Source organism: Taudactylus pleione, unplaced genomic scaffold (genome assembly GCF_031769625.1).
Source record: "Taudactylus pleione unplaced genomic scaffold, aTauple2 ptg000913l, whole genome shotgun sequence".
Classification (NCBI taxonomy): Eukaryota; Metazoa; Chordata; class Amphibia; order Anura; family Myobatrachidae; genus Taudactylus; species Taudactylus pleione.
Genome location: NW_028285314.1, coordinates 1,533,012 through 1,603,838, shown reverse-complemented (window position 1 = coordinate 1,603,838; position 70,827 = coordinate 1,533,012). Strand labels below are relative to the sequence as shown.

At 47.6% G+C, this 70,827-nt stretch overlaps 4 protein-coding genes and 1 pseudogene across 5 annotated transcripts in view; 1 reads left to right on the top strand and 4 right to left on the bottom strand.

Moving 5' to 3' along the window:
- Window positions 1-3,620, top strand: part of LOC148473767 (zona pellucida sperm-binding protein 3-like) — a 5,763-nt gene extending 2,143 nt beyond the window's left edge. Inside the window, exons 3-8 of the mRNA XM_088459540.1 lie at window positions 1,009-1,112; window positions 1,181-1,358; window positions 1,433-1,553; window positions 2,226-2,317; window positions 2,394-2,527; window positions 3,366-3,620. Of these exons, the coding sequence (XP_088315666.1) occupies window positions 1,009-1,112; window positions 1,181-1,358; window positions 1,433-1,553; window positions 2,226-2,317; window positions 2,394-2,527; window positions 3,366-3,598 (862 nt within the window). The 3' untranslated portion in view covers window positions 3,599-3,620. The remainder of the gene's footprint in view (window positions 1-1,008; window positions 1,113-1,180; window positions 1,359-1,432; window positions 1,554-2,225; window positions 2,318-2,393; window positions 2,528-3,365) is intronic.
- Window positions 3,621-17,979: 14,359 nt separating this feature from the next.
- Window positions 17,980-23,651, bottom strand: LOC148473766 (zona pellucida sperm-binding protein 3-like). The gene is made up of 8 exons (XM_088459532.1): window positions 23,153-23,651; window positions 21,453-21,571; window positions 20,485-20,588; window positions 20,239-20,416; window positions 20,044-20,164; window positions 18,881-18,972; window positions 18,677-18,804; window positions 17,980-18,244 (listed from the first exon to the last, which is right to left on the bottom strand). The coding sequence occupies exons 1-8, from the start codon at window positions 23,621-23,623 to the stop codon at window positions 18,003-18,005; spliced, it is 1,455 nt and encodes a 484-aa protein (XP_088315658.1). The 5' UTR covers window positions 23,624-23,651; the 3' UTR covers window positions 17,980-18,002.
- A 7,594-nt stretch (window positions 23,652-31,245) lies between these two features.
- On the bottom strand, window positions 31,246-37,114 carry LOC148473765 (zona pellucida sperm-binding protein 3-like). Its single transcript, XM_088459534.1, has 8 exons — window positions 36,615-37,114; window positions 35,252-35,370; window positions 33,385-33,488; window positions 33,141-33,318; window positions 32,946-33,066; window positions 32,132-32,223; window positions 31,924-32,057; window positions 31,246-31,499 (listed from the first exon to the last, which is right to left on the bottom strand). The coding sequence occupies exons 1-8, from the start codon at window positions 37,086-37,088 to the stop codon at window positions 31,270-31,272; spliced, it is 1,452 nt and encodes a 483-aa protein (XP_088315660.1). The 5' UTR covers window positions 37,089-37,114; the 3' UTR covers window positions 31,246-31,269.
- An 8,324-nt stretch (window positions 37,115-45,438) lies between these two features.
- LOC148473764 (zona pellucida sperm-binding protein 3-like) lies at window positions 45,439-54,584 on the bottom strand (annotated as a pseudogene). Its single transcript, XR_015872954.1, has 8 exons — window positions 54,068-54,584; window positions 49,655-49,755; window positions 48,698-48,801; window positions 48,453-48,629; window positions 48,257-48,378; window positions 46,261-46,351; window positions 46,053-46,186; window positions 45,439-45,665 (listed from the first exon to the last, which is right to left on the bottom strand). The product of XR_015872954.1 is annotated as a zona pellucida sperm-binding protein 3-like (transcript).
- A 5,131-nt stretch (window positions 54,585-59,715) lies between these two features.
- LOC148473763 (zona pellucida sperm-binding protein 3-like) lies at window positions 59,716-70,302 on the bottom strand. The gene is made up of 8 exons (XM_088459528.1): window positions 69,811-70,302; window positions 66,960-67,078; window positions 63,886-63,989; window positions 63,640-63,817; window positions 63,445-63,565; window positions 61,589-61,680; window positions 61,379-61,512; window positions 59,716-59,979 (listed from the first exon to the last, which is right to left on the bottom strand). The coding sequence occupies exons 1-8, from the start codon at window positions 70,267-70,269 to the stop codon at window positions 59,738-59,740; spliced, it is 1,449 nt and encodes a 482-aa protein (XP_088315654.1). The 5' UTR covers window positions 70,270-70,302; the 3' UTR covers window positions 59,716-59,737.
- Window positions 70,303-70,827: the final 525 nt, after the last annotated feature.

The window sequence follows — 70,827 nt, the reverse complement described above, 5'->3', positions numbered from 1 at the left end:
TGGTGATACTGTACGCCAGACCAACCTTTGGTTCTCCAGCTGTTGTGAAACTACAAGTCCCGGCACACCCTCCCACCAATTAGCTGGCAAAGCATGCTGGAACTTGTTCTCCAGCTGTGTGAAACTACAAGTTCCAGCATGCTTTGCCAGCTAATTGGTGGGAGAGTGTGCCGGAACTTGTAGTTTCACAACAGCTGGAGAGCCAAAGGTTGGCCAGGAGTGCTGTATGTCATCCTAAAATGACATACAGCCCCTTATAATCTTCCTAGCCTGAACAGATTCCTCTGCTGCAGAGGCTGGCAGATACCTCCAGCTGTCTCTTCTTACCTCCTGTGGCTCTGGGCTCCTCCAAGTCCTGCAGGGGTGCTGGGAAACTTGTGGGGAAAGGTGGCTGGGACAAGGGGATGGTTACATACACTGGTGGGGAAAACACTGACACTGGCGGCCGAGGGTGTTGCACAGTGGTGAGGGGATGGATCTGGCTGGCTCAGACATGGGGATGTGCTACAACTCTGAGTGAGGGGGGGTGTATCTCTGGTTAGACAGCGGCTAGGTTGGCGAGGAGGGGTAGGAGACAGAAGCAGTGTGCGGAAATTCTTATGGATACCTCGGCTGTAGGTGGGGATTGGAGTCAATTCTGAAAGCTGACTTTGAAAAGCTGCTTTTTTTTGCACTGTTGCTACTTTTAATGAGGCATGATAAATGCCTCATGTGTTAACTTGCTGCAAGTTTAGCACCTAATTTTCACTAGTGCTGACTATGTAATGTATAGGCTTCCCACTAGGTATATGGAGCAAATATCTGTTACTTAGATTTCACAGAAATGGATCAAAGAATGTTGCTCAAAACCTTAGTCTTTTAAGACCTGAAGTATATGCTGCTGTACCTAGTCCATAAGCTCCTGCCCTGTTGTGGCCACTAAAATTCTTGATGAGACATAAATGTAACACCATATGACCTGTTTGATATAGATATGATTTCCCCCCCCCCCACCCTTATCTTGTGTAGACATGGCAATGTGAGCAGTGAGGCCGTCAAGCCAACATGGGTTCCGTTTCATTCCACTGCATCCTCAGAAGAGAGGCTGTCCTTCTCCTTGCAGCTGATGATGGGTAAGTGAGGTGTTGGCTATGATGGTGCTGGGTCTGGTTTGGTCTCTAACCCTCTGATTACCTTACAGATGACTGGAGTGCCCCCAGACCTTCCTCTGTCTTCCAGCTGGGGGACATGTTCTACATAGAGGCCTCTGTGGACACTCAGAACCACGTCCCTATGATGCTGTTTGTGGATAGATGTGTGGCCACGCTGTCTCCTGATGTCCAGTCTGACCCTCACTATGACATCATTGCCTACAATGGGTATGTTATACCAGTGACTGTCCAACTGCTGTGGTCATGGCTCCACTTTCTACTAAACCTGTCCTGTTGTGCAGGTGCCTGGTGGATGGTAAGCAAGAAGATTCCTCTTCCGCCTTCACATCCCCAAGGACCCGGCTAAGCCAACTTCGGTTCATGGTTGATGCTTTCCGGTTCACTGGGACAGATGTCTCTCTGGTGAGGATGGTTATGTTCTCCTGGTTACACCTTCTAGTGTGGGGGCATGATGCCAATTCTGAGGCAACTAAGGGTGTACAGAGTATAAACATCTAGGGGCATATTCATCACATACCACATTTTTACAATTTTAAGCAATATCAAAACTAAGTGATTCTCTCTTGCATCTATCAATCTTCATGCATTGGGACTGCGCTTCAGAGAAAGCCCTGTCCTGGTGAAGAGCTAAAAGAAATAATGGTAACTACTGCTATGACTGCTTCTGGGTATGGACCCAGTGTAATGCACAGCCATTGGGCTACTCATGCACCAGAATGGGGGTCACAATGGTTCTTTTTTTTTTTTAATGGAAGGAACTTTAAGTGCTGCAGTAGTCTATAAGCTACTGTGGCCAAGCTGCAATGCATCCCTAGCAGAAGCCCCACACTCCCCCCCCCCCCCCCCCCCCCCCCCCCCCTCAAAAAAAAAACACTAAATGTTGTCTTGTCCTACAGTAGATCTAGATCACTTGTTACCTAAGAGCCTGGCACAAAGTGGTAGCTACTGCTAACACTCTGCTTCAGTGTATGGACCCAGCCAGTGAAATACGTGGCCATTGGTCTGTGCATGCACCTGTATGAGCTGGTGAGGAGGGTGGCCAAGGATCACTTTATAAATTATGTCTTCTCCTAGATCTATATCACCTGTTACCTGAGAGCTGCTGCAGCCTCTCAGACCCCGGATCCATTGAACAAAGCCTGTTCCTACAGCAAAGCCTCTAGAAGGTGAGACACTGTGTAGACCCCTGAGTTACGTTACTGGTGTAATGGGTAAGCTGGCTGACTTCTCCATTTCTCTTAGCTGGGCTGCTGTGGAGGGTGCCAATAACATCTGCCAATGCTGTGACACTGGGAACTGTGCTGCTACCACTGGTCAGAGCAGGAGATGGGAAGCTGTGCATGGGAGACCAAGAGGAATGGGGAAGAGAGAAGTTGGTGAGTTCCTCAGATGTTACCAGGCACTGCACTGCCATCTTACAACTTACTTTCCATTTAGGGCACATGGATGCCTGGCAATGTAAGGTCTAGGCTTGGTAAGTGCCCCTCTTATAATGCAGACACTGGTGTCATTAAGGACCCTTTATTTGACTCCATGCACCTACCTTGTTCCTTTTTTAAATAGTCTTTATTGCAGATAATCATAGGCTTCCCCTCATTGCACCTAATTAAGGTTTTTTACAAGTCTGTTTGAGCTGTAATTAAAAGGTGGTGGTTTAACTAATATTTGGCACCTGCTGCCTTGGGTATTTAGTTCTTTATCTGACCGTCCCCAATATGGTTATGGCTTTCAGTAACAGACGGTGTAATGGTTAGCGTTACTGCCTCACAGCACTGAGGTCATGGGTTTGATTCACACTACAGCCCTAACTGTGTGGAGATTGTATGTTCTCCCTGTGCTTGCGTGGGTTTCCTCCCACACTCCAAAAATATACTGGTAGGTTTAATTGGCTCCCCACAAAATTGACCATAGTGTGTATGTTTGAGCATGTGGTTGAGAATATAGATTGTAAGCTCCACTGGGGCAGGGACAGATATGAATGGTAAAGCACTGTGGAATGTGTGCGCTCTATAAATAACTGGTAAATAAATGAATGTCTTATGGTGACCTTTTACACTTACCATCCATTCATTGTTACTAACCCCTTGTAAGTTGACCCAGACAAGTAGAACTGTTACCAGTGCCTTATACTTCACATTAACACAAGCTAAATGTTGCACTCCTACTGGAAGTTATGATTGGATTGAATTGATAGTCTAACCTCTTCTCCTCCAGGTTCTCATCCAGAGGAACATGGACTGGCCACACTTGGGCCTCTTCTGGTGATTGGAGCCGAGTCTAACCCAGCCCCTGGTACAGCCCTTAGCCAGGCTTCCAGAATGACAGCAGGATCCAGCCCTCTAGAACTGTGGGTGTTGGTGGCCATTATCTCAATCAGTCTGGCTGTTGGTCTTGTGGTGATTGGAAAATGTGTCATAAGGAGATTCTCTCACCAAGAAGCTGTGTAGAAATAAAATCTTCATGGAACCATTTCTGCATCCTAGTCATTTACAGTATCCTCTAAACTTGGTATAACATGTAATAAGGCTTTGTAAGGGTCTTACAGTGGATCTCAATCTGTGAATAGCTCTCCTTTGTCAGATACATAATGTATTCTGAGCACAATGGCTTCTGCTGTCCCAGATCTAGGTCACAATGACATGTGGGGTCCCTGCTTCAGGTCTAGCACCACAGGCTGAAGGGGTTAAACCAATGCATAATGGTCCATCAGACATCTGCAATGTCTCCACAGTGGATGCTCTGGGACTAACTGTTGCCTCAGCAGGTGTTTGCCTCAGACAAATGTGCACCCTGGGTGTATGTTCTCTCTGGTAGCCTGAGTGTCTGTCATGAACCACCATAAACTTTAACTTAAAATCCGGTTTGATCACTAAAACTAAAAAAAAAATGCTAGTCCACAAATTGGGTTAATCAAAATCATGGTCCTTTTAAATAATTGTACCCAATGGCAGCCGTATTAATGGTAACACCAATTCTGCTACACAGGGTTATGCTTTTGATTATTATGGTGTAACACCCCAAACATAATATTGGGAGGCAGGAAGTGGCTGTTTTCAGTATTAAGCACAATCACTTGAACCTGCTCCCAGGAGAGGTTTCATTTGGTATTTTTCCATAGGTGGGTTCACGGTTTGTCTTCTCTGTAGTTATGCTGAAACAAGGAGGCATCCAGCTTTGATAGTGGTAATAAGGGGTGGGTGACAAGCTCTTGTGTAGCATCCTGCTCCTCATACAGGAGGAAATGGTTGGAATATGCCAAAGATGCAGTAGCCATGTTTTACGTCATTGGTGGACAAACTGTCCTCAAGGAGCCTTATGGCTATCTTTTCTGTGTTCTAGCTGGTGCACATGTGTTCAGTGCACAGTTGGTATAGAATATGTAACTTTTCTAAAGGACTTCAGCCCAGATTGACTAAAGTGTGATATTCTTACCACTTGTTACTATTCTTAAATGGTGCTCCAACCAATCGGCTTTTAACTGTGGTATCTGAAAAAAGTTATGGGCTGCTTGGTTGGAGCATCCCCCACCCCCAAACATGGCCCATAATGACAAATTGTGGCAGCAAGAGGATTACGAATGCCCCCATTTCTTATAGCCGAAGTTGTCATGGGTGCTGGGACGCTGTCTTGATGGCTGGTTCGGACATGCGGACAGGTCAGTGTGGATTTGCCTGTGTGACGCAGGAAAGCTGTCAGCATGATCCAGCAGATATCAAAGTTGACATCTAACCATTAGAGGACACCCATATGTATTGCCTAAGAATGAAGTGATACACAAAATTGCAGACTACAAGAATTTACTAGAAACTCAAATGGGTTAGAAGACTCGAAGATCAGACAATGGAGGAAAGTACCAAAAAATAAAAAAAAAAAATTTTTGGACATCATGAGAAAATATAGAAAGGAGAATCAACTACATTGTATACACTAGAACAAAATGGTGTAAGTGAGCGTGCAAATTGCACTATAGTGGAACAGCCTGTATAATACTGAACTGATGTTGGCCTGAGGAAGTTCAAACAGTTTTTTTAAGAACCATGCACTCACCATTGCAGTGAAAGGGAAAACTCCAATTGAAGCGTGGACCAGTAAGAATCCGGACATCTCTCACGTAAGAGTATTTGGCTGCATTTCTAAAAGAAAAAACAAAAACAAAAAACCAAGTTGGACTACAAATCACAAGACTGTATTTTTCTTTGGATATTCCCTTTAGAGCAAAAGATTATAAACTTTGGGATATCCCAAACAAAAAAGTTGTTAAATATTTGAGTTAAACTGTGAAGTGCCTGAGATGTGTAATGCTTGAACTACCTGTGAATACAAATTCTTCTAACTGAGGGACCTATTCATCATGACTTAAAATTCAATGGAGGTAATTGGGTTTAGAGCTCGCATGGAGTTCTACCTAATTATCAGAGGAATTCATCATTCCGCCTCTCCATAACTGTCTATTCCGAAAAGCTGCCATTTTTGCGATGACAGTTTTCCCTATTTCCCAAAAAGCTATCTACTCTACCTTACCGCAGCTGGAATCTGTAAAACCAGCGCATGCGCAGCACTGCCTACAGCTGCGGTAAATTGTGTGGCCTTCCCCCTGCCCCGCACTTACCTGGCCACTGCAGTGCCTCTGGTGGCTGTTCTGACACGTGTTCTCCCAGCAGTCCACAGTACAGTTCAGGAAAAAATAAATAAAAAACATTTCTAAACTTTTTTTGTGTTCTGCTGGAAGAACACAGTGTCCGAGCAGCCACCGGAGCCAGAGGAGGGACCAGAGTGCTGGAGGAAGACACCGGGGGGCCTGCACATGCTGACACAGGCAGGGCTGCCATCAGAAATCGTGGGGCCCGGTACTGACAAAATAGGCAGGGCCCCCCTGGGGATGGCACAGAGGTGGGTGGAGCTTTGTATAATGTGGGTGGAGTTACACTTGGGGGTGGGACGTCAATTGGTGATTAAACCAGTTTAAACATTCTCAAAGTTTGGGTTCGGGAAGAAAGGATGGACATGGGGACATACAAGTGGGAAGCCTGGACTGGGAGGGCACAGAGAAGGCTGGACTGGGGGTGCACAGGGCAGGGAAGGCTGGATCTTAATTGGGGGGCACAGGGCAGGGATAGCTGACTGGACTAGAGGGGGGCAGGGCAGGGAAGGCTAGGTGTACTAGGGGGGAGGCACAGGGCAGGGAAGGCTGGACTGGAAAGGGGGGACAAGGCAGAAAAGACTGGCTGGATTAGAGGGCACAGGGCAGGGAATGATAGCTGGTTTAGGGTGAGCACAGAGGAAGGAAAGGCTGGCTGGACTGGGGGGGCACAGGGAAGAGAAGGCTGTCTAGACAAGGGGAGCACAGGGCAGGCGAAGGCTGGCTGGAGTAGGGGGTTAGGGTAGGGAAGGCCAGCTGCACTAGGTGGAGGGGCATACGGCAGGGACTCCGGGTCCTACTTTGTTTCTCAGTGTCAGCGGGCCCGGCCCCGGGAGTCAGCGGCGCAGACACACAACGGCAGCCTGGGAGAAACAGCGCAGCGCTGCCGGGAGCACTTCAAATATGGCGTTGGCCGCGAGCCAATCACAGCTCGCGTACCAGCAGCCAATCAGGAGCGGCCATAGTGGCCACTCCTGATTGGCCGCCGGTCCGCGAGCTGTAGTGCCATGCATCAAATACTGGCGGCGGCGCTGCGCCGTTTCTCCCAGGCTGCCGAAGCCCGATTTCATTACCCTCTTGTCACCGGACCCCCGCTCTCTCCGGGCCCGGGACTCCAGGCCCGGCAGACCCCCCTGATGGCGGCCCTGGACACAGGTAAGGTCTCACCTGCTATTCGCCACCTCACAGTGGCGGATAGTAACTCCATCAAATTCGGAAAAAACATAATTTTCGTAGTTTGATAAATAGCATAATATGAGGTGTGTGGAAATGAATGCAGGGGGACTTAACCAGGAGATATCAGTGATATCTCCTGTATTAAGTCTCTTCATGAATACTAACATAACGGTAATTAAGGAAAATGTCCTTTTAAAAATGTTATTTTAGTGTTGATGAATAGGCCCCTTAGAGGCTTCTAACCTTGAAAGCTAACAGCAGTTGGGGAGGGGGAGGGGGGGGGGGGGGGTATGGATTCTGACCACTGGCATCCGGTACCCAGCCCTCTTTAGATAAGGGAAAGTGTAGGTGCGCTATACAATATGAATCTTGTTTAGAGCCTTGGGTATAAATCTGAAGGGGTCAAATGGGTAGTTCTTCTAGAAAAGGGAGTTAATTAACCTTCTGAGCATTAGGGAATTAATATTGGGTTACATCTATTACTAATGTTCACACCTGGTGACTAGATTTGATATCCTACAATAGGTGAAGTAAAATAAATTAGTATATGTAAATATGATCTACTTATGCTAGTGCATTCCTGCCTCTGAACTGCTGCGCTATTTCTTTCAGCTGTTAATAGAATTTTTCTGTGACGCAGTGTTACTAGTGCACCTCAATTTGGTGACGTTATAAAGGGCCCATCCCTGGCAAGGTTGAATCTGTTCTTTGAGCCCGTTTCAGACCCGGTCGCTAGATGCTTTCGCACGCAGCAGTCAGCTGCCAAAGTATGCAAAGCCTGCGATCGCACGGCAAGACATTAGCACACCCACTATGTCTTGCCGTGCGATCGCGGTATGTTTTTAGACGCCCTGTGAGTTCCTGTTTAAATCTCTCTACGGTTGTTGGTTCCACGTGGAAGCACCTTGCATATGGCGATACGCAAATGTGGATGCACAGTGTATGCAACATGTGATGCATATGCAATGCCTTCCCTTATTGTAACACCACCAGTATGCTTAATAGTTGCTATCTTCGTATCAAAATACAATGTGAGTTACAGTGCAATATATATTCACAGTATAATAATCTTATGTGAAAACAAGTGAACACACACACACACCAGTTTCTGTGGTCCAATGCACAAAGGTAAATATTATATTAAAAGGATATAACATTATTATCACAAGTTATACAGTGGTACAAAGCAATTCAGGAAAAAGGTCAGTTACAAACCAGTATACATACATTAGCATACGCTCCCTGGATCCAGAGTGCAGTCATCACCAGATGACTGTAGAATACAGCTACTACTCTCTGGACCAGGGGAGCCTAATTTATACAGTTACATTTTATGGGTGTGTATAATAGCAGGCTGTGTCTTCTTCCATTGGTCCAGGGGCGGAATGTTTCCAGTTCACTGGGGGTCATTGGTTGGTTCAAACAGTGGGTGATGCCTAGGCTCAGGATGCTATTGCAGATGTTCACCTCTGGGTTCCCGCCAAAAAGCTAGTTCAAATCAACCATTGTTATATGCTATTATTAAACATAAATCCGACATTGCTAATATCTACTTGGTTGTATGTGTGACTACTATGTGTAAATTATTGATTAGGAGGCAGGTTTGTATTGTGTGAGCCGAAAAAGCCAGGATATATATAATACATTGGACATGTCACTATTAATTCTGATATCTGATCTGTGCTATATATACATATAGAATACAACTTATAGAAAAATGCACAGATAATGGCATGCACAGGGTGTGTTAAACAAAATGCAGTCAGGAGCTACAATTAAAGATCTGCATATACTTAGCATTTTGTATGTTATCTGACCTTCTTGTTGGTTTTCTGCAGACCAGAGACAATTACCGTACAGGGTCTATTTGATCACCTACAAATTCCAATTGTCCAAGCTAACAATTGAAGCAAACATACGGTATTTACACTCCCAATCAATCCAAGGTCTATTTTAAAAGTTTTGGACAGAACAATCTGATATTGTGTTTTAGGCCTATTTGAAATGTAAACTGGGATTTTGTTAAAGTCTGGGATGTTAGGCATATTTTGTAGTGTATTTAATATTTTTGACTTCGACAGCCCACTTTCCCCTAGTAACACACGTCATCTCCAGGAAGTGTATGCAACAATCGGTAACATGGAGTAACATAGGACCCATACGCAGCACTTGTGGTTGACCATTCCCTGCCACAAGCACTGTGAGTGCTGCAGTGTGTAATACAGCCATATGACGTGTACTATGATGCTGCGTCTTAACTATGCACGCCCTTGAAACTGTGTTTTGATGCTCAGGCATGCCTGCGTTGGCACCTCCACCCCCCCCCCCCATTTCCATCGACCTCCTCCTGTCACCACCCACAAATGGCACATTCTGTCACTCAAATTTGTGGGGCGTCTGTGTTCTCATTGCAATTAATCCCAATCGCGACTGGTTCGCGCACACGCGTGGCGTCTTTTATGCATGCGCAGATTGCGAAAATCGACCAGCATCGTGCGAACACAGCTTAGTGACAGTGTATGAATCAGGCCCTCGATTCCCTTCTCTCTCCTATGGGAAGGAGTCCTTGGTAGTGAAGAGGGATAGATTCGTGGGCACAGGGCGGCTTCCGCTGGGACCTGCACCTAACTTGCTGCAATGAGGTTTTATTAAACTATTCTAGCTTCTACCAGCAGGTCCTTCAATAGCAAAGTGAAGGATCATCTGTTGAAGCAGGCTCACATTGCTCCTTCTAGATGGGGGATGTGAGCCACAAGAACTGATGGGGAGTTGGAGGCGGGTGTTGACATTTGGGGACAAATGGTAATAGAACAAGACTGGGTCAATATTGTCAGACAAGTTGGTAAGTTGGTAGTGGATGTGAGCAAGGAGGTTAGGCCACATGTTTATTCCAAACCAGAGCACGTTTTATTGAAGATACAGGCGATACAGAATAGACAGTAGTCAATACGATGAGGTAATCATTTCTCTTGGGCACACAAGCCGTACAGCACTGTGATGCTCCAATAACACATTAACAGGTTTGGGCACATGCAGACCCTGCTATAGAACCAAGTACACAAGTCTTGCACCTGCAGTCTAGACCACTGAACCTTTAAGTCTGGTGACTCAGACGTGATGTTTTTGAGGCTGATGAGTCATGCACACACAGCTAAGAGACAGCTTATAGTATTTAAACATTTAACTACATGTCCGCCTCACCTAAAAGTGTCTCTTGTTACTAGTTCTAAATATCTCAAACTTTCTCAAGACTTCCTACAACAAAACATTATAAAAGCATCAAGGAATAATAACAAACCTCATTAATACCATTTGTTAATTTTTGATATGTTATTTCTGGGCTGGGGATGGGGGAGATGGCGAGGCACCTACTTTTTGCTGTTTTTACAATTTCATTGTATCATTTAACCTTTTCTTGTAATGAATCTCTGTGTGATGGAACCTATTGGTTACTTATTCCATTGTCCTGATGATGCTATATATTTCATTGCACTATTATTTGTAACAATTTGAGCCCTTGATATAGTACATCCCAGCCATAGAGTATTAATGTAAAAGGTGAATGGGGTGCACATAAATTAGTCCTGTAAAATGCTTATATTGCTGCAGCGAGTACTGTTTGTTGCCTTTACTCTAACTTGTAGATTAGCTGTAGACTCTGCAGAGATATATACATATATTTGTAGTATAATCAGGGGTGCCAGGAGAGGGGGGGGTAGGTATTAATTATCAGGGCCTGCTGGAGGGGCCCGGGCCTGGCACTGCCCCCCTCCTCTTACATCACAGCAGCCCAGTAAATTCTGATCACGGCCGCCTGGGGTGTTAGGGATCACACCCCCACTGGCTGTGCGCTGGGCTGAGGAGCTCACAGCACCCCTCTTTGCAGCGCTGCAAAAGTCTCCCACCCTAAGGGGGTGTGTCTCCACCTACTATGATAAGGCCACACCCCTTTCACCTAGGCCCAGCTGTCAGCGTGCCAGAGTATAATTAGTTTGCTTCAGGCCTCCGGGTAGATAACAATTTCCTGACGTACTTTCAGGGACAAATAAGTGCCTCAGCTATATCTGCTATATATTTATATGGTTATTATCTTCAGTCTCCACCGATTAGTAAGCAGATGGTGAATCTATGGAAAGTTCAGCTGGCAGGGTGAGGAATGTAGGCAGGGGTCGCTCTTCCAGAGAGAGCATGTGAGCTGGCAGGGTGAGGAATGTAGGCAGGGGTCGCTCTTCCAGAGAGAGCATGTGAGCTGGCAGGGTGATGAATGTAGGCAGGGGTCTCTCTTGCAGAGAGAGCGCGTGAGCTGGCAGAGTGATGAATGTAGGCAGGGGTCTCTCTTGCAGAGAGAGCGCGTGAGCTGGCAGGGTGATGAATGTAGGCAGGGGTCTCTCTTGCAGAGAGAGCGCGTGAGCTGGCAGGTTGATGAATGTAGGCAGGGGTCTTTCTTCCAGAGAGAGCGCGTGAGCTGGCAGGGTGATGAATGTAGGCAGGGGTCTCTCTTGCAGAGAGAGCGCGTGAGCTGGCAGGGTGATGAATGTAGGCAGGGGTCTCTTGCAGAGAGAGCGCGTGAGCTGGCAGGGTGATGAATGTAGGCAGGGGTCTCTCCTGCAGAGAGCGTGTGAGCTGGCAGGGTGAGGAATGTAGGCAGGGGTCTCTCTTGCAGAGAGAGCGTGTGAGCTGGCAGGGTGAGGAATGTAGGCAGGGGTCTCTCTTGCAGAGAGAGCGCCTGAGCTGGCAGGGTGATGAATGTAGGCAGGGGTCGCTCTTGCAGAGAGCGTGTGAGCTGGCAGGGTGAGGAATGTAGGCAGGGGTCACTCTTGCAGAGAGAGCGCGTGAGCTGGCAGGTTGATGAATGTAGGCAGGGGTCTTTCTTCCAGAGAGAGCGCGTGAGCTGGCAGGGTGATGAATGTAGGCAGGGGTCTCTCTTGCAGAGAGAGCGCGTGAGCTGGCAGGGTGATGAATGTAGGCAGGGGTCTCTTGCAGAGAGAGCGCGTGAGCTGGCAGGGTGATGAATGTAGGCAGGGGTCTCTCCTGCAGAGAGCGTGTGAGCTGGCAGGGTGAGGAATGTAGGCAGGGGTCTCTCTTGCAGAGAGAGCGTGTGAGCTGGCAGGGTGAGGAATGTAGGCAGGGGTCTCTCTTGCAGAGAGAGCGCGTGAGCTGGCAGGGTGATGAATGTAGGCAGGGGTCTCTCCTGCAGAGAGCGTGTGAGCTGGCAGGGTGATGAATGTAGGCAGGGGTCTCTCTTGCAGAGAGAGCGTGTGAGCTGGCAGGGTGAGGAATGTAGGCAGGGGTCTCTCTTGCAGAGAGAGCGCGTGAGCTGGCAGGGTGATGAATGTAGGCAGGGGTCTCTCCTGCAGAGAGCGTGTGAGCTGGCAGGGTGAGGAATGTAGGCAGGGGTCTCTCTTGCAGAGAGAGCGTGTGAGCTGGCAGGGTGAGGAATGTAGGCAGGGGTCTCTCTTGCAGAGAGAGCGCGTGAGCTGGCAGGGTGATGAATGTAGGCAGGGGTCTCTCCTGCAGAGAGCGTGTGAGCTGGCAGGGTGATGAATGTAGGCAGGGGTCTCTCTTGCAGAGAGCGTGTGAGCTGGCAGGGTGATGAATGCAGGCAGGGGTCGCTCTTGCAGAGAGAGCGTGTGAGCTGGCAGGGTGATGAATGTAGGCAGGGGTCTGTCTTGTAGAGAGCGCGTGTGAGCTGGCAGGGTGATGAATGTAGGCAGGGGTCGCTCTTGCAGAGAGAGCGTGTGAGCTGGCAGGGTGATGAATGTAGGCAGGGGTCTGTCTTGTAGAGAGCGCGTGTGAGCTGGCAGGGTGATGAATGTAGGCAGGGGTCGCTCTTGCAGAGAGAGCGCGTGAGCTGGCAGGTTGAGGAATGTAGGCAGGGGTCGCTCTTGCAGAGAGAGCGCGTGAGCTGGCAGGGTGATGAATGTAGGCAGGGGTCTTTCTTCCAGAGAGAGCATGTGAGCTGGCAGGGTGATGAATGTAGGCAGGGGTCTCTCTTGCAGAGAGAGCGCGTGAGCTGGCAGGGTGAAGAATGTAGGCAGGGTCGCTCTTGCAAAGAGTGTGTGAGCTGGCAGGGTGATGAATGTAGGCAGGGGTCTTTCTTCTAGAGAGAGCGTGTGAGCTGGCAGGGTGATGAATGTAGGCAGGGGTCCCTCTTGCAGAGAGAGCACGTGAGCTGGCAGGGTGATGAATGTAGGCAGGGGTCTTTCTTCCAGAGAGAGCGTGTGAGCTGGCAGGGTGATGAATGTAGGCAGGGGTCTCTCTTGCAGAGAGTGTGTGAGCTGGCAGGGTGATGAATGTAGGCAGGGGTCTCTTGCAGAGAGAGCGTGTGAGCTGGCAGACTGCAGTCTAAAAGTCCATATCCTGGGGTAGGCTATACAATAATTGGCAGACCTCTTCCTCCAATCACAGAGAGGAGTATTCAGTTATATTCACACTGAGCTGTCATCTCATTCAGAAACTAAATTTGAATTCGGTGTCTCCTGTGAACATTTTGGATGCGTCTTAATTACAAGATCTACTGTGAGGCGATAGCGGACTATAGACAGACAGTAGAAAGAGACACCAGATATTAGACAGTCAAAAGGGTGACATGTAAGAAGGTCAGAGACAAAAGGTCAACACTTAAGCTGCATACACACACGATTTTTTTAATGATTATCGTTAAACGATATCATTTAACGATAATTGATGGCAAAAATCGTTCACTTTCTGAGTCAAACGATGAACGATTATTGTTCATGCGCGTTTGTCGTTTGTAGTTTGTCGTTCAGTCAGACTTGTCAACTCAACGATTTTCATTAAGGGAATATGCAAAAATCGTTTGTAGTTCATAAAAATCGTTCATGACATTTAGTAAATGAACAACTTTAGTAAACGATTTTAGTACATTTTTTCAAGGGAAAAAATAGTTTACTCAAATCGTTCATTAAAAAAATCGTTGTGTGTGTATGCAGCTCTACTCTTTTTTTTTTGTTTTTTTTACGGTTAGGCACCTACCATGACAGTTAGGGGGGGGAAAAAAAAATAAATATCGACCTTAGTGTCCACCTTTTGGCCCTGTTGACCTATTAACTGTCTAACATCTGGTGTCTAGCTAGACCCCAGTCAACTTTTTTACAGTCTCTTCTACCACACCCACTGTGAGGAGTTCTTTATATGGAGTCTTATTCCTCTGTATGCATTGCAGCAGGGTATATATTTTGCTCCTTGCAGTGCAATTTCGGACCTGGGGTATGTGGTAATTTACAGACCTTTCCAGCACCAGCTGCTCCCCCTACCCCTCCCTCCAATCACAACTGGTCTTCAGTCAGGCCCTGCTCCCCCTACCACTCACTCCAATCACAGCTGGTCTTTAGTCAGGCCCCTACCCCTCCCTCCAATCACAACTGATCTTCAGTCAGGCCCCGCTCCCCCAGCAGTTCTTCTCCTCATGCAGCCTCTGCCACACAATGCAGCTCTAGACCTCCACTCTCTTATGTAAAGCTCACACTGCTAGATCCCAGGGTAGATCATGTCTCTCTCGTCTATGTAATAAGCCTTGTAGAGAGATAACAGGAGCTGATTGGCTGGTACTTTATTTTTTTCAAACAGCCTGTAAGTGATAGGAGCTGATTGGTTGGTACTTTAAGTCCCTACAGTAGGTACCTCACTGCTCTCATGCAGTCTCTCTGCTCAGACCCCAGGGCCACCTCACTCCTGATACACCACTCCCTTCAGTCCCTCACCACTGCCAAATGCCAATTCCTGCCTGGTCTCTTATAGGGGGAGCATGGGGGGGGTCTATACACCAAGCCTTGGAAGGAGATAAGGTGAACAGAGATAAAGTACCAGCCAACTAGCTCCTAACTAATTTTTTAGAACCTGTGACATGGCAGTAAGTACAAGCTCCTATCTCCATCCAAGTCTTAGTCAATTATCATCACCTACTTAGATAATAGGCCGTCGTGACTTTAGCCAAACCCTAAAGAAACGAGAGCCCACAAATTGCGTTAAGAACAAGACCTCAGGTTTTCAAGTTTAAGGTGGTTCAAGACAAACATCTGGGCTGACACAGGGAGAACATACACCCAGGGCGCACCATTTGTCTGACACCAACACCTACTGAGCCAACAGTTACTCCCAGAACATACACTGGAGTAACTTCAGATGTCTAATGGACCATTATGTGTTTAGAACCTGCAGCCTGACAGTCACCCTCTGGCACCAAACCCTTTTCAGCTGGGACCCCACATGTCATTGTCACCTAGATCTGGGAAGCACATGCCAATTGTGCTGAGATGGCATTTGTGATTTCCCACCAAAACACTGTTTAAGCCTATAGTGGGCATCACTAATGTATTGAAAACCCCTCTAAAAATATATGTACTGGTGCAGGTGGTGTGTGGTGAGACAGCAGGTGGTCACATGATGCAGAATCTACTGGAAGCAGCTGCAGGTGGTTGAGGGGGCACATGAGGGACAGTGGCAATTTGTGGACAAAGCCACTGCGGTCAGCTGCTGGCACCAGAGACATCCACCTAGTACTTGTGACAACCTGCAGCCAAGGGGTGAAAAGCGAAGGTAATCCCATCGTTAGAGGCCGGATTGGAGGTGGACCAATATAAACTTTAAGCAGAGAATAGCCTGTATCCCATGGAAGAGGCCACCTGGTAGTGCCAGATCTCCCTGAAGCAGCTGAACCAACATCAGGAGAGGCCGGTAACAATCCCCAGCTAAATCCTGCATTAAAGCCACAGCTCTGAGGCAATAGACATTACAGAGTAATGTGAGGAGTGCAGGGGTCAGTTATAGTGGGCAGCACAGATGGTGTAATGGTTAGTGTTACTGCCTCACAGAAATGAGGTTGTGGGTTCGATTCCCACTGTGGCCCCAACTGTGTGGATATTATCAGGCTGCCGGCGGCAATGGAGGGATCGCAGCAGGTATCGGAGATACCTGCTGCGGTCCCTCCTTCATACATTCGGGGGACACTTAGTATTTGAGGTAAACCTTCAGGGAATTTACCTCAAATGCACTTTGATAAATGGGCCCTCAAGGCTGTAAAAGTTACATTATATGCTGCAAAACATAGTTAACCCAGGCAACGTACTACAGTAGAGCTCTCCAGCAGCAAGTAATAACTTTAGCAAAAAAGGAACATACCAAAATCTAATACCCCTTTTCCACCAAAATTCCAGGTCTGACCTGGAGTTGGAACAGAGTTCCTATCTGGATCAGACCCGGAATTTGGCCGGCACCGACTCGGGATATTCCCACGGCGGCACTGCTCACACCGCAGTCGGGTCTGCATAGACAGCTTTTCCAGCGTGAAAGTGGACACTTAAAGATATCTCCAAGTGCCACTGAAGCCGGACCAATCGGCCAGCTTGCGGCACACTGCAGGTCATCAAGACCCGGAGTGCGATGTTCTCACAGGTTACTCCAGTGTTAAACCCTGCTAGTTACCTGGGTTGGATTGCCGGGTCACTCGACCCAGTGATCCAACCCTCTCCCCTTTTATACCAGGGAGCTGCCCAGGTTAACCCTGCAATAACCTGGGTTTTAGCGCTGGTGTTAAAGGGGTATAATATGTGCACCACCTAGAAGACAACGTATTGTTGGTATTAGGCTGCATGCAATTACAAAAGTGAAGAAAAAGGACTTTAAAATAAAGTGTATTATTTAGAACATCTTTTATGGTTGTTGATATACAGTAAGTGACTGTACCAAGTTTAGTGTGAAACAATGTAACTGTAGTTCACTAGAACCACTTAGTTATTCAGAAATTGTGCTATAATTTGTCCAAGAAAGTGTTTTAAGAAGAAATCCATATTGGTAGGGAATATTCATCTTTTTACAGGCGTTTGACGTGGAAGGGATAAACAGTCTCCCACCAATTTCCAGTGTAATTGGAAAATACATTTTAGATTAAGGGCTGTATTCAATTAGAAGCAAAAGGTCAGTTTTGGCAATACTTCGCCAATTACTTCATTTATCCCCATATTCAATTAGCCCGACTTTGCCGAGTGTAAAATCAATGCATCCGACTTGGCAAAAAAAAAAAAAAAAAGTATAGCCTATGAATAGTTGGCAAGAAAGTGCACAATTGGGGTTTTGGGGGTGCAGACTTTCAAACCATCCTGCAGGCCTTGGGTAGGTCCCTAAAAAAGGTAATCGAAGGTACTAAAAAAAAAACAAAAAAAAACACCTTATGGACACCCCAAAAAAGTACTTTCATTTTGGGGGCAAAAAACCCCCCTAAAGTTGGGGTTTAAAGTTAAAAAACTAGCGAGATGGACTCCAGTGGGGTCCCCAACTATGCCCCTGGTGTATGATCGCGGGTGGATTTTATTTATAAAAAGTCACATTAACAACTAAAAGTTAAAAAAAAAAAAACAAACTCAAAACAGCACCTATTGAGACCACTTAAAGTGGCCAAATACCTTCAGCAGGGCTATTTGGGGAGTATCCAGAGGGATTCCCCATGTCAGAGCATCTCCAGGGAGGGGGAAGCTTATTTCACCAAAACTGACAGAACTTAACCTATTTAGGATTCGCCGGGTCCCCTTTTGCCGATTTGGAATCGAATATGGGGATAAGCAGGGACGAGATACACTTGTCGCACCCAAAACACGTGATGACAGCAAAAAGTCTGGAAACGGACTTTTCGCTGCTATTTGAATTCAGGCCTTAGTGTTATTTTCTAGTAGATGTAAAGAAAGGATATTATTAAACTTGTCATATGCTGATTGTTACCCATTGTGAGATATCAGTTTGTAACTCTTCCACAAAACCAATTTATTAAAGTAGTGACAATTTGAGCCTGTAATCCCTCCATACCTCTGCAGCCAGTAAAAACTCATTCAAATCTGGTCAGATTAGGTGACACCATAAACCTGAACAGTTGGGGTGTCACATTACATATCCAACAAACAGGGGAGTCCCAGGCAGATTGAGAACCACCTTGTCAATAACTATCAAAGCTCTATTACATGTTATACCAGGTTTAGATGATACATGACAAGGATGCAGAAATGGTTTCCTGAATATTTTTATTTCTATACTGCTTCTTGGCGAGAGATTCTCCTCATGACACATTTTCCAACCACCACAAGACCAACAGCTACAACAGCCAGACTGACGGAGACAATGGCCACCAACACCCACAGTTCTAGAGGCCTGGATCCTGCTGTCCTTCTGGAAGCCTGGCTATGGGCTGCACCAGGGGCTGGGTTAGACTCTGCTCCGATCACCAGAAGAGGCCCAAGTGTGGCCAGTCCATGTTCCTCTGGATGAGAACCTGCAGGGGGAGAGGTTAGGCTTTAATACAAGCTGCCAGAACTTCTGGTAGAAGTGTGACATTTAGCCAGTGTTATACGAGGTGTATAGCACTGGTAAAGAGGTTACACTTTCCATCTACTCAAATGGTACTAACAATCCATTACTGTGAGCCATGGCAACATTAGGAAATATGTAATGGCACGGACTTGTCTAAAACTCAGTTCCCAAGTCAACAGGTTCCAACGGCTATTACAGGTAGTGAGATTGTACTTTAATGGTCAGCTCAGACTTGTGCATGGAGTCAAACCACATGTTTTAGTGACAGTGCCTGTATTATAGAAAGTGCCTTTGCCAAGCCTAGCTCTGACATTACTTTCATTTAGGGCACATGGAAGCCTGGCAGTGTGTAAGTGACTTGGCAGTCCAGTGACTGGTAACATGAAGAACTCACCGACATCTCTCTTCCCCATTCCTATTGGTCTTCTTGGCATAAAGCCCCAACTGCTCTGACCAGCATTCTCACAGTTCCCAGTGTCACAGCATTGGCAGATGTTATTGGCGCCCTCCACAGCAGCCCAGCTAAGAGAAATGGAGAAGTCAGCCAGCTTACCCATTACACCAGTAACGTAACTCAGGGGTCTACACAGTGTCTCACCTTCTAGAGGCTTTGCTGTAGGAACAGGCTTTGTTCAATGGATCCGGGGCCTGAGAGGCTGCAGCAGCTCTCAGGTAACAGGTGATATAGATCTAGGATAAGACAGGTACAGGTTAGGGATAAGCTAAGGAAGTGCAGGGCTTCTGCTAGGGATGCACCCAGTCACCAGGTTCTTCTCTTGCACTCGTCTCAGCCATTGGTTACATTAATCAAACTGTTGACAGCTCATTATTTAATCAGGGGCATATTTATCAAAGTAATTGTGCAAGATATTACAAGACATTCTTGTGATGCTTGGCTGTAGGAACAGGCTTTGTTCAATGGATCCTCAGTCTGAGAGGCTGCAGCAGCTCTCAGGTAACAGGTGATATAGATCTAGGACAAAATTGGTGACACATTCTGTTGATGCCCAATATTTGCCATTATCCCATGAAGCTACATTGTTGGTTCCCTCCATTTTAGAGGAAGAAAAGCAGCTCCCATAGGCATCTAATTTGTGAAGTTTACCAAGCTCTGCGTCATCTTTCTGCAGCTTGACCCCAGTAGTATGTGGGCTACTGCTGCCCTCCTTGCAGAGGTGTATTGAGTGGGCCCCCCATGTTAATTCCTTATCCAGGGCCCCCTCTTCTCTCCCTGGCTGAGGTCAGCAAACTGACAGCAGAAGTAGGCTCTGGGCACTAGAGTCTATTGTGCATGCACAGTTCATTGGTGATTTCATACTGTGCATGCACAAAAAGCAGGGAAAATGGCTGTGGCACCCATTTTCCAGGGGTTTTCAGCAGCCCTACACTGTGGAACATGAGGTAAGTATAGAAACAAAAAAAAAAAAATTAATATTAATGTGCCCCTGTCTCCTTGCTAGTACTGGTGCATGCACATTACACTGGCTGGGTACATAGACAGAAGCAGTGAGAGAAGTAGTTACCACTTTGCTTTTAACTCTTTATGCATTGAAACTAAGCTTCAGCAAAAGCTCAGTTCATTGAAGACCAACAGCAAGAGTTTTTGCAATTTTAGGCAATACTATAACAACTTCATTAGAAATGCTGCAAGTAATGAATATTCCCCTAGATGTTTACACTCTGTGCACCCTTATCTGACTCTCAAAATTGGTATCATGCCCCCACACTAAGGTGTAACCAAGAGAACGGACCAGTCCTCACCAGAGAGACATCTGTCCCAGTGAACCGGAAAGCGTCGATCATAAACCAGAGCCGGTTTAGCTGGGTCCTTGGGGATGTGAAGGCGGAAGAGGAATCTTCTTGCTTACCGTCCACCAGGCACCTGCACAACAGGACAGGTTTAGCAGAAAGTGGAGCCATGACCACAGCAGCTGGACAGTCACTGGTATAACATACCCATTGTAGGCAATGATGTCATAGTGAGGGTCAGACTGGACATCAGGAGACAGCGTGGCCACACATCTATCCACAAACAGCATCATAGGGACGTGGTTCTGAGTGTCCACTGATGCCTCTATGTAGAACATGTCCCCCAGCTGGAATACAGAGGAAGGTCTGGGGGCACTCCAGTCATCTAGAAGGTAATCAGAGAGTTAGATACCAAACCAGACCCAGCACCATCATAGCCACCATCTCACTTACCAGTCATCAGCTGCAAGGAGAAGGACAGCCTCTCTTCTGAGGATGCGGTGGAATGGAACGGAACCCATGTTGGCTTGATGGCCTCACTGCTCACATTACCATGTCTGTACAAAACCAGGGTGGGGAGGGAGGGAGAATCAGATTTAGCCATGTTAAAAACACATTGGTGAGAAATTAATCTAGTTAAGAATGACAATGGGACAGTAGACCAAGTACGGCAGCTCATGCATGTCTCTTAAGTGAAGTTTAATAGGGGTAAGGCAGATCTAGCCTAGAACGGAGGAGGTCTATTGTTTGAGTAGTTTATTGAGTAGCTTTAGTAGATGGTCACAATACAGCCAGTGGGAAATGTGAAGGGCATATTTAATATGGGGCATATTTAATGCAGATAGGAAATATTCTTCACCCAAATTCAAAGTGAACATCCTGGGGAAGAGCTGTAAGCAGTGTGATAAGCAATGCCACGCACTTCTTCCTAGTCCCTGGCACATGTGCCACCACTGTATTAGTCACCAGGGGAAGACTGGGAGCTCATGGCTCCCTTACTGAGAAGTGTGGCTCATTAGTGGCCCATAGACTATAATAGAGTGCGGACATCAGGAGATGCCATTATCCTTTAGAGCAGGGGTCTTCAAACTTGGCCCTCCAGATGCTGTGGAACTACACATCCCAGCATGCACTGCACATAGTTTTAGCATGCTGTTATATCAAAAAGGTGGCAGTGCATGCTGGGATGTGTAGTTCCACAGCAGCTGGAGGGCCAAAAATGGGCATATTCAGTGAATATCCCACAAAGATTTGTACTTTTGTCAGAAACCTACATGTGAGGCTGACAGTAGCACAGAAGCCAGAACCTGTAATGTTACACAGGAGCACCGTTTCTCCAGCACAGACCAAGGCTGACAGTCACTAGTGTGGCAGCTCCCATTCATTAATAAGCTATAACCCTCCCTCTGACCCACACTCACCGGGGGTAGAAGCACTGGATGGGGACCACGGCAGAGTTGGTCCTGGTAATGGGGACACTGCTGGAGGGCTTTGGGTTGTAGGACAGACTGGTTATGTAGATCAGAGAGTCTGCAGTCATCTGAGGACATGAAGAGTAATATTATCCATTTACTACACAGACACCAAGTACTACATACGGATCAGTTATCCTCCCTGACTGACACTACATAAGGTATATTTACTAAAGTGAGAGTTTAGAAATGGAGATGTTGCCAATAGCGACCAGATTCTATCTTGTATTTTCTAGAAAGTGCTAGTTAAAATTTTAACTAGAATCCAATTGGTTGTCAAGGGCAACATCTCCACTTCTAGAGTCTCACTTTAGTAAATATCCCCCTAGTGGTGACTAGTGTATATAGAGGACCCTACATTAGGTTACAGGTCATACCTGTCTGGTAAACAATTGGGGCCCAGCTCAGATGCAGGTCTCAGTGTTTATTTGATATAAGACATTAGTTCTAACCGCCAGTCCTTATGTACCACCATATCATTTTTTTTTTTACAATACACAGGTGAGCTAATCAATTTTGCCAGGGTCAGCAATTATCCCACCTTCCACAGACATGAATGCTGAAAACATGACCTGTTAAGAATACTTAAGACTGGAATGCAGTACCATTGGATAACATTACCAATCTGCACCAGGAAATGTCACTAGTAGCATTGATGGGAACCAGTATTGTGAGGGTTTGAGAGTCTGGATTAACACCAAGGTCAGGGTTACCCAGCACACAGAAACTGCTATGGATTGCTGGGACTTGTGGCTCTGTAGATATTTTAGCGTTATGGCCTCCCAATGCATCCACAGAGCATGCAACGGTGTATTGTAGCATGTTCTCAGGGGGTATAGAATTAGAAAGCAACATGTTAGGAATCCAGACCACATACACATTACATGAGATCTTTACATGCTGGGATAACATGCAATTCTGCAAAGACCATGTTTCACAGCGGAATTAGTATGTTATACTGCCAGATGAAATACAGATGCCAGAAGATCGGTACGCCTGGCGCCGGGATTTCGGCATGGGGATAATGATAGGCATTGGTATTTAGATGCCTATTAGTCCCATGCCGGGATTCTACTGTCGGGAAGCCAGTAAATGGCACTTTGACCCCGGCTTCCTGCCTACATACCTTCACAGCAGTTTATTAATACTTTATACAGATTACACTGACCATGGCTCTAGTTGCTGGCTATTAGCTTACTCATGGAATTATCCATCAAGTAGTGAAAAACTTAGAGAAGGGGACCAGTGGAGAAAATGCCCATAGCAACCAATCAGCTTTGAAGTAACATTCATCAAGTACAGTCTATAAAACCAAAGGTAGGAGCTGATTTGATGCTATGGGCAACTTCTCCACTGGTCCCCTTCTCCAAGTTTTTCATTGCTTGATAAATAAACCCCTCAACTGTAGCTATTAATCATTCAGAATGTGGGATAATCCCCATGTCTGGAAGTGCAGTATATAGAGCAAAAAGGTTAAATACAAGCACCCCTACTTCTATGCATTATACACAGCTGCTCATTCTGTGTGAGGTAGAACCATTACAGTAGGACATAATACAGAAGCTGCAGCTTAGGAGACACTACAGCCCTACAATAGACACAAGGCATAATATTAGTCTACAGCTAGGATCCCCCCATCCCCCACTTACCTGTACTGTGTTCCCACACTCCTGGAGCCCAATCTCAAAGACCACACTGGTATCGGTGCTCCGGGAACCAGGTTTACAGGACTGGGGTCCTAGGCTCAGATCTGAGGCCTTCACCAGCTTCCCCTTCCCATACAGGTCTCTCATCACAGTCACCACCATTGTGTCCTCACCACACTGCACACTGATAGGAGAGCTCTTGGGTAGTGCCAGCTGTCTAGCCTGAGCAGCCCCCCCATCATACCTAACAGGGGACCCCCATGCTGACACAGGCTGAGCACCCCATCTGGTAGACCCCAGGCCAGACACAGGCTGAGCAACCCCTACATGAGACCCCCTCACAGCAGGCTGGTAATGCCTCCACCAACTGTCTGACTGGCGCCTAACCAAGACATGCTCCCCAGCACTGGCAAATCCTGAGCCGCAAACCAGCGCAGCCACCAGCAGCCAACTCCACCTCACCCACATCCCCATTCTGCTTGCAGGACACACAGCACAAGGACAGGAGTGCAGGGATCAGCCCTTTATACCCCTCCCATCAGCTGCTAATACCCCCACCTGGGGCAGATAATGATCACTCTCACCTGAGCATGTGTGTGTGTATTATCCATACAAGGAGGAGCTTCCCAATGAGGATTGTATTTTATCCGTAAAATTGCTATAAAATTATATCATGTCGGCTCTTCACAGAGTATGGGGCCTATTCATCAACACTAAAATAACGGTTATAAAGGACATTTTCCTTAATTCTAATTTTTTTTAATAATCATGAACACACTTAACACAGGAGATATCACTGATATCTCCTGGGTAAGTCCGCCTGCGTTAATTTCCACACTCCCCATACATTAGTACATAGGTTCTCAAATTCGGGATACACTTACCTGCTGTCAGAGTGAGCAGATCCTCCTCCGGCTCGCTCCATCAATTCCTGGTCCCGCCTCCGGCTGCTGCTCTGACACTGCTCTCCCGCAGGGGTATTTCTAGAGAGGAGGGGGCCCGTGTGCAGTCTCCGACATGGGCCCCCTCCTCTCCGCCTGGCGGCCGGCAGCGCACTGAGCTGTGCACGGCCAGCGCCGGAGTTATAGACTCTGGGCACTAGAGTGTGCCAAGAGTCTACAGTGTATGCACAGGTCACCGGGAAAATGGCTGCAGCAGCCATTTCCCCTGTACTGCGCATGCGCAAACGATGGGAAAATGGCGGCCGCGACCATTTTCCAGTCGTTTTACAGCGCCGGACCCCCGCGCCGAAGTAAGTAATATTATGAGTGCAGGGTGTGCGCTACGGGGCCCCACTGGACCCAGGGGCCCGTGTTCCCCGCACACCCTGCAACCATTATAGATACGCCCCTGCTCTCCCGGCAGAACACAGTAAAGTTTAAAAAACAAAACAAAAAAAAGAGGCGTCTGCAGACAGAGAGGTGAGTGGAGGGGAGTACACACAGAATTACCGCAGCTGTAATCAGTGCTGCGTATGCGCCGCTTTTGTGAATGTAACACATACTTGCCTACCCTTCCGATTTGGCCGGGAGCCTCCCGAAAATCGGGTGCCACTCCCGGCCGCCCGGGTTAGGCAGGCAAGCCTCCCGGTCCTCGGCAATCCATCTGCCCCCCCCCCCCCGCGAATACAGTATAATCCCCAGCAGCTGTATAATCGCGTCATTGTGGCCCCGCCCCCTGCTTCACAATGCCATTCATCTCAGCATTGTGAAGAGGGGGCGGGGCCACGATGACGCAATCGAGCTGTCACACCCATGCCCCGCCCCCCGTTGACGCATCATGTTCTGGGCCACGCGATCTTTTGATGTGACACGCCCCCTGCTGAGTTCGCCCGACAGCTCCCTCCCGGAAGGAGGGAGCTAGAAGTCGGCAACTCTGATGTAACAACGCATGCGCAGCACGGATTCCAGCTGCGGTAAGTTAGTGTAGTGAGGGAAAACTATCTATTTCCCGGAAAGCTATCAACGCAAAAATTACAGCTTTTCAGAACAGATAGTTATGGGGAGGAGGAATGATGAATTCCCCCAGTAATTAGGTAGCACTCCATGCCATTCTACACCTAATCACCTCCAAAGAGTTTTTAGTAATGATGAATAGGCCCCTGTATATGAAATATCCCACCCAAAGTTCCTCCCTGTTTACGTAAAACAGATTTTAATATTACATTTACAATTCATGAATTAGTAGTGAAATGTAATGCAGTGCTTCTCATATGCAGCCCTTAACACCCACTAACAGGCCAGGTGTTAAGGAAATCCACACCAGGGGTGTTTTTAAGAGAGGAGGAGGCCCATGTGCAGTCTCAGTGCAGGCAAGTTCAACCTCCTCTCTCTAGAGGTGCAGTGTAGTAGATTCTGGCTTAGTGGCAGGATCTACTGCGCGTATCTCCGGGAAAATGGCGCCTGCACTGTTTTTCCCGGGGACAGCAGCACTGCGCATGCACGAGGCCGCCGCCATTTCCCCAGTGATTTATGCTGCTCAGCACAGGCAAGTTCCTCTCTCTGGCGGTGGCGGGGCAGGTGGTGCAGTACAGTAGATTCTGGCTTAGTGCACATGTGCGGATCAATGGCTGCCGCCATTTTCCCAGTGATTTTTGCTGCTCAGCAGCAGAGCAGAACTCTGTAGACAACGGGCAGGTAAGTATAAAGATTATTTAGGTGCAGGCTGTGTGGTGTGGGCCCCCCTGGACCCAGGAGCCCGTGTGCACCGCACACCCTGCCCCCATTATAGAAACACCGCAGGTGATTTATTTAGCACCTGATTTAACCATCTGTGCTCAAGCGTGGATATCCTGAAAACCTGGATTGTTAGTGTGTCTTGAGGCCCTAGGGTTGCCAGATCATCCCTATAATAAGGGACAGGTATGAATTACACATTTTCTGTGGCTGCTTAAAACCAGGTGAAATGGAGACTTGAAATCAGCCAGGTACAGAAATCTGTGTAATTTATATGTGTCCCATATTAAAGGGCTGAGGTGACCCTACGCTGATGGGTGAGTGTGAGAAGCACTGATATATATGTACAGGTATGTGAGCCACCCCTTACTCCTGGCAGCCCCCTCATCACTGCTCCTCACAGTGACTGCAGGAAGAAACATGTCACTGTCCCCTGGGTTTTCCACCGCTCTGTATAAGTGACCCAGTACCTGTATCGCTGGCACCACCTGTAACTAATGTGCTGTGAAACTGCGCTACGTCCATCCCTTATACCCGCACCATAGTATGAGTACGGTTACCCCGTCGCCATGTCAATCTGGTCCCCGCAGCCTAAACGTTTCTCTCATGTAGAGATTTGCCTCTATTTCCCCTCACATTGTATTTCTGTCCCCGGCACATGCACACAGTGGGTAGGGGCGGGCAGGTAAGCGCAGCAGAAGTGCAGTCAGGACATGTTCAAAATGCGTCCAATGGCGACTACCAGAAAGACACATATGCGCTTGATTGGTGCTGCATCACCTGTGGGTGCTCAACCTCTGCTGCAAAATATAACCTGATGACAATCAGCGGCGGCTTCCGATTGGCTGAGCACATCTAAATCCACTTATGCTAATACAATAACAATGTGACCAGGGCAGTAGGGGGCGATATTCCGCCCTGTGCCGGCACCGCCATCCGGACATGTGAGATCAGCAGGAGGCTCCGGGCAGCTATCTAGGCCGCACGTTCCAGGCACCCTGTAAGACAAAGGCTGGTGCCGCGGGGAAGCAGCGGTGCTGATCCCTAGACCCTGCGCCCTGGGTGGCAGCACCGCTCTCCCACCATTCGTTAAGGTGCGGAATGTGGCTGCTGTGATCTATACTCAGTATTACAGTGATCAGGGGCGTAACTAGGTATTTTAAAGCCCCATAGCAAAAGTTTGTAAGGGCCCTTATGTACCACACAATGGTGATAAATGTATATAACTCTTTAACATGGATGATGGACCCCACTTTCTGCTTTGTGCCCCATAGCAGCTGCACCCCTTGTACCTTTGGTATTAATGCCTATGACAATATTATGCATTAGTCAGCAGCAATCATCCATTTCATTTGGTGTATAGAGGACAGGTGTCATGTGACCGTATTTCATCCTTTCATCTTGTTTTCGTCTTACTCTAATTTCCGTTTACTGTACAAGGAAAATGTAACGTTATTAATATTAATCAGCCTTGTACTGTGCAGCCAAATTATGAACTGCTTTGGGCCGATGGTTGATTACACATGTGGAGAAAACCCCATTAGGCAATAGACCACACATGCCAAGAAAGGACAGTCCAGGACGGCAGTGGCACTGTGGCATAGTGTATGGTGGTATCAGCTGGTGCACATTAGTACCCAGATACATCTGCAGACATCACTGACCAGTGGACAATACAGATCAGTTGCACATTTTCATCTCATGCATTCATCGGGAAAGGGATCCTTCATCGCAGCAATGCGCCACGGCCCAGGTCCCTAGCCACCAGATTACGGCTGGGGGAGCACTCCTATCAGTTTGGCCCCCTAGTTCCCCCGGACTTAAGCCCAATAGAACACATGTGGGGTGCAGAACAACATACCATCCATATGTTCAGGGTTCCACCAGGGGTGAATATTAAGGTATTGTGGATCATTAATCAGGAGGCATGGTGCACACCATCTACACAGTACTTGTGGAGTCCATGGCCCATCGTGCTGCTGTTATTGGAGGAAAGGAGCATTATTAGGCTGGTGTCTCAGTTTTTCTGGCAAAATGAGTAACTTTCTCTTCCCTGCACATTTTAAATGTCTCCACCTGTAGTGCAACATGATTTTGGTGCAAAGTTACCTTTCATTGCAAAGTCTAGTGAGTAGGAAAGGGGAATTAATGACGGGGAAGGAGGAATTGGAGGCTGGAGAAAGAGGAATTAGAATAATGAGGAGGGAAATGGTGAAGGTAACTGTGTGGGTGCATGGAGGGTTGAGGTCAAAGATGTGGATGAATGTGGGTTAGCTGAGGCAGGTATTGAGAGAACAGGGAGTACCAACTGATGCAATGTGGTGCAGGGCAATGGAGGAGTTATAGGAAGATGGAGTGGGTAGGAAGTGTGCAATTTAGTGGAAGCCAGGTAAGGCATTGATTACGAACAGTACTAATAACTAACTATAAAGAAAAAATTGTTAGAATAAAACTAAAAATCTCATTGCGATTTTGGAAGCTTGTTTTTTTTAATAAAGTGTTAAATTAATCCAAACAGCAGATCGCTGGCCTCAAGAAAATAGAGTAACAACCTAGTGGAAGTCAATTTTTAACTATAGGATTATGATTTGATACTACTCTGTGGAGAAACTGAAGGAAATAGGGCCTAGAGTAGAATCTGGTGATGGATGGCCTTGCAAGATACAAAAGAACATTAATGTCAAAAGTACAGTACGATACACTGTCACTCACAATCTTGGCAAAACCCATAATGAAAAGTGTGCACGGTGGAATAGTCCTTGAGCCCTTCTACCCCACCCTTACAGATGTAGCCACACTCATCCAGCCTGTGATGTGCATGCAACATGGCATGATGGCGTGACTAGTGTATATGTATCTGATGCGCTCAAGCATATGCGCGCCATAGACTTCTATGGAGAACTGTGCTGTGCGTGCCCATGTGTACGCAGCAACGATCTGTATATGTTAAATATTAACAAGGACATCCAGTTTAACAAACCATGCACTTCAGCAACAGGGACTGCCACTTTTATGACTGAAGTGCTTGGTTTGTTTGGGCCCCCACAAACCAAGCTATTAATGGGTTTAAGGCAGCTAACTGTTAAACTTAACCAAAGAAGGAATATGTCATTAGCCTCATAACTGTTATTATCACAAGATATAAGCTCATCCCAATTGGAATCCAGTTGCAGAAGTCTCCATACTTTGTTTTAATTGGCAGCAAAGGTCTTCCTCATAGAATTTTCAGTTCACCATTATAAAAACCATCAGTTTTTTCAAATTAGCTTCCTATGCCAAACACTCACAAGATTCCTGGCTGTGCTAAACACTCCCAAGGACACACTGGAGGGTAAGCAGCTTAAGTAAAGCTCACATAGTTGGCACAAGGGGATCCAAATTCCCTTTTTTCCCTCCAAGTATTGAAAGGCCTGCTAATGTGTACATTGATAATCATTAAAATTGTCTGCCATTCTATTGATATCAGATTGAAACAGGGTAGACATGTACATTTTGGTGAATTTTTAAGCCTGACCAGATTTCATAATGGTGTTTCATGCTGGTGTGCCAAGTTGACTCACCGCCACCAGTGGGACTCTAGGAAAGTAGTTTATTTTTCTTGGCAGCAGCATTTTCAGGAAAAACAAAGCAGGAAACTCATGCGCTACCTAAGCCAACAGCTTGCATGCAGCTCTTTGCCTCTTAAGATTTGAGAAAGTTGGAAATAAAGACTCTGTAAACCTAGGATCAAGCATGGTTGGCAATTTGTGGTGGTGCAATTGCTAAATTTTGCAAACCCTTTGGTTCTGGCAAAACAAATAAGCCACTTGATCTACAAGTCCAAATATTACTTAGCAGAATCGCTTTGTTTCAACTTCTACAGTTTCTCTAGCTGCTTTTTCAGTAGTTTGATTAAGGGTATATCCTCACTCAGGCTGGCAGACATTTACAGAAGACTTTCAAAAATTTGTTTTGGGTACAGCTGGGGATACCAATACAGAAGCTGCTACTAGGAGAGGGGACATGGAGAGACAGGGGTCCTGAGGGGGAAAACATGGAGACATACACTGGTAACAGGGTAAAATACAGTGGGGGCCTGTAAGGAGACAAATGAGTCACAGGAGGAGAACAGGGAAGTGACAAACTAGTAACTGGTGGTGAACAGAGACAAAGTGAACTAGGAATGGTGACTGGCAGATCTAAAGGGTGAAGAAAAATGTATCAGGTTAGGAACCAAGTACAGGTGGAATCTGTGTCATCTAACTATTTAGAGTGCTGTCCTGGGATTAAGAGGTGATTGGGACAATACATCACTGTGCAAACACCCACTTCCCCTCAGTGCTTGAGGTTCCTCAATCCACTTCCATCTGGAAGCAGCAACATCGGACTGCTTCTACAGATACCACTCCCACTGGCAGAAGCCATTAATTACCCCTTTGTATGCAGCATGGTGCAGAATTCAGCAGCCACTACACCCACTATGGGATGCCACCCTTGTGCTGCTGCTCTGCACTTCAAGTCTGCCCCTTACTCCAATGGCTGGGTGCCCCCTTGTCTTATCTGTAGCCATGATAATCAGTGAATCATACAGCCCACCAAGGACCTCTAAAATATGGCTGGACTGACCTGAAGCATTTATCCTTGCGTATCAATGTCTATTTACCTATACAGAGTGTAAACCGGACCATCTTACCCCTGTCTTATTACCCAGTCTTGTTTTACCACCCTTTTCTGAATTGTAAGATGCAACAGAATATGCTGCTATATATGTAACAATTAATACATGAACCCTCATTTAGAAAAATGACAAATTAAACCCATTGTGAAGCAGGGTAGTGCGATTAAATTTACTACTGAAACCAACTGCCACTTCCCATCTCCCAGTATGATGTTTGAAGCATTGCACAGGATTCGTCTTTTGATGGGTATGGTACAGCAGAATTGGTGTCAGCATTAACATGCCTGCCACTGGGGAGAACTTTAAGGACCACAACTTTGTAAACCCTGAAGAAATGCAAGTCAGTGTTATTTGGTCAAACACAGGAGGTCTCAAGTTCATGGTGGTTAAGGACAGTGTCCAGGCTGACATGGAGAGAACATATCCAGGAAGCACCATGTGCAACTCAAACACCTGCTGAGCCAACAGACCCAGAACATATACTGGAGTCATTTCAGATGTCTTCTGATCCAACCACTGCATCCTGACAGTTTCTCAGCTTGTGGTGCTCGGCCTTTTATTAGCTGGAACCTACTTTCATTGTGACCTATATCTGGGAGAGCAAAAAGCCATGTTTCTCAGAGTGCATTAAGTATCTATCAGGCAGAGGAGCTATAGACAGATTCTGAGATACACTGTTAGACTATTGTCAATTATAGAAGTTACATAGCCCTATTACACCAGGAGTATAGGACACATGAGGATTGAGGACAGGGAAGCAGAAATGGTTTCCTAAAGATTTTTTATTCCTATACAGCTTCTTGGTGAGAGAATCTCCTGATGACATATTTGCCAACACACACAAGACCAACAGCTACAACAGCCAGACTAATGGAGACAATGGCCACCAACACCCACAGTTCTAGAGGCCTGGATCCTGCTGTCATTCTGGAAGCCTGGCTAAGCGCTGCGTTAGATTCTGCTCCAATCACCAGAAGAGGCCCAAGTGTGGCTAGTCCATGTTCCTCAGGATGAGCACCTGCAAGGGAAAAAGGATAGGCTATAATACTAGAAACCAGCAAAACTGCATTAGAATTGAGACATTACCAAGAGCCATGGCCATGCTGACGACCTTGTAAGGTCAGGGACTTTACTAGAACTCAATTCCCAAGGCAGCAGGTGCCAACTGCTATTACAGGTAGTGAGGTTATGGGCCTTACCAGGTCACAGCTCAAACAGGCCTGGAAGAATCCCATAACCATGTGCAATGAGGGGAAGCCTCCTACAATTACCTGCAATAAATGTTTTTGAGGAACTAGGTGCATAGAGTTAAAATCACAAGTCCTTTGTAATGCAGACACTGGTATTGACAGGACATTTACCTTCCATTTAGGGCATATGGAAGCCTGGCAGTGTGTAAGTGACTTGGCAGTCCAGTGCCTGGTAACATCTAAAAAACTCACCAACATCTCTCTTCACCAGTCCTCTTGGTCTCCCTTGAACAATGCCCCATCTCCTGCTCTGACCAGCAGGGGCTGCACAGTTCCCAGTGTCACAGCATTGGCAGATGTTATTGGCACCCTCCACAGCAGCCCAGCTAAAAGAAATGGAGAAGTCAGCCAGCTTACCCATTACACCAGTAACGTAACTCAGTGGTCTACACAGTCTCACCTTCTAGAGGCTTTGCTGTAGGAACAGGCTTTGTTCAATGGATTCAGGGTCTGAGAGGCTGCAGCAGCTCTCAGGTAACAGGTGATATAGATCTAGGACAAGACAGTTACAGTTTAAGAGATAGGCTAAGAGAATGGAGTGCGAGGCATCTGCTAGGGATGCACCCACTCCCCAGGTTCTTCTCCTGCACTAGTCTTACCAAATTGATTAATGTAACCAATAGCAGACAACTCATGTTTTAATCAGGGACATTTATCACAGTAATTGTGCAAGAAATCACAAGACATTCCGGTGATGCTCAATTTCTGCCATCCCATGAAGCTACATAGGGGGCGGGGGTTACTGCATATTAAATCACGAGACACCCCATAGGTTTCTAAATTGAGAGACTTACCGAACTCTGGAACACACTGGAAGCTTTCTGCAGGTTGACCCAAGTAGCCTATGGGCTACTGCAGCACAGTTTTGTTTTTCTTAATGGAGAGGGATCCTTGGCCCCCCTCCTCGCCAGCCCATACTGGTGCATACACACCATCAACCAACTGCCACGCATTATGCTGGCTGGGTCCATACCCAGAATCAGTGATAGCAGTAGTTACTACTTTGCTTCCATCTCTGCACCAGGATAGGACTGTCTCAAAGCTCTGTTCCAATGTATGAAGATTAATAAATGCAAGAGAAGGAGCTACTGTAACTATCAAAAATGTTGCAGTAATGAATGTGCCCTAGATGTTTATACCGGTACATCTAGATACTACTCAGCATCCTGCCCCCACACTAGAAAGTGTAACCAGGAGAATGGATCAGTCCTCACCAGAGAGAAATCTGTCTCAATGAACCGGAAAGCATCAACTCTGAACTGGAGCTCATCTGGCTTGGACCTTGGGGACATGAAGGCGGAGGAGGAATCTTCTTGCTTACCGTCCACCAGGCACCTTCACAACAGGACAGGTTTAGCAGAAAGTTTAGCCATGACCACAGCAGCTAGACAGTCCCTGGTATAACATACCCATTGTAGGCAATGATGTCATATTGAGGGTCAGACTGGACATCAGGAGACAGCGTGGCCACACATCTATCCACAAACAGCATCATAGGGACGTGGTTCTCAGTGTCCACAGAGGCCTCTATGTGGAACATGTCCCCCAGCTGGAAGACAGAGGAAGCTCTGGGGGCGCTCCAGTCATCTAAGGTAATCAGAGGGTTAGAGACGAAGCCAGACCCATCACCACCATAGCCCCCACCTCACTTACCAGTCATCAGCTGCAAGGAGAAGGACAGCCTCTCTTCTGAGGACACGGTGGAATGGAACGGAACCCATGTTGGCTTGATGGCCTCACTGCTCACATTACCATGTCTGTACAAGAAGGAGTCACATTTCTCTCCATTATAATCAAAGGAATTGCCATATGGCGAGGGGAGGGGGGGGGGGGGGGGGGGGTCTACTCATCTCAACTTATTTTCTACAAAAGCACTTGTAAAAATTAAGTTTCTGGGCCATTCAACAAAATGGTAAAGCTGGAGATATCAGATATCTCCTGCTTACTGGAATGGACTGCTGTCCCCATACACTAGTATGGGGACAGTATTAATCAATCTCCGAAAACAATATTTTCGGAGCTTGACTGTGGGAGCATTTGCCATCTTTGGATGGCATAGGATCCTGCTTGCAACCCGCTCCTTCCCTATAGGAAGAAGTCCCGGGTGCGAAGAGGGATCCTTTTGAACCCCTCCGCTGGACCTCTTGTGTGCATGGGTGACCAGTAGGTTACGCATGCGCACTGGTCCCACAGCTCCAAAGGGAGCAGTGAAGCGGAGACAGAATTTTTGGATCAGCCGTCTGCAAGCCGGAGCAATGATGATTTGCTCACATCGAGTTAGTATTTTAATTATCACGGTGCAATAATTAACATAATGAATAGACCCCATGGTGTTAAGTTAATTTCTCATTAACCAAGAAAATGGCTACAAGATAAGACAGTAACTAATGGTCTAGTTACAGCAGCAAATAAACCACTTGGTCTTACAACATTTAAGTAATCACCAACATTTCTTTAACCACTTATGCAAAGTCTAAAAATCAGATATTTGATCCATAAACCTAGTGGGAAGATGTCCCCTAACCTAAAAGGAATGTCTATTCTTTATAGTCCCAATACAGCCTGTAGGGAACATGCGCTGCACTAGGCACATTACTGCAGTATGGCACCGCTATCAGAGCAACAGCCCCTGTAACACAATAAGCTATTGGCCATACTATGGAAGGAGATAGAAACTCAATTTTGTCATGAGAAGTAACTGATGTACATGGGCTGTGTCATACATGCCTACCCTCCCGGTTTTCGTGGGAGGCTCCCGATCTTTCGGGTAACCCCCGCACGGGTAGGCATTTCTCCCGCATTCTGCCCACTTCCTAGTGAAGTGGGCAGAATTAGGAGAATACCCGCGGCAATCGTGGGTCTCCGTGAAGGGGGCGGGGCTTAAGCTGTGATTCTGCATGAATCACAGCATTTGGCCCCGCCCCCATGTAAATTGTGCCCAATCGTGGCAATTTTACCGCGAGGGGGCGGGGCTTAATGACGCGAATCGTCAAGTCCCGCCCCCGTCGGCCCCCTGCTGCATCTCTTACCCGGGCTTCTCCCGGGAAGAGAATGTTAAAGGTAGGCAACCCTGGGCTGCGTCATTGTAGGTAACCCAGGTATGACCACCAGTGACATAATACACAGCCAGGGTATAGCAAGGAGGCCTTAATCTGAGCGTCTCCTTGTGCACAGAAGTGAGGAAGATGTCTGGTGTCAGATCCCAACATCACGGCCTCATAGGGGAACATGTCAGTCACCAATACAGCATAATAGCTGGTGCAGGAGGGAGATCACTACATTATACAGGATATACGCTGGTGGTGCCCTAATCTGTACAAGGCACAGACCTGATACTGGGATAATTTGGGGAAGGGGGGGTGGGAGATTTGTATTGTTGTCAAAACATGAGGCAGACTGCACAGAACCCATAATATTACACAGGAGCAGCTTCTCCATCACAGACCAAGGCTGAGAGTCACTAGTGTGGCAGCTCCCACTCATTAATATGCTATAACCCCTCCCTCTGACCAACACTCACCGGGGGTAGAAGCACTGGATGAGGACCACGGCCGAATTGGTCCTGGTAATGGGGACACTGCTGGGGGGCTTTGGGTTGTAGGACAGACTAGTTATGTAGACCAGAGAGTCTGCAGTCATCTGAGGACATAAAGAGTAATATTTTCCTTTTGTTACAGACACCAAGTATTACATGCAGATGAGTTATCCTCCCTGACTGATAATACAAGTTATGTCACTGTAGAGAGATATAGAAAACACATACATACACACACTATGTTCCAGGTCACTCCTGTCCGGTAAATAAATGGGACACTTCAGGTCAGATGCTTCTCTCAGCATTTGTTATAGCAGAAGGTGCGCCACCTATGGGTAATGTTACCAATCTGCACTAGGGGATTTCACTTATTAAGTGTCTGCATTGAGAACCTGTCAGTACCCATGTATGAGAAATGCTGTATATACTAGACAGACACCAAGGGGCTTATTTATATTTTCTTTACTAAAATGTGAAAAACAGGCATTTACACCCTTTTTACAATTTAGTATCACAATGTTATTTAAAAAGGTCAATTGGAGTAATTTTCATTAACTACTTAAATTCACATTTATATAATCGCATTTCCCATACTTGTAATGGGAATAGGAAATGCAAAAAAATATAACAGGGAAAGCCCTGTGATAACACCACCTTCAGACAGTTATTAGGGCAAAGCCGGGCGCCTGTGATCAGCTCTGGTCTAAATAAAAGCAGCAAAAAAATTAACACATTTATAACATATAACCCCCAAACACTTACCTGCATCAGGGACAGGGGCTCCAGTGAGGTCCTCTGGTCAGCTGCTGCACAAAGCAGCTGACAGGTGTCAAACTTCAGGAGCCCTGAGACCAGCATCCCAGAGAGACCTCACTGGAGCATTGATCACAGGGCAGGTAAGTGTAAGCTGGGAAGGAGGGAGAGCCAATCAGCAGCGCATGTGCAGACACCTTATTGTATTTTTTTGTAGTGAAAACTGAAGTGGATTCGCAGGCACAGAGCTTTATCACAAGCTGCCCCTACATGTGAGTTTTGCTACATCCTCGTGAAGTAATGAAGCATCACATTGCAATATTGGGTGAATTTATTACAGCCAAACCGCATCAGAGATGTGGATTGTGATAAATATGCCCACAAGTGAATATGTACCTACATAACTGCCCCTATTACTCACATTCCGAAGCTCAACACAACTATTCTATATTAGCTGTATTGCACTCAGAGCTGCTCATTGCATGTAGGGCAAAGACCATTACAATTCATAATGCATACGCTGCAGCTAGGAGAGACCCTGCAATAGACATGAGGAATAATCCCATAAGACCACGGGCAGGACCCACCCACTTACCTGTACTGTGTTCCCACACTCCTGGAGGCCAATCTCAAAGACCACACTAGTATCGGTGCTCTGGGAACCAGGTTTGCAGGACTGGGGTCCTAGGCTCAGATCTGAGGCCTTCACCAGCTTCCCATTCCCATACAGGTCTCTCATTACAGTCACCACCATTGTGTCCTCACCACACTGCACACTGATAGGGGACCTCTGGGGTGGTGGCAGCTCTGTGAATGGAGCAGGCCCCCCATTAAACCTCCATCCTGACACAGGCTGAGCACCCCATCTGGTAGACCCCAGACCAGACACAGACTGAGCAGCCCCCACATGAGACCCTCTAGGAGATCCCCCCACAGAGGGCTGGTAATGCCTCCACCAACTATCTGACTGGCGCCTAACCAAGACATGCTCCCCAGCACTGGCACATCCTGATCCATAAACCAGCGCAACCACCACCAGCAGCCAACTCCACCTCACCCACATCCCCATTCTGCCTGCAGGACACACAGCACAAGGACAGGAGTGCAGGGATCAGCCCTTTATACCCCTCCCATCAGCTGCTAATACCTCCACCTGGGGCAGATAATGATCACTCTCACCTGAGCACCTTTCTCAGCAAAGATATGGTGGATAGATTTTATATGAAGATAGATATGAGATAGATAGATAGATAGATAGATAGATAGATAGATAGATAGATAGATAGATAGATATACTGAGTGGAAATTAATAAACTGGAGAGCGATAAACTACCAGCCAATCTGCTCCTAACTGTTATATTGTCAAACACAGCCTGCCTGCAGCATGACAGTTAGGAGCTGGGTGGATGGTAGTTTATTACTGTCTAATTTATCACTTTGCGGAGCTTAGCACATCTACCACTATGTAGATAGAAAGATTTTGCAAATAAATTAAATAAAGACTGACTTTTTTTAAATCGTCCACCTACAACAACTCCTTCCATCTGACATGAATGAATTTAACAGTGGATCTCTCCTTGAGGGGTCTATTCATCATTACATAATTATAAATGGTAATAATTATGTTTTGAACACGCTGCGAGTTTAAAGAACCATTTGGAGGCATTCATCATGCCTCATTCATTATGCCTCATTCATCATGCCTCATTCATTATGCCTCATTCTTCATGCCTCATTCATTATGCCTCAATATCTAAAGTATCACTTCCGATTCTGAAAAACTGGTCTTTCTGCGGAGTCTGCTATTTGGACTTGTCCCCTGTAATCTATGCTGTCTCCACTTCCAGCCCACAGCCTCTGCCCTGTGTCTCCTCTCTTCCAGCCCGCACCTCCTCCCGATGTCTCCACTCCCTGCCAGCACCTCCTCCCGATGTCTCCACTCCCTGCCCGCACCTCCTCCCGATGTCTCCACTCCCTGCCCGCACCTCCTCCCGATGTCTCCACTCCCTGCCCGCACCTCCTCCCGATGTCTCCACTCCCTGCCAGCACCTCCTCCCGATGTCTCCACTCCCTGCCCGCACCTCCTCCCGATGTCTCCACTCCCTGCCCGCACCTCCTCCCGATGTCTCCACTCCCTGCCCGCACCTCCTCCCGATGTCTCCACTCCCTGCCAGCACCTCCTCCCGATGTCTCCACTCCCTGCCCGCACCTCCTCCCGATGTCTCCACTCCCTGCCTGCACCTCCTCCCGATGTCTCCACTCCCTGCCCGCATCTCCTCCCGATGTCTCCACTCCCTGCCCGCACCTCCTCTCTATATCTCTGCTCCCCTCTTGGGTACCCACCAGTTGCAGCCCTTGACTCTGATCCTCCATAATTATGGTCACTGTGCAGTATCTATCCATAGAGGCTGTGCCCACTCTGGGTATATACACATAGAACATTTCACCTCTATGCAGCCACCTCCATCTGTCACCATATATATTACATAGTGAGCACGACCCTCACCCTTACTATATATCATAACACACCTAATATGTTACATACTGTATGTCAGGTGTATCCTGCTGCTGTACAGGATGTGTGATACCACGCATGATCACTGCTTCTGTGACACCCACTAATAGTCAGACAGATGCTTCTATGTGAAGGATCTATTCACAGGTTCGATGTTACTTCATTGTGATGGAAAGGAGAGTCCACTCCCGCTCCGACTCTCTCTGTCCTCAGAAGCAATGTTGCTCCTTCATTCTCCCCACAAGACAGCAGAGAGGCAAGGGTTCCCACTTCCCCAGACACATTAAATAGATGCTTTGGTAGAAAAGATTACTTTATTTATTACTAGCTAGAGTACCCACCGTTGCCCGGGATTTTAAGAATGTTTGTTTACACATCATCCTCCAACCAATCTCTCCTTAGACTATGCTACTGAGGAAGCTGTGGGGCCTACCACAGCGAAATGCGTTTAGCCCCCATACCTTCATCCATTACAGCACGTGGAGCCTTTGTGGATCTTCTACCATTGTTGTCCCCCGGTGATGTCCCCCCTCTGGTCAGCTGGTCTCCCATCCTGCACTGGGACCCGGTCAGCTGACCGGGTCCCAGTGCAGGGTGGGAGATCAGCTGACCGGAGCCACGGAGGACATCACCGGAGCCCCGATCACTGGAGATAAGTGTAATTAAGGGAGGGGGGGTTGCAATCATGGGGGAGGGGCTTAGCAGCAGCCGGTCAGCGCATGCACGGGCAATTGTCACAATATTTTTTGTGAAAATACTGTGATAAGTGTGCGGAGGGGATTCGCAGGGACAAAGCTTTATCGCAAGCTCTGTCCCTGCAATGGAAGAACCCCTCCAGACCGAGGACCTTAGACAAATACAACCAGTGAAGCCTATCAAAAGCTTTTTCAGCATCTCATGGTAGGAGAAGCAAGGGGAACTGAAGTTTTATCACAATAATTGAGAAGGTTAAAAGTCTGTCTCGTATTATCGGAGGCTTGTCTGCCCAAAATAAATCCCACTTGATCCTGATTTGTCAAAGTAGGGAGAAGGGGGTTAAGTCTATTGCCCAGGATTTTGGCAAATATTTTAATATCAGAATTCAAAAGGGCAATTGGGCGACAGTTTTGGGGTCTGGTAGGGTCCTTGCCAGGTATGGGGATAGTAATAATCCTAGCTTCCAACATTTCACCAGGAAATCCAGTCTCTTTGGTAGAATCATTATACAATGCCATAAAGATTGGCCCTAGTTCAGACTGGAAATGAATATAAAAATTATTTCTGAAACCATCTGGACCAGGTGTCTATATCTCTCGGCAGAGACAAGATGGCTCTCTCAACCTCCTCCACATTCCAGTCTGCACATAACGCCAACAAATCATCAGGTGATAGTTTGGGAAGATTAAGAGCATCCAGGAAAGGGGCAATGGACAGTTCTTTGGGCTGAGGGGTAGACGGGTCATCCTGAAGATTGCTGTTAATCATTTTAAATAGCGGCAGTGACTGATACCAGAAGCAGTTGCTGGTGTGCTGGTGTATAAAGAAATAGAATTAAGCTGGAACCAAGGGCAGCAGAAGGTGCCTTCACAAAAATGCCACACCCTGTCCAACATTTTAGGCTTCACACAAGACCTGGGCGGCAAAAATCTTTAGGACAGTTCACATTTATTACATCATCTGTGACTCTTTTACAATGTTTCAGTAACTATCACACCTGTGCAGCAGGAAAACATGAGAGGGGGCCTTGAGGACTGAGATTGGCCACCTACAGGGCAGGCCCCCAGGTCTAATAGCACCCTGTGTGAGAAATTTTGTAGGCCCCCTCTCCCAACTATATCCATAATTAATAGGGATGTGTGCCGACCCCCGTGTTTTGGATTTGTTTTCGGTTTTGGATCTGTATCTCCTTTGTATTTTGGATTTGGATCTGGTTTTGCAAAACCACCCTTGCGTGTTTTGGTTTTGGATGTGGATCTTTTTAAAAAAAAATTATTAAAACAGGTAAAACCACATAATTTGGGCCTGTTTTTGTTCCTACAGTATTATTAACCATAATAGCATTTATTCCCAGTCATTTGCAGTCAATTTTGATCACCTCACAGCTCACAATATTTAATTTTTTCATCTAGGTTAGGCCTAGGGCCAAAATGTTGCATCCAGCTAGCTGGCTGACTAAAATAAGAGACAGCAGAGGGGGGCACTAACATGTGGCCATTTTTAAAAAATGAAAGGGGCATACAGAAGATGCTGAGTGTGGCCATTACAATTTCTGGATATTCATAAACAATCAAATTCAAAATGTCATGCAGCAATTGCCCAACCAGCACATAATGGAAAGGAAAAAGGTGCAAGATGGAATAGTCCTTGGGCCCTCCCACCCACCCTTATGTTGTATACGAAACAGTTTAATAAACCAATCATTTCAGCGACAAGGACTGACAATTGTGGCTGAAATGATTGGTTTGTTTGGACCCCCATAAAACAAGCTGCCAATGTGCATTGGACATGGAAATGATCCCATACCCAAACTGGCATTACATTACAACATCAGATGTCGTCGTCCTTGTCCTCGTCCTCCCCATCAGTGTGTACATCCTCTTCTTCACACAATATTAATTTGTCCCTGCTGGATTCCACCATAGGAGCCTCTGTCATTTTTTTGATGTAATTGTTGGTAGAGGTCTTCCTCGTGGAATTTGTAATTAATTTTAATAAACATCATCTTTTCCACATTTTGAGGAAGTAACCTCCTATGCCGATCACTGACAAGGTTGCCAGCTGCACTGAAAACTCTTTCTGAGTACACACTGGAGGGTGGGCAACTTAAGTAATGCAAAGCCAGTTTGTGTATGGGACTCCAAATTGCCTCTTTTTCCTGCCAGTACTGAAGGGACTGTCTGACATGCCTATTAGGATGTTATCTCTGAAATAGTCCTCCATCATTCTGTGAATGGAGACTGTATCACACATAGTCACGGTAGAAGACATGTCACTAGTAGGAAGTTCTCTCAGGCCCAACCAGATGTCATTTTTTGGTGACTGATCTGCATGACCAGCAGGGATTCTGTAGGGAAAATTTAGTTTTTTCCTGGCAGCCACAGAAACTGAAGGAGGAGATGATGGGGTGTCACGTGCGGCTGCAGCTGACAATTTTTTCTACCAACAGCTCTTTGCATATTTTCAGATTTATGGTCATTCGAAACAAAGAGACAAGGTATGACTTAAACCTAGGATCAAGTATGGTCGCAAAATATATTGATCGGATTTCAAGAGATTGTCGACCCTTGGATCCTTGCGAAGCGAATCAAGGGCTTGATCCACCAGTCCGACATACTTAGCGGAATTGCTCCATTTCAGCTCCTCCTTCAGTTTCTCCAGCTTTTTTGCAAAAGTCTGATGAGGGGGAATGACCTGACTCAAGCTGGCAGTGTCTGAACTAACTTCACATGTAGAAAGTTCGAAGGGCTGGAGAACCTTGCACAACACAGAAATTATTCTTTGCCTGTGTCATAGGTGGATGTATAGGCTTGAATGGCCTTTTGCTGCTCCTCCATCCACTGAATCATATAGGTGGGTTGAGTTTCACCGCATTACAACCTCTTGCTTCAGGTGATGTCAGGGCAGGTTCAAGAGTGTTTGCTGAAATGGCCCGAAATTTTTCAGGCCACCCAAAGAGTCTTCTGCATGGCCCTGTCATTTTCCAAAAAACTCTGCACCACCAAATTTATTGTGTGAGCAAAACATGGGATGTGCTGGAATTTGCCCAGATGTAAGGCCCGCACAATATTGTGGCATTGTCAGATATCACAAATCCCCAGGAGAGTCTAAGTGGGGTACGCCACTGGGCAATGATTTCCCTCAGTTTCTCTAAGAGGTTGTCGGCGGTGTGACTCTTACTGAAACCGGTGATACACAGCGCAGCCTGCCTTGGAACGAGCTGGCGTTTCTGAGATGCTGCTACTGGTGACGCTGCTGTTGTTGCTGCGTAAGGTGATACATCTACCCAGAGGGCTGTCACAGTCATATAGTCCTTAGTCTGCCCTGTTCCACTTGTCCGTGGTTAAGTGGACATTGGGTAAAACCACATTTTTTAGGACACTATTTCTGATGTCCCTGTACATTCTCGGTATCGCCTGCCTAGTGAAGTGGAATCTAGATGGGATTTGGTACCGAAGACACACTACCTCCATCAATTGTCTAAATCCCACTGCACTAATGCCGGATACCGGACGCACGTCTAACACCCAGTGGCGTAACTACAGCCCCCGCGGTGGCTTGGGGGTGCCGAGGGCCATTGCTTTACCACTGCATGACTGAGCACGCTGGCCTCTGAAGTGGTAGGAGGCTAAGGAAGCCTCCGATCTCTTCAGAGGCCAGCGTTGCCAGTCATGCAGTGCGCAGGTGACGTGCGCCCCCGCCTGCTGGATCATGTTAAATCCAGTCAGTATGGCAGTGTGAGGGACGTCCCAGACGGCGGCGAGTCAGGTAAGTAGTAGTACTGGTGGGTGGAGGCTCAATTTCAGGGGCGCTTGCATAAAGGGGCACTGCTACAAGGGGGGGCTGCATAAGGGACACTGCTCTAGGGGGGCATTGCATAAGGGGCACTACTACAGGAGGACTACTACAGGGGGCACTGTATAAGAGGCATGGTGTGGCATAATTTGTTATAAGGGCATTAGTCTGTCATTATGTGTTGTAAGGGATATTATGGTGTCGCAGAATGTGTTATAGGGGTATTAAGGTGTGGCATAATTTGTTACAAGGGCATTATGGTGTGGCATAATGTGTTATAAAGGAGCATTACTTAGTGTCATAAGGGACATTACTGTATCATGACACCACACACCATAAACGTCATCTTTGGGTGTGTTTGTTTTATGGCCGGGGAGGGCGCATCTGAAACTTTTTGGCAGGGGGGAGCAAAATTTATAGTTACGCCACTGCTAACACCAACTTAGCTGTCAAGGTCCAAGTTACCCGCTTTGCAACAGGATGACTGCTGTCGTACTTCATCCTCCTCACTAAGGACTGTTGGAGGGTCAATTGTTTAGTAAAAGTAGTGGTGTTCCTACTTCCTCTCTGGGATGATGAACGACTCCCAACAGCAGCAGCGGCAGCAGCGGCAGCAGGAGGCGTAGCAATGCAGGATCCTTCGGAGGAATCCCGGATAGGAGAGTCAGTCATGCCAGTGACATGGCCTGCAGGACTACTGCCGATCCTGACTAAGGAGGAAATTGACGAGGAGGGAGTTGACGGTGTGGTTTGCAGGTGCTTGGATGCAACATGACAAAGAGATTTAGGTGTCCCTGGACTGCTTACGGTCTTAGCTTCTTAACTTGACAGTAACTTTTTTTGAACACACTGCAGGTGATGTGTAAGGGAGGATGTTCCCTGGTGGCAAACATCCTTACCCCTACTTATTTCACCTTTACATATGGTACATATGGCAAGACAGTTGTCTGGATTTGGATAGAAATATTGCCAGAGCAAAGAGGTGGAATGTTTGGTCTTCTGCCCAGGCATGACCGTGATGGGCTTTTGCATCCCACGGACAACAACTGTCACCCCCGGAGCATGATTTAAACAAACCACATCACCATCAGAATCCTCCTCACCAACTTCCTCCTCAGCGCCAGTTACACCAGTATCCTCATCCTGTTGTACTTCAACAGTGACATCTTCAATTTGAATATCAGCAAGTGGACTGAGGGTGCTCCTTTCAGCACTTGCAGAGGGCGTGCAAATGGTGGAAGGAACCACCTCTTCCCGTCCAGTGTTGGGAAGGTCAGGCATCGCAACAGTCGACACACTTGGACTCTCCATGGGGATTTGTGATATCTTCTTAGAATGCACAGTTCTTCACTGTGCTTTTGCCAGCTTAACTCGTTTGATTTTTGTAGCGGGAGGAGGGCTTCCATCGTCATGTGAAGCTGAACCACTAGTCATGAACATAGGGGAAGACCCTAGCCATTCCTTGCCACTCTGTCTTAAATGGCATATTGGCAAGTTTACGTTTCTCCTAAGACAATTTTTTTTTTGGGTTATTTTACTGAACTTTGGCTTTTTGGATTTTATATGCCCTCTATGACATTGGGCATTGGCCTTGGCAGACAACATTGATGGCATTTAATCGTCTATGTCATGACTAGTGGCAGCAGCTTCAGCACTAGGAGGAAGTGGTTCTTGATCTTTCCCTATTTTATCCTCCAAATTCTTGTCCATTATTTTTATGGAGTGAATCACCCCTGTAAAAATTTTGATTAAGGGCAGCATTTCACACTCTGGATGGGTGAAGAGAGCACCACTGAAGGACAGATCACCCCCTGGACAACACAGCACTATAGCCAGCCCCTATATGGACAACAGTAGCCAGACCCTATGGTCAGCGTCAGCTCCCTCTTCACAGTAGTGAACCAGCAGTACTTTATTATTTAACACACAACACTGAGAACAGTAGCCAACAACTCCCCAACTCTGAACACTCCACAGCCGGAATGAAAAATGGCAGCGATCACGGGACCTCTCTGGAATCCAAGACCCGCGAGAATCCGACAGCGGATTGATGTTTTGCCTCGTTCCGGGAACAGAGTCTGTCAGGAAAACCCGAGCTGGACTCAGTTCCTGGCTCGGATCGGGAACCCGCTTATCCCTAGTTTAAACCCTGCAGCCTGAGCGCTTCTCAGCCTGTGGTGTTAGGCCTTTCAGCTGGGATCCAAAGCATCATTGTGACCTAGATCCGGGACAGCAAAAGTTATGTAATGCATTCTGTAAACCATATCTAACAAGCAGGGGAGCTTCAAGCAGATCCTGAGTTCCCTGTAAGGCCCTAGACAATTATACAAGTTACAAAGCCCTATTACAGGTTATACCAGGATTATAGGAAACATGACAAGGAAGCAGAAAGGTTTTTCTGCAACTTTTATTGCTATACAGCTTCCTGGTGAGAGAATCTCCTTATGACATATTTTCCAACCACCACAACAGCCAGACTGACGGAGACAATGGCCACCAACACCCACAGTTCTAGAGGCCTGGATCCTGCTGTCATTCTGGAAGCCTGGCTAAGGGCTGCACCAGGGGCTGGGTTAGACTCTGCTCCGATCACCAGAAGAGGCCCAAGTGTGGCCAGTCCATGTTCGTCTGGATGAGAACCTGCATGGGTGAGAGATTAGGCTTTAATACAAGCAACCAGAACTTCCATTAGAAGAGTGATACAGGAGGTATAAAGCACTGGTAAAGAGGTTACACTTGTCTGGAACTATTAGCCATCCACTCATGAGGACCTTAACCCATGCAAGGGATTAGTACCAATAAATCATTGAGAGTCATGGCCAGGCTGGGGGCTTTGTAATGTCAAGGACTTGTCTAGAACTCAATTCCAAAGGCAGCAGGAGCCAAGTGCTAATACAGGTAGTGAGGTCATAGGCTTTATCAGTCACAGCTCAAACAGGCCTGGAAGAAACCCCCTCTTCAGGTTCAAAATCTGGTAGTGCGCAAGGAACTTGGTATTCTAGGGCCTGGTAAATCTGAAGAACTCACCAACTTCTCTTTTCCCCATTCCTCTTGGTCTACCTTGCACAGAGCCCCATCTCCTGCTCTGACCAGTGGTGGCAGCACAGTTCCCAGTGTCACAGCATTGGCAGATGTTATTGGCGCCCTCCACAGCAGCCCAGCTAAGAGATGGAGAAGTCATCCAGCTTACCCATTACACCAGTAACGTAACTCAGGGGTCTACACAGTGTCTCACCTTCTAGAGGCTTTGCTGTAGGAACAGGCTTTGTTCATTGGCTCTGGGGTCTGAGAGGCTGCAGCAGCTCTCAGGTAACAGGTGATATATAGATCTAGGACAAGACAACAGTTACAGTTTAAGGGAGTGCAGGGCTTCTGCTAGGGATGCACCCAGTCACAAGGTTATTATCCTACACAAGTCTTCACTATTGGTTACACGAGTCAAACCATTGACAGCTCATGATTTCATTGGGCATATTTATAATAGTACTTTTGCAAGAAGTCACAGGACATTCTGGAGATTCACGATTTCAGTTATCCTATGAAGCTACATAAGGCAGAGGTTCCCGAATGCAGTCCTCAAGGCTCCCCAACAGTTCAGGTTTTAGAGATATCCATGGTTGATCACAGGTGGTTTAGTATCTCAGTCAATTTGATTTAGCCACCTGTGATCAACCATGGATATCTCCAAAACTTGAACTGTTGGGGAGCCTTGAGGACCATGTTTGGGAGCCCGACATAGGGGGTTACTGCATTTTTGGTCACAAGAGATGGAAACCTAAGGGGGCAAGTTGTGAAGTTGACTAAGCTCTAGATTGTGAATATATTAGTAACTTGGCCGCAGTATCCTATGGGCCACTGCTGCACTTTGTTTCTTTAAATGGAGGGATACTTTGTCGCCCTTCTCACAGGCCCATACTGGTGCATACACAGCCCGACGGCCACACATTACACTGGCCGGGCCCAGGCTCAGAAAAGGTGATAGTTACAAGTTTGCGCTAGGACAGTGTTTTTTCTGCAGCTTAGTCCCAACACCTGAAGATCAATAAATTGCTTTGCTAATTTTAGGCACAACTTAAGTAGCAGTAAAAATGCACGTGATCAGTGGCGTCAGGGCTGGCTCTAGGGGTGTTCGACCAGTGCGGTCGCCCAGGGGCGCCACCCGTAGAGGGTGCATCCCTCCCCAGTATCCCGATTTCAGCGGGACAGTACTGTACCGCTGTTCCACCCGCGGGCTGAAGTGGCCCGCGTGTGGTCAAATCGGGAGGATGGGGACCTCCACCGCCGCAGCTGTGCCGGAAGCCCCGAAGTGTGAATTGATGCCACGGCAACCATTCACTGACGGGAGAGGGCTGAGGGAAGCTCAGCCAGGGACGGAGTGCTGGGCTTTACCCTCAGTAAAGTGGGCACGCCTCCAAATAACGTCACGCAGGGGCGTGGCCTATAGTAATTAGGCAACACACCCAAATTCGGTTTGGGCGCCCTTTCAAGGGCCGGCACAGGGTGCTCAGACCCCTGGAGCCAGACCTGAGTGGCGTAACCAGAGCGGGTCAGCCAGGGCTCATGCCCGACCATGGTCCAGGTCTGGTAAAGTCAGCATAGACCACAGTGAATGCGGTCCGCACTACACCGCAAAACCACTTGGTAGTACACTCATACTACATGGTGGCGGTGTGTGTTTCAGTAAACAATGAGAGTCAGCCAGACTCATTGGTTGCTGCGCTCACTGTCAGAGCCAGGCTGGAGCTCATGAGTTCCTTCCGGCTCCCGCAGTGGGTGATGAGAGAGACATCATGACCTCCCCCATAGTACCAAACAGGAGGATGGAGTAGCGGACGGTGGTGGGGATTCAGGTAAGTGTTGTGTGTATGTAAGGGGCATTACCGGCCAGGGGCACTGCATAGGGGGGGGCGACCACTACTGGAGGCACTGCATAAAGGGCACCACTACTGGACTGGGCATTGCAAGAGGGGCATAAAGGTGCATGTGGAATGGAAAGGAATGTTCCCAGAGTGACAGGAAACGGTGGTGGGGGGGTGTCATGTTAACATGCCCCCTTTTTTCACACGCACATAGGGGGGCTCAATTTTTCATCTTGCCCTGGGCTCCAAATACACTAGTTACACCACTTTGTGGTGAATATGCCCCAAGATGTTTATACTGCACCCTTACCTGCATCTTAGAAATGGAATGTTTCCACATTAGAATGCCTATCCAGAAGGATGGATCAAATCTCAGAGAGACATCTGTCCCAGTGAACCGGAAAGCATCAACCATGAACCGGAGCCGGCTTAGCTGGGTCCTTGGGGATGTGAAGGCGGAAGAGGAATCTTCTTGCTTACCAACCACCAGGCACCTGCACAACAGGACAGGTTTAGCAGAAAGCGGAGCCATGACCACAGCAGCTGGACAGTGACTGGTATAGTATACCCATTGTAGGCAATGATGTCATAGTGAGGGTCAGACTGGACATCAGGAGACAGCGTGGCCACACATCTATCCACAAACAGCATCATAGGGACGTGGTTCTGAGTGTCCACAGAGGCCTCTATGTAGAACATGTCCCCCAGCTGGAAGACAGAGGAAGGCTGGGGGCGCTCCAGTCATCTGTAAGGTAATCAGAGGGTTAGAGACAAAACCAGACTCAGCACCATCATAGCCACCACCTCACTTACCAGTCATCAGCTGCAAGGAGAAGGACAGCCTCTCTTCTGAGGACGCGGTGGAATGAAACGGAACCCATGTTGGCTTGACGGCCTCACTGCTCACATTACCATGTCTGTATAAAACAAAGGGAAGGGGGGGGGGGTTAGGAATTCAGATTTAGCTATATCAAATGAATGGTTACATGGTGTTAAATTACTCTCGTTAATGGTGAGATTAGTTACCGTCCTGTTCTTGTGACCAATCTACTAGGTATGGCAGCATGTGTTTCTGTCTTACAAAATTATGGTTTACACCAACATTCCTCAATTCATTAGGTGAAGGCCAACTAACTAATATTTAGATCAGACAGTGGGAAGATACAGGGGCATATTGAGAGGGGAGGGCCTGTGTGCAGCTTCTGCATTGACCCCCACTCTCTCACCAGCATGTGTCCTTAGTGGACTGGCACTGTGGTATAGACTACTGGGCATATCCAGGGTCGCAGGTACCAATTACCCGGGCTTGCTGCAGGGGCCCGTGTCCGACACAGCTGCCCCTCCCTCTTGAGTCACAGCTGCTGGGCTGCACTGGGAGACTGCTCGTGGCTGCTAAAGCAGCAGTCACCTATGCCTATGGGGGGGGCGATCACACCGATTGCTCCCCCATTGGCTGTGCACCAAGCTGAGGGGCACAGTGCCCCCCTCCCCAGCTACAGTTTTTTTCTAAGGGGCGTGACCACACCTCCTATGGCGCCAGACCAGGGCCCCGGCCAGGCCCCTCCAGCAAGCCCCCCCCCCTTCTTGGCTCCCCTGTGGACAGTAACTGATGACATCAAGGTCCGCTCAGTGAAGGGCATCTAGAGAAGCCAGAACCCGTTATGTTACACAGGAGCACAGCTTCTCCATCACAGACCAAGGCTGAGAGTCACTAGTATGGCAGCTCCCACTCATTAATAAGCTATAACCCTCCCTCTGACCCACACTCACCGGGGGTAGAAGCACTGGATGGGGACCACGGCAGAGTTGGTCCTGGTAATGGGGACACTGCTTTGGGTTGTAGGACAGACTGGTTATGTAGATCAGAGAGTCTGCAATCATCTGAGGACATGGAGTAATATTATCCATTCATTATACAGACACCGAGTACTATATGCAGATCAGTTATCCTCCCTGACTGATAATACAACTTATGTCAATAATAAAAATTTATATATATATATATATATATATATATATATATATATATATATACATACACATACATACATACATACATACATACATACACACATACTACATTATGTTCCAGGTCACTCCTGCCTGGTAAACAAGTCATTAGATGCAGGTCTCAGCATTTATTTGCTATAGGCCAGTGGTTCCCAATGTCAGTCCTTAAGTACCACCAACATGTCATGTTTTCTGGATTTCTTTTATAATACACAGGTGAGTTCATCTATTTTGCGGGGTCAGCAGTTATCCAACTTGCTTTCACAGAAAGAAATCCTGAAAACATGACCTGCTAGGACTACTTTAGATCTGGAGCTTAGTATCACTTCGTTAACACTACCCATCTGCACCAGGGAATGTCACTAGTAGCATTGAAGGGAACCAGTTTTGTGATGGTTGGGAAATGGGATCACCGAGGTCAGGGATACCCAGCTGTGGAGCAGGACAAGTCCCAGCGGCCATACAGGAACTGCTAGGGAACGCTGGGACTTGTGCCCAATAGCAACATTTTATAGGACCCCCTGTCCCAATGCTTTTAGAGTGACTTCTCCACAGCAGTTAATGTTATGCCCCAAAGTGGTGCCCCAATTTATTTTCTGAGCCATAGTTCACATTATGCCACATAGTACACCAAATTCTGATTATGACAGTGCCCACCAGTTCATTTTATGCCACATTAGAGTTTCTCCAATTCAGATTATGCCACATTAAATGCCCCCTTACCATCATAACATCCACTACACGCCTCTCTGAAAATAGAGCATCTCCATACAGACTGGGCAATGGTCAGACCCATTTGCTTATCTGGCAAATCTGGGAAGTTGGTATGCACCTACAGTGTATAACCTGGGTCCATGGCCCCTCTAAGCCTCTGGGTCTCATAGCAATGAGACCCCCTACACCCAGGGCCGGCTCCAGGGGTCGGAGCACCCTGTGCCAGCCATTTACAGTGCGCCCCCAACTTCGCCGCGTGCAACCGAAAATGGGGGTATGGTCTAATTACAGTAGGCTGTGCCCCCTATGTGCGGGCATGCCTCCAAATGACGTCAGGTTTGGGGGGTACTTCACTAGCTGGGCTTCCCCCAGCCCTCTCCAGTCACTGAATGGATGCCACGCGCAGTGGGGTCAGCACGATTTTACCAGGAGTTCCTTAGTAAGTCGGGCCTTGAAGGGGTGGGCGCGCAGGACTTCCGATAGCGCCGGATACTAGGCGTCCCATCACTACTGCGATATTGCTCAGTTTAGTGCTGGCTCTCCCTTCTGTTTGCTCCTCCAACTACGTGCCCTGCCTGTTCCAACTCACCTTCGCGATGGCCTTTTACGGGGCTTTTCGCATTGGAGAGTTAGTTGCTTGTTTTAAAACAGCCCTGTCACAGCTACTGTGCTCCCATGTTCTTCTAAATGATACTATTTTATGCCGCATTTGGCGCTCAAAGGCTGATCATCTGGGACGGGGCCGCTAGGTTCCTCTGCATCCCTGTACTGACTCCCGGTTGTGCCCTGTATGCTTAGCTAAAGGCGTATGTGTTGGTTGAGGGTCATGGTTCATGCATGTTGATGGTCACAGTTTCAGTTCAGATGGGTTTTTCAGTGTTGCATTTGGTCTATCCCCTATGGATTATGGCACGCATTCTTTTAGAATAGGAGCTGCCACTGATGCTGCCTCTCGTGGACTTTCATCCCTTCCCTCCTGCTTTTTCCTCCTCTCTGTCTGTGTTCAGCTATTCCTAAGGCAGTCCTCTGAACCTTTAGTATATGGTTCATTTATTCTTTTGCAGGTGGCCATTTGGATGATTGCCCGGTGTGGTTTATAGGACACTCCTATGTGTTTTGGGCCGCTAGATCCTCCTTGATCTGTTCGTCCTCCTTGTCAGTAGTGGTCCCCCGGGTTAGGTGGTTGGGTCAGAGAGGCATGTGTTGGGTAGAGTTAATTCCCCGGCTTTATGAGAGGGCTGAGGAATTTGGTCCCCCGGCAGTTTTGATTATCCATCTGGGCGGAAACGATTTGGGAACTCAGTCGTCTTTAGGCTTGAAGTTCTCAATTGTTCCGGATTTAGAGTTGGTGGCTGGGCTGTGTTGTGCTGCTGTTGTCCATCGGGGCTGGCTGGGCTGTGTTGTGCTGCTGTTGTCCATAGGGGCTGGCTGGGCTGTGTTGTGCTGCTGTTGTCCATAGGGGCTGGCTGGGCTGTGTTGTGCTGCTGTTGTCCACCGGGGCTGGCTGGGCTGTGTTGTGCTGCTGTTGTCCACCGGGGCTGGCTGGGCTGTGTTGTGCTGCTGTTGTCCATCGGGGCTGGCTGGGCTGTGTTGTACTGCTGTTGTCCATCGGGGCTGGCTGGGCTGTGTTGTGCTGCTGTTGTCCATAGGGGCTGTGTCCACTCCAAAGTCTATAGGGGCTGGCTGGGCTGTGTTGTGCAGTGTCCCATAAAGGCTGTAGTCCTAAAGGGGTGCTGTAGTGTTGTCCAGGGTGTGATCTGCTCATCAGGAGTGCTTCCCCAAATGCAAAAAAACAATTATTGTTTGTGAATTGTGTGTGCTTTAGCCGCACGTGCATCAACAAAGTAGCAGCGCCAAGCGTGCATCTGTGTCATAAATCTGTTAAAGGGTGGTGTAATCCCCATAGTGCACTCCAAAAAAAACCCAACAAAATATTCTTTTCTGTTTTTTTGAATTGTGTGCGCAGTAGCCACACGTGCATCAACAAAGTAACAGCACCAAGCGTGCGTCTGTCATAAACCAAGGGCCCGCTGGCTTGTCTGTTAAAGGGTGGTGTAACCCCCCCAAAGTGCGCTACAAAACATAAAAAATTCTTCTTTTCTGTGTTTGTGAATTGTGTGTGCTGTAGCCGCACCTGCATCAACAAAGTAGCATGCCAAGCGTGCGCCTGTGTCATAAGTAAAGGGCCAGCTGGCTCGTCTGTTGAAGGGTGGTGTAACCCCCAAAGTGCCTAAAAAAAAAAAATATATATATTTTTCTGTGTTTGTGTGCGCCTTAGCCGCGTGTATATCACATAAATGGATGCAGGGCAGACAGGAGCAAGTTTGGACATCTGGTCCGGACTGAACGACCAGGCAACAATTTCTGACATGTGACTGTCACAGCATATGATACTGTCACCATTGACAGAATGGTGGAGGATTACATCGGTGACAGCATCCAAGTAGGCATGTCAGACAGTCTGTACCTGTACTGGCAGGAAAAAGAGGCAATTTGGAGGCCCCTGTACAAACTGGCTCTATTTTACCTGAGTTGCCCCCCCTCCAGTGTGTCCTCCGAAAGTGTGTTTAGTGCAGCCGGGAACCTCATCAGTGAAAGGCGTAGGAGGTTGCTTTCACAAAATGTGGAGAAGATGTTCAAACTTAATTATCAATTCTTCCAGGGAGACCAGCCTCCAGAACGTACAGAGGGACCTGTGGTGGTGGATTCCAGCAGGGGTGAATTAATACTCTGTGAGGATGAGGATGTACACAACACTGAAGAGGGTGAGGAATCGGTGGATGAGGAGGATGAGGACGACATCTTGCCTCCGTAGAGCCAGTTTGTGCAGGGACAGATTAATTGCCATCTTATTTTGTGGGGGCCCAAAGGAACCAATCATTTCAGCCACACTCGTGTGGCAGACCCTGGCACTGAAATGATTGGTTTGTTAAAGTGTGCATTTCCTGTTTATATAACAGGAGGGTGGGTGGGAGGGCCCAAGGACAACTCCATCTTGCACCTCTTTTTTCTTTGCATTATGTACTGTTTGGGGCCATCCTGTCTGCCACTGCATGGCCACGTGTTTGTGCCGCCCACTCGTGTCGCTTAGCATAGTCATACAGTTACCTTGGTGGAACCTTTTGGCCTAAAAACAATATTGTGAGGTGTTCAGAAAAGACTGGAAATTAATGTTATTGAGGTTAATAATAGCATAGGAGCAGAAAAACCACAATTTCTGTGATTTTAGCTGTTTTTTTTTTGGGAAAAAAAAAAAAAAACAGATCCAAAACAAAACCCAGAACCCAAAACCGAGAAAGGTTGTTTTGGCAAAACCAATCCAGATCCAAAACACGAAAAGTGGCCGGTGCACACCCCTAATTACAGTAGTACATAATACAGAAGCTGCAGCCAGGAGAGACTATAGCCCTACAACAATCACTGGCATGAGGCATAATCCCATAAAACCACAGGCAGGACCCCCCCATCCCCCACTTACCTGTACTATGTTCCCACAATCCTGGAGGCCAATCTCAAAGACCACACTGGTATCGGTGCTCTGGGAACCAGGTTTGCAGGACTGGGGTCCTAGGCTCAGATCTGAGGCCTTCACCAGCTTCCCATTCCCATACAGGTCTCTCATCACAGTCACCACCGTTGTGTCCTCACCACACTGCACTCTGATAGGAGAGCTCTGGGGTGGTACCAGCTGTCTAGACTGAGCAGCCCCCCCCAATCATACCTAACAGGGAACCCCCATCCTGACACAGGCTGAGCACCCCATCTGGGAGACCCCAGGCCACCCCATCTGGGAGACCACAGGCTGAGCAGCCCCCACATGAGACCCTCTAGGAGATCCCCTCACAGAGGGCTGGTAATGCCTCCACCAACTGTCTGACTGGCGCCTAACCAAGACATGGTCCCCAGCACTGGCAAACCCTGATCCATAAACCAGCACAGCCACCAGCAGCCAACTCCATCTCACCCACATCCCCATTCTGCCTGCAGGACACGGACAGGAGTGCAAGGATCAACCCTTTATACCCCTCCCATCAGCTGCTAATACCCCCACCTGGGGCAGGTAATGCTCACACCTGAGCGTGTGTATGTATTATCCATACAAGGAGGAGCTTCCCAATAGGGATTGTATTTTATCTCTAAAATAGCTATTAAATTATATCATGTCAGCTCTTTACGGAGCATATTTGAAATATCCCACCCAAAGTTTCTTCCTGTTTACTTACGTCATCTCCTGGAAGTGCATGAAACATTGGTACAACGAGTACCATCGGATGTGCTTGCAGCGCTTGAGGTTGACTGTACTCTGCCGCAAGCACTGCCATCACTTCAGTGTGAAATGCAACCAAGTGACGTGTACTATGACGCTGCTGCTTAACTATACACGCCTCTGGAACGGCGTTGCAACACTCAGGCACGCCTGCGTTCGCACCTCCACTCCCCCGTTTCTAGTGGCCAGCCTTTGTCACTACCCACAAACGGCTTCTCCTGTCACTCACTCTGCTGGGCTGTCTATGCGCAGCGAGCGATTGCTTCCCCAGCGTTCGCACTGGTTCGAGCACGCGCACGACCACTGCGATGCATGCGCAGATCGCAACTATCGGTCAGCTACGAGCGTTCGCATCCTAGCGAGCGGGTCTGAATCAGCTCCACTATTCCAATTCGGATCAGACCCGGCACAGCACCCTTTCACACTGCGGCGCCGACTCAGGATATTCCTGTGTTGGCACCGTTCACACTGGAGCCGGGCCTGCAGTGACCCGGCTCTTCGACGTTGCAGTGGACGCTTGGAGATGATGTAATCTCAAAGTGCCACTGAAGCTGGCCAATGGGGCATCATGCGGCATGATCCGGGTCACTGCAGGGTGGCATGGAATTGACCCGTGGTCAACCCTGCAAAGTACCTGAGTTGGATCCCTGGGTCCCTAGACGCGGCTGGACACAGACTGATGCACATCAACCCAGGATTTTTATGTTGGTGTAAAAGGGGTATAACAGTCCAGGTTTTAAGGAAATCCATGCTTGAGCATAGGTGACAATTACAGGGTTGCCTACCCTCCCGATTTGGGCGGGAGCCTCCCGATAATCGGGTGCAGCTCCCGCCCCCCCGGAAAGGCAGGAAAGCATGACAGTGCAGCTCCCGATCCCCCCAATTTACTAATCCCCGCTGCGAGGGCAGCCAGTGACGCGATTCGTGTCATTTTGTCCCCGCCCCCTGCCTCACAATGCCTGTATTATCGGCATTGTGTAGCGGAGGCGGGGCCAAAATGACACGATCGCGTGACCCCGCCCCCATGACACCTACAAACGACAGGCACCTGTCCAGACACGCCTCCTTTTTCAGCCACGCCCCCGCTGCCCTGCCGAATTGGCTGCTCCCTCCCGGAAGGAGCAGCCAGAAAGTCGGCAACTATGCTTAATTAGTACCTGATTTAACCATCTGTGCTCAAGCATGGATATCCTTAAAACCTGGACTCTTAGGGGTAAATTTACTAAAGTGAGAGTTTTTAGAAGTGAGTTTTAGAATAGATGTTGCCCATAGCAACCAATCAGAATCTACTTAACATTTAACTAGCACCTTCTAGAAGATAATAGCTAGAATCTGATTGGTTGCTATGGGCAACATCTCTTCTAAAACGCACTTCTAAAAGCTCTCACTTTAGTAAATTTACCCCCTTGAGGCCATAGGGTTGCCAGATCATCCCTTTAATCAGGGACCTGTACGAATTAGTTTCTGTGGCTGCTTAAAAATGTTGAACCCAATAGAACACATATGGGGGATGCAGTGAAATATATCAATGGCAGGGTTCCACCAGGAGCGAATATTAGGGAGTTGTAGAGCGTTAATCAGGAGGCATGGTGCACACTATCTACACAGTACTACAGAGAGCTTGTGGAGTCCATGCCCCATCGTGCTGCTGTATTCAGAGGAGAGGAGCATTACTAGGCTGGTGTCTCAGCTTTTCTGGCAAATGAGCGTAAAGGTGTCCATGCCCTAGCCGATTACACTGTACGATTGCATGATTACGACATCGTAATCGTGCAATCTCAGTAATCGGCCGCAAATCGTGCACCCACCAGCGATGCGCGCTCCCACTGGTAATTTCCAACATCAATCGGGCCGAACATGCAGGCCAATCTGGCGATAATGACAGATTGGCCATGTTCGGGGATGATTGATGTGCATACACTGAACGTTCAGTGTATGCACTTCACCCCTAGGGAGACGACGGTATGATTACGATGTCATAACCGTGCCACCATCCCCGCATTTACAAGTGGATGGGCACCTTTACTCTGCACATTTTAAACATCCCCTTCCTGCAGTGCAACATGGTTCTGGTGCAAAGTTACTCATTATTTTAGCTTTGCTCCCAAATGGAAATCCAGCCCCTTCATTGTCATCAGGGCCAGATTTAAGTTTGTGGGGGCCCTCGGGCAAAAAAACCAGCGTGTTATGGGTCCCCATGTTCTGTTCATGGAATCTGGTCCCTGTCACTAAAGCTGCATACACACGATTTTTTGACCGATAATAGTTTGAAAAAAATCATTCAGAGTCAAATGATTAACAATTATCATTCATGCGCGTTCACGTTTGTAGTTCAGTCAGACTTGTCAACTGAACGATTTTCATTAAGGGAATATGCAAAAATCGTTTGTAGTTCATAAAAATCGTTCATTACACTTTAAAAAATCTGACAGAAAATCGTTGGTAACAAAATCAGTGTGTGTATGCAGTTTAAGACTTCACTTCATTTGTGAGCATTTTTTGGACATGGTGCACTATAGGTTCCAGCATGCCCATAAAATGCATCCAATATCTCTTTTGGGCTTTCACTCACCTGCAACCTCCTCAGATCTCAAGTGTTTTGGACTGAGAAAGTCTCTCTCTACTTCAGGTCCCATGTCACACAGGAGGATGGTGGGTATGAAATAGCAGTCATGCCACCACCTGTCAAAATAGACAGTGGCATCTCAGAAGGGGTTAGGTAAGTATCTGAGCCCAAACCCCCCCACCTCCCCTCCCCCATTCTCTTACTGCAGCCACCCACATTTTATATGACTGGTCAGATTATTGCAACCAGATCAAATACAACCTGGTGTGGTCGGACCAATGTGATCATGCCAGACAAACAGTTAAGGTTATAACCTCAGACAGACTCAAGGTCTTTAGTGTCGCCTATATAATGGGTAGTCCCAGTTTTTAGCACCTTTTCAGATATGGTTACTGTTTCTTGGAAAAATATGTTCTCACTAGTATATACATACACACTTTCTAGAGTTACAGAGGGCAGGGTGTCTGATCGTGAAAAGGAAACTTTTGCGTATGCTCCAAAAAAAGGCGAGGCCACTCAAATGGGAATCTGTATGATTTACCGCCGGACGCATGCCCGGCAGTTGAAATCCCAATAGCAGCTGGCCAACAGAGGTAAGTATTGACTAACCTAATTTTACCTCCTAACCCTCCTTTAGGGTGCCTAACCCTAACCTTCCCCCCAGTGCCTAAACCTAACCCCCCTTCCCCACCACCTAAACCCAAGTCCTCCAGGGGAGTGCCTAAGCTCCCCCCCACAGGTGTGCCCAACCCTAAACCCCCCCCCCCCCTGCCAAACCCCAACACGGCTGTCCACTTGCAGCGCCCGGGATCCCTTAGATCGGGATGCCGGTCTCCCTTTGTCAGTAAAATGAGAGGCGCCTAGATTTAGATGCCTGTCATTTAACCCTTGTCGGGATTAAGCAGTCGGGAAGCCGGCAGTCAGCATTACATCCGCCAGCATACACTCAAAAGGTGGCATGGCATCTCCAGCCTGCCTTCTGCATCTCCTCCAGCCCCCCTTACAGGTGGAATCAGCGTCTTCAACTATCTCAGATGTTCCCAACTAAAGGTCCTCAAGTCACACTTACAATCCAGGTTTCAAGGACAACCATACTTGAGCACAGGTGTCTCAATTAGTACCTCAGTTACTTTGATTTAACCATCTGTGCTCATGCATGGATATCACTGAAACCTGCACTGTTGGTGTGCCTGGAGGACCAAGGTTGGGAAACACTGATCTAGTTGTATGTAGAGTGTGTGGCTTCTAGATGGTGGAGCCCCATAATTTTAATCCCAGGATGGCAGAAAGGTGATTAGCAAAGTGATGCATCGTGCCAATGACCACTGTCCCCTCATTGCTTGCAGCTCCCCTTAATCCACTGCCCCATCTGGAAGCAACAATGTCAGACTGCTTCAGCAAATGCCACTCCCACTGGCAGAAGCTCTAATTAAACCCCCTTTGTCTGTACCATGATGGGGCAGGTTTGGCAGGCACTGCACCCACTATGGGGCAGTACCCTTGTGCTGCTGCTCTGCTGGAATCTGCCCCTTGTCACCTGCCCCTTATTCCATGAAGGCTGGGTGCTGTTTTGTCTATACCCATGAGGATATAAGCAGTGGATCATACAGTCCAACAAGAACCCCTACAGTTTGGCTGGACTGATTTGAGATTGATATATCAGAGAGATCATATCAAATATGGAAACCAGTATTCACTTCCTGGCTCCCAGTATTGTGTTTGAAGCACTACATGGGGTTGTGTGTGATGGGTATGGCATGGTGTAGCAGAAGTGGTGTCAGTATTAACAGGACTGCCAATGGCTATAACTGTTTAAGGACCAATTAACACAATTTGTGGATTAACATTTCTTCAGGGATTATGAACACGAGTTCTGAACCACCAAAAACTTCAGGACAATGTCCAGGCTCACACAGGGAGAATATACATCCAAGGAACACCATGTGTCTGATGCCAACAGAGATCCAGAACATACACTGGAGTCATGTTAGAAGTCTGATGGACCATTATGCATTGGTTTAACCCCTACAGCCTGACAGTTTTTCAGGTTGTGGTGCTAGACCTTTTATCCCGTGGGATTCCATGTGTCATTGTGACCTAGATCTGGGACAGCAAAATCTATGGTTCTCAGAATGCATTACATATCCAACAGGTAGGGGAGCTATAGACAGATTCTGAGATCCATTGTAAGACCCTTGTATATTATATAAGTTACATAGCCCTACTACATTTTACACCTGGTTTATAGGATACATGAGGACAAGGATGCAGAAATGTTTCCTGAAGATTTTTATTTCTATACAGCTTCTTGTTGAGAGAATCTCCTTACAACACATTTTCCAACAACCACAAGACCAACAGCTACAACAACCAGGCTGACAGAGACAATGGCCACCAACACCCACAGTTCTAGAGGCCTGGATCCTGCTGTCATTCTGGAAGCCTGGCTAAGGGCTGCACCAGGGGCTGGGTTAGACTCGGCTCCAATCACCAGAAGAGGCCCAAGTGTGGCCAGTCCATGTTCTTCTGGATGAGCACCTGCAAGGGAGGGAGGGGACAGGGGGAGAGGTTAGGCTTTAATACAAGCAACCAGAACTTCCAGTAGAAGTGTGACATTTAGCCAGTGTTCTACTGGTAGATACAGTAGATTATAAATAGTCCCAGGCAAGTGTATGTGTAAAGATGCTCGTAAGCCATTTTTAAGATCCATGGTCACATGGGAGACAGTTATATCAGACTTGTCTAGAACTCAATTCGAAATAGAAAAGGAGGGGGTTTTAACACCCCATTGTTCCACAGCACACCGAAATCATACTAGCAATACATGAACACTATATGGTAATAGAATTTCAGAGATATTGGTTGCATGCTTTTGCAAATATATGGGAAGCTGCTAGGCCTAATCACAGCTTCTCTGTCACTAGCAGTCCCTAACAGGTTCATGTCCGGGGCACAGAGCACCCCAAAAAATGTCCAGCCCAGGACCCCCCCAGGTCATCACACAAAAATGGAAAAAAAGTGATGGTGCAGTGTAAAGTATAGATGTGTGCCAAAATACATATGTGCCTTTATTATGAGGCTTTAATTGGCATATATTACATTTGGGGTGAGCGTTTGGGCATAAGACCCCAGGGCCACTGACTGGGCCTCTTCAGGGCATCACCACTTAATACACATAGTTACTTTTCACATCATCTTATGTTTATTTTTTATTCATGTAATTTGTCACATATTTTAATCTCTTTCATCACTTATTACTCACACATCTATACTTTACACTGCACTGTCACTCTTTTTCCATTTTTGTGTGATGCCCTGGGCTGGATGTTTTTTGGGGTGCTCTGTGCCCCGGACGTGAACCCGTTAGTGTTGGGGACTGCTAGTGACAGAAAAGCCATGATGAGGCCTAGCAGCTTCCCATGTATTTGCAAAAGCATGCAACCAATATCTCTGAAATTCTATTACCATATAGTGTTCATGTATTGTTGCTAGTATGATTTGGTGTGCTGAGGAATAGAGGGTTAAAACCCCTTCTTTTCTACTTTGTATGACCCCTCTCTTTCATGCACATGAAAAAGTACCAGAGTGATTGAGCAGCTGCCATTGTTTTGTTTTTATTTCTAGAACTCAATTTCCAAGGCAGGAAGTGCAACAGCTATTACATGTAGTGAGGCCATGCACAGCTCGAACAGACCTGGAAGGAACCCCCAACCAGGTGCAATGAGGGGGAAGCTTCCTAAAATCTTTTGCAATAACCACTGAGGAACAAGTTATGTGCATGGAGTCAAGTCACAAGCTCTTATTGACACCAGTATCTGCATTATAGAAGGGGCATTTACCAAGCCAATACCTGGCATTGCCAGGCTTTCATATGCCCCAAATAGAAGGTAGGGTGTAAGATGGCAGTCCAGTGCCTGGTAACATCTGAGGAACTCACCGACTTCTCTCTTCCCCATTCCTCTTTGTCTCCCATGCACAGCTTCCCATCTCCTGCTCTGACCAGCAGGGGCAGCACAGTTCCCAGTGTCACAGCATTGGCAAATGTTATTGGCGCCCTCCACAGCAGCCCAGCTAAGAGAAATGGAGAAGTCAGCCAGCTTACCCATTACACCAGTAATGTAACTCAGGGGTCTACACAGTGGCTCACCTTCTAGAGGCTTTGCTGTAGGAACAGGCTTTGTTCAATGGATCTGGGGTCTGAGAGGCTGCAGCAGCTCTCAGGTAACAGGTGATATAGATCTAGGACAAGACAACAGTTTAGGAAAATGGAGTGCGAGGCTTCTGCTATTGATGCTCCCAGTTACCAGGTTCTTCTCCTGCACTAGTCTCAGCCATTGGTTACATTAATCAAGTTGCTGAAAGCTCATGATTTAATCAATTTATCAGTCATTTAGCAAGACATTCTGGCAATGTCCAATGTCTGCTATCCTATGAAGCTATATAGGGAGTTACTGCATTTTAGGTCACAGGAACCACCCCATATCCAGCTACAGTAAATTGTGAAATTTCACAAAGCTCTGGAACATGAAGATGTCTGCAGCTTGGGCCTGGTAACCTATGGGCTACTGCCGCACTTTTTTTTTTTTAAATGGAGGGATTCTTGGCAGCAAAGTGGTAAATACTGCTTTCACTGTGCTTCCAACTCTACCAGGACAGGGGCTTCTCTAAACCTCTGTCCCAATGCATGAAGATTAATGCAAGAGAACCACTTCACAATTTTAGGAGATACTGGGGCAGATGTACTAAGCTCTGGAGAGTGATAAAGTACCAACCATTCAGCTCCTAATTGTGTTAGGATTTCTTTAAAAAAAAAAAATAATTAGTTAGGATCTGATTGTTCATCAGCCAAATAGTCTAACATAACAATTAGGAGCAGAGTGGTACTTAATCACTATCCAGATCTTAGTACATCTGCCCAATAACAAACTTCATGAAAAATGCAGCATGTGATGTATAAACATCTTGGGACATTATGGGCTCTATTTACTACAATCCGCATATTGAATGCGGATTGTAGTGTGATATTACCGAGTGAATTTGCATTGCGAATTCAGGTAATATCACAGGGATTTACTATAAATCCCTTGCAGGGACAGAGCTTGCGATAAAGCTCTGTCCCTGCGGATCCCATCCGCACTCTAGTTGCGGTATTTTTGGAAAAAATACCGTGACTAAGAGCACGCGCATGCACCGACCGACCACCGCTACTACCCCCCCACCGACGCTAAGCCCCGCCCCCCACGATTGCGGACCCCCGCGACCCCCCTCCCCCCCCCCCGCGACCCCCCCCTCCCTTCATTACACTTACCTGCATCCTCCTGGCCTCCGGTGATCTTCTCCTGGCTTCCCGATCAGGTGATCTCCCATACTGCACTGGGGCCCGATCACCTGATGACCGGGCCCCAGTGCACTGTGGGAGACCAGCTGACCGGAGAGGAGCCATCACCAGAGGCCCGATCACCGGTCCCTGGATTCAGGTAAGTAAAAAAAAAAAAAGGTTTCATTTTTTTCCTTTTTTTACAGTAATCAGCTTGCGGTCTGCTTAGACCACATAGCAGATTACTGGTACCGGCTCCCGCCTCTGCTCTCCCCGTTAGAGCAGAGTGGGAGCCCGGTAACCGGGGGAGACCCTGGATAACGCCACCTCCAGGAGGCGTTATTATCACAGGGCTTCCCCCGGTATTTTTTTATAATTTATTTTTAGTAACTATGGTCGGATCACATTTCCCATTACAATTATGGGAAATGCGATCTGCTTTACTAAAAATAAGTGATACTGGGGGTTGGAGTAGAATTTTACTAATTCTACTCCAATTGCCCTGTAATAAATACAGGTGAAACTAAAATAATGTGAAAAGGGTGTGAAAACACCCTTTTTCACTTTATTTTAGTAAAAATAATGTTAATAAATAGAGCCCATAGTCATACATCTAGTTACCACTCACAGCTGGCATCATGCCCCCACACTAGAAAGTGTAACCAGGAGAACAGATCAGTCCTCACCAGAGAGACATCTGTCCCAGTGAACCGGAAAGCATCAACCATGAAGCGGAGCTGGCTTAGCTGGGTCCTTGGGGATGTGAAGGCAGAAAAGGAATCTTCTTGCTTACCGTCCACCAGGCACCTGCACAACAGGACAGGTTTAGCAGAAAGTGGAGCCATGACCACAGCAGCTAGACAGTCAGTGGTATAACATACCCATTGTAGGCAATGATGTCATAGTGAGGGTCAGACTGGACATCAGGAGACAGCGTGGCCACACATCTATCCACAAATAGCATCATAGGGACGTGGTTCTCAGTGTCCACAGAGGCCTCTATGTAGAACATGTCGCCCAACTGGAAGACAGAGGAAGGTCTGGGGGCACTCCAGTCATCTGTAAGGTAATCAGAGGGTTAGAGACCAAACCAGAGCCAGCACCACCATAGCCACCACCTCATTTACCAGTCATCAGCTGCAAGGAGAAGGTCAGCCTCTCTTCTGAGGACGCGGTGGAATGGAACGGAACCCATGTTGGCTTGATGGCCTCACTGCTCACATTACCATGTCTATAAGACAAGGGGGAGGGGGTTGAGAGATCAGATTTAGCCATGTCAAATGAAATGTTACATGGTGTTAAATTACTCTCTTTAATGGTAACTAATATTTAGATCAGCGGGGGCATATCGAGAGGGGAGGGCCTGTGCTCAGCTTCCACTCACCAGCATGTGCCCTTAGTGGACTGGCACTGTGCTATAGACTACTGGGCATATGTCTGAGTAAATAGCACAGGCACATGCACAGATCTGGGTGTAGGTTGTGCAGTGTGCCCACCTGTACCTCAGGGTTGCTGTGCACTACACACACTCCACCCATTATAGATAAGCCCAGGGGATGGTCTTCTAGACTAAAGAGGGACATCCTTTTTTTAATCCTCTAAGGATTTGCAAGTCAGTCACCAAGGAACAGGGAATGGCTGCAATATGGCACCACTATTGGAATCTGTATGAATTACTGCCAGATCCCTGCCCGGCAGTGGGAATCCTGGTACCAGGAGGCTGGCAGGAGGAGGAAATCCCGATCGTGGAAGGTATTTCCTAACCTAATTCTAACCCCCTAAGACCAACCCTAATCCTCCCTTCCTAAATCTAAGTCCCAGGGTGTTGTCTAACACTAAGTCCCCCCCGGGGGTGCCTAACCCTCCCTGCCCCTAGCTTAACCCTAACCTCTCAGGGGGTGCCTAACCCCCAAATCCCCCCAGGTGCCCTGAACCTAACCCCCCCCCCCTCCCCATGGCAGTCTGCAGCGACATCCCTTTGATCGGGATGCAGGTAAAATGACCGGCGTCTAGATGTAGATGCCGGCCATTTAACCCTCGCCGTGATATATCAGTCAGGAAGCTGCTGTCGGGATTACGTCAGCCGGCTTCCCGACTGCATACCCCGCTATTAAAGCGACAGCCCCTGTACCCACACAGTAACGCTGTCGGCCATACTAAGGAATGTGATGGAAACTCAGAACTCCGTTTCATGAGAAGATTCTGATGTACATGGGCTGTGTGACATTGTAGGTAACCAGGTATGAATCAGATATGACCACTAGTGACATAATACACAGTCTTGAGCACAGAAGTGTGGAAGACGTCTGGTGTCAGATCCCAATGTCACTGCCTCAGAGGGGACATGTCAGTCACCAATACAGCATAATAACACTGGTGTAGGGGGGGGGGGGGTTGGAGATCACTACATTGTACAGGATATACGCTGGTGGTGCCCTAATCTGTACAAGGCACAAACCAGATACTGGTGGTTACCTACAATTTATAATACATTGAAATGTGCGGAGGGAAAGGTAGATATATAATGTAATTGGTATAGTTAAGTTTCCCAGAGCAGCAAAAACGATAATTTAATGTAAATATTAAATTTAGCATGAATCAAGTTATATAGTAATATAGGAGTAAGTGCATTGAAATCTCCAAACTGAAAAGAGTTTTGTAGTTCATGATACGCACAACTTTTATACTCTGGTAAATGTATAAAAATGGCTGTGGATATTCTACTTGTATGTGAAAAAGTATATATGTTTTATGTAGTTATATAACAGTTTATAGGGTACTTTTTTTGGTAAGGATGTGCCTCAGGTGTAGCGGATGCACAAACTGTAGAACAGTGGTGTCGGGCTCGGGCCCCTCCGGCTGCGGTGGAGCTGCACATCCTGGCATGCACTGCCACAGTTTTGCCATTAGGGCATACTAAGGCTGTGGAAGGGCATGCTGGGATGTGTGGTCCTGCAGCAGCTAGGGGGGGCCCTGAGTTTGACACCACTGCTGTAGAGGAAGGGGCGGAGTGTTGAGTGGTTTGGATCCTGTCATGGAAGAGGGTCCGGTTTGGAGATAAGGAGGAGCGGGAACAGCAGCAGAGGCTGGGAGTCAGATGGTGTGGTGCCAGCGAGGGCTGTATGAGGAGAGCGGAGGGTGTTCCCGGTGAGCGGTCCGCAATCCTGCTAGCATAGAGTAGCGGCAGTTTGAGTGGAGCAGAGGCAGAGGGGGGGCAGGGGGACTCCCGTGAGGTAAAGCCAGCCCACAGCCAAATGATGGAGGGAGGAAGGGACAGCAGCAGCCAGGAGGTGGGCCCGATCACACTGCAGGAGGAGGGAGGAAGGGACAGCAGCAGCCAGGAGGTGGGCCCGATCACACTGCAGGTGGAGGAAGGAAGCGACAGCAGCAGCCAGGAGGCGGGCCCGATCACACTGCAGGTGGAGGAAGGAAGGGACAGCAGCAGCCAGGAGGCAGGCCCGATCACACTGCAGGAGGGAGGAAGGGACAGCAGCAGCCAGGAGGCGGGCCCGATCACACTGCAGGAGGGAGGAAGGGACAGCAGCAGCCAGGAGGCGGGCCCAATCACACTGCAGGAGGGAGGAAGGGAGCGACAGCAGCAGCCAGGAGGTGGGCCCGATCACACTGCAGGTGGAGGAAGGAAGGGACAGCAGCAGCCAGGAGGCGGGCCCAATCACACTGCAGGTGGAGGAAGGAAGGGACAGCAGCAGCCAGGAGGCAGGCCCGATCACACTGCAGGAGGGAGGAAGGGACAGCAGCAGCCAGGAGGCGGGCCCGATCACACTGCAGGAGGGAGGAAGGGACAGCAGCAGCCAGGAGGCGGGCCCGATCACACTGCAGGAGGGAGGAAGGGACAGCAGCAGCCAGGAGGCGGGCCCGATCACACTGCAGGAGGGAGGAAGGGACAGCAGCAGCCAGGAGGTGGGCCCAATTACACTGCTGTAGTAAGGAGGCTGCCAGTAAATTGAGAAACACTGAGCAGCAGTGGGGAACCCATAATCGCAGTTAGTATCCCCTTTAGAGGTTAAAGGGGGGTTACATACAGGTTTTTGACATGGGGGATGGACAGCAGCTCAGAATCCAGAACCCGTAATGTTACACAGGAGCACAGCTTCTCCATCACAGACCAAGGCTGAGAGTCACTAACGTGGCAGCTCCCACTCATTAATAAGCTATAACCCTCCCTCTGACCCACACTCACCGGCGGTAGAAGCACTGGATGGGGACCATGGCAGAGTTAGTCCTGGTAATGGGGACACTGCTGGAGGGCTTTGGGTTGTAGGACAGACTGGTTATGTAGATCAGAGAGTCTGCAGTCATCTGATGACATGAAGAGTAATATTATCCATTTATTACACAGACACCAAGTACTACATGCAGATCAATTATCCTCCCTGACTGATAATACAAGCTGTGTCACTATAATGTATATAAGAGGATCCTACATTATGTTCCAGGTCACTCCTGACTGGTAAATAAATGGGGCCCTTCAGCTCAGATCTCAGCATTTAGACAATGGTTCTCAACATCAGTCCTTATGTACCACAAACTGGCCAGGTTTTCTGGATTTCTTTGTAATACACAGGCGAGTTAATTTTGCAGGGTAAGCAGTTATCCAACTTTCTTCCACAGACAGAAATCCTGAAAACATGACCTGTTAGGAATACTCAAGGACTAGAGTTGACCATCCCTTAGTTAACATTACCCATCTTCACCAGGGACTGTCACTGGAGGGAACCATTTTAAGGGTGAGAGTCTGGATCACCAAGGTCAGCATTACCCAGCTGTGAAGCAGGGCATGTTCCCGCCTAGTGCCTACAGGATCTGCTAGGGAACGCTGGGACTTGTGTCCCATAGCAATATATTAAAGGGACACATGTCCTAAAGCTTTTAGTGACATCTCCACAGCAGTTAAGTTTATGCCCCAATTTGTTTTTTGAGCCCTAGTTCACATTATGGGCTCTATTTACTACAATCCGCATATTGAATGCGGATTGTAGTGTGATATTACCGAGTGAATTCGCATTGCGAATTCAGGCAATATCACAGGGATTTACTATAAATCCCTTGCAGGGACAGAGCTTGCGATAAAGCTCTGTCCCTGCGGATCCCATCCGCACTCTAGTCGCGGCAACCCCCCCTCCCTTCATTACACTTACCTGCATCCTACTGGCCTCCGGTGATCTTCTCCTGGCTTCCCGATCAGGTGATCTCCCATACTGCACTGGGGCCCGATCACCTGATGACCGGGCCCCAGTGCACTGTGGGAGACCAGCTGACCGGAGAGGAGCCATCACCGGAGGCCCGATCACCGGTCCCTGGAGTCAGGTAAGTAAAAAAAAAAATGTTTAATTTTTTTTTACAGCAATCAGCTTGCGGTCTGCTTAGACCACATAACTGATTACTGGTACCGGCTCCCCGCTCTGCTCTCCCCGTTAGAGCAGAGTGGGAGCCCAGTAACCGGGGGAGACCCTGGATAACGCCACCTCCAGGTGGCGTTATTATCACAGGGCCTCCCCCGGTATTTTTTTATAATTTATTTTTAGTAACTATGGTCGGATCACATTTCCCATTACAATTATGGGAAATACGATCTGCTTTACTAAAAATAAGTGATACTGGGGGTTGGAGTAGAATTTTACTAATTCTACTCCAATTGCCCTGTAATAACTACAGGTGAAACTAAAATAATGTGAAAAGGGTGTGTAAACAAACACCTTTTCACTTTATTTTAGTAAAAATAATGTTAATAAATAGAGCCCTATGTCACAATGTACGGCTGCCAGTACACATTATGGGGTGGGATGTACTAAGCTCTGCAGAGTGATAAACTGCCAGCCACTCAGCTCCTAACTCATGTCATAGGCCAAGCTTGGGAGGAAAAAAAAAAAACAAAAAACGACAGGAGTTGATTGGTTGGTAGTGGAGCAGTTTTCTCAGCACTTAGAATCTGGTGTACGATTTGGCACAGGGTAAGATGTACTGAGTATGTCCCCAGTTCATGTTACCCAGCACCATTTCATATGTAACATTAGTGCCCACCAGTTCATTTTATGCCACATTATAGCTTCTCCAATTCAGATTATGCCATATGAAATGCCCCCTTACCATCAGAACATCCACTACACACCTCTGAAAACAGAGCATCGCTCCATTCAGACTGAGCGATGGTCAGACCCATTTGCTTAGCTGGCAAATCTGGTAAGTTAGTATGCATCTACTGTGTATAACCTGGGACCATGGCCCCCATAGCAATGAGACCCCCCCTGCACCCACTATAGCCATGCCCATGGTTCTGTAGCCATTTAAGTGTAATGAACTCCAACTTGGCGCACTAGTCAGAGCATGGGTGGCTCATAGTATAGAGCACCACGCAAAGCATTACCTGTAAGGAAGTCAGACCTCATACGGTACATACACAGTTACATTATTACATGAGATCTTTACATGCTGGATAAGCTTTCTGCAGAGGTCATGCTTCATGGCAGCTTCTTAGACACACACACTAATTATGGACACAGCTGCTGTTTGTTACTAGTTATACCAAGTATCCGGGATGGGTCAGCCAAGTCACTGCAGAAAGAGCATGGCGGCATCATAGGTGGGCAGTGCAGGGGCACGGCATTACATTCACATAATTGGGGCCTCGCTTCCGGCTATACAATGCTGATACTAGCAAGTAGGAGCCAGGGCTACAATGATACGATTCAGCACGAATTGCGTCGTCTGCCTCTTCCGGTACACACACTCAGACCATAAACAAAGGGGAGCACGTGGAAGGTGGCCGACCGGAAGACTTGCCCTCTCCTGTGGGGGACCAAGAGCATCAACCAGTTTTCTGGAGCCTTCCAGCTACTGCAGGAGAGTTGCAAGTGTGCACATCCATAACCATCCTCTTCTATATTATACACAGCTGCTCATTGTGTGTGAGGCAGAGACTATTAGAGTAATACATAATACAGAAGCTGCTGCCAGGAGAGACCACAGCACTACAATAGACAGACATGAGGAATAATCCCCATAACACCACAGCCAGGATCCCCCAGACTTACCTGTACTATGTTCCCACACTCCTGGAGGCCAATCTCAAAGACCACACTGGTATCAGAGCTCTGGGAACCAGGTTTGCAGGACTGGGGTCCTAGGCTCAGATCTGAGGCCTTCACCAGCTTCCCATTCCCATACAGGTCTCTCATCACAGTCACCACCATTGTGTCCTCACCACACTGCACCCTGATAGGAGAGCTCTGAGGTGCCTCCACATCATAACTAAAAGGGGACCTCCATCCTGACACAGGCTGAGCACCCCATCTGGGAGACCCCAGGCCAGACACAGGCTGAGCAGCCCCCACATGAGACCTTCTAGGATCACCCAGCACAGAGGGCTGGTAATGCCTCCACCAACTGTCTGACTGGCGCCTAACCAAGACATGCTCCCCAGCACTGGCAAATCCTGATCCATAAACCAGCGCAACCACCAGCAGCCAACTCCACCTCACCCACATCCCCATTCTGCCTGCAGGACACACAGCACAAGGACAGGAGCGCAGGGAACAGCTCTTTATACCCCTCCCATTAGCTGCTAATACCCCCACCTGGGGCAGGTAATGATCACACCTGAGCATGTGTGTGTGTGTTTTATCCATACAAGGTAGGGCTTCATAGTGAGGATTGTATTTTATCTCTAAAGCTGGCCATCCACTATACAATTTTCTGTAAGATATCTGTCCAATCTGGCTGGTTGGAATGAAAACCTGGTAATGTATGGGAGCTAATGACAGTCGTCCATTTGCTCACAAACACTGGAAAACAGCCAAAAATGGTCGTTCAGACAAATTAGTTAAAACACAGAAATGTAACTAATTTGAACAATTTTTTTTGTCCTTTTTTCAGTGTTTAAAACCATATGATCGACTGTCATATGCTCCCATACATTACCAGGTTTTCATTCCAACCAGCCAGATTGGACAGATATCTGACAGAAAATTGTATAAAAAAACTGATATTAAATTATTTCAGTGGCTCTCATACTCGGTCCTCAGGACCCCACACAGGTCACATTTCCCAGG

Bases quoted from the DNA above. Each gene is read 5' to 3' on its own strand.
- LOC148473766 (XM_088459532.1), bottom strand. From the start codon at position 23,623: ATGGGGATGTGGGTGAGGTGGAGTTGGCTGCTGGTGGCTGCGCTGGTT. The intron at 20,589-21,452 runs GTGAGTGTGGGT...GGTTTTGTACAG, and splicing joins ATCCAGTGCTTCTACCCCCG to ACATGGTAATGTGAGCAGTG. The intron at 20,417-20,484 runs GTAAGTGAGATG...ATTACCTTCTAG, and splicing joins CTCCTTGCAGCTGATGACTG to ATGACTGGAGTGCCCCCAGA.
- LOC148473765 (XM_088459534.1), bottom strand. From the start codon at position 37,088: ATGGGGATGTGGGTGAGGTGGAGTTGGCTGCTGGTGGTGGTTGCGCTG. The intron at 35,371-36,614 runs GTAAGTGGGTGG...TTATGTCCTCAG, and splicing joins AGTGTGGGAACACAGTACAG to ATGACTGCAGACTCTCTGGT. The intron at 32,224-32,945 runs GTGAGGACTGAT...GTCTTGTCCTAG, and splicing joins TTGAGACAGATTTCTCTCTG to ATCTATATCACCTGTTACCT.
- LOC148473763 (XM_088459528.1), bottom strand. From the start codon at position 70,269: ATGGGGATGTGGGTGAGGTGGAGTTGGCTGCTGGTGGTTGCGCTGGTT. The intron at 63,990-66,959 runs GTGAGTGTGGGT...CTTGTCTTATAG, and splicing joins ATCCAGTGCTTCTACCGCCG to ACATGGTAATGTGAGCAGTG. The intron at 61,513-61,588 runs GTGAGCCACTGT...CATTTCTCTTAG, and splicing joins TACAGCAAAGCCTCTAGAAG to CTGGGCTGCTGTGGAGGGCG.